This window comes from Schistocerca americana, chromosome 3 (assembly GCF_021461395.2).
Source record: "Schistocerca americana isolate TAMUIC-IGC-003095 chromosome 3, iqSchAmer2.1, whole genome shotgun sequence".
Lineage (NCBI taxonomy): Eukaryota > Metazoa > Arthropoda > Insecta > Orthoptera > Acrididae > Schistocerca > Schistocerca americana.
This window is the reverse complement of record NC_060121.1, coordinates 320,403,649-320,466,849: the sequence shown is the minus strand read 5'-3', so window position 1 is coordinate 320,466,849 and position 63,201 is coordinate 320,403,649. Positions and strand designations below refer to the sequence as shown.

The following is a 63,201-nucleotide window of genomic DNA, read 5'->3' as shown; positions in this document are numbered from 1 at the left end:
GAATGAATTTTTAGTCCATAGAAAAAGAAATTTACATTTTTCGTGTCACCAACGGAGTTTATGGTGGTAGTATTAATTAATTATTAACATTATAATATACATGTCGAATTTTGGCTAGTGGAATCTCTTCATGGAGCCTGTGTTAGGAGAATCTCAGTCTTTCTTACAGTTTGACAAAAGAAGCTGTCCATGAATTCATGACTTGGCAGCTTCAAGGCTCATTTGAGTTCTCACCCTACACAGCAGATGGCACCAGCATGTCTCACGTGCTGCAGGCACATCTTAGAGCACACATATCTGTCAGTCACTGAGTGCACGCCCAGGCAGAGCTGATGGCGGTATGGTGTTGGGAAGTCTTCAGTTCAGCATCGGGGGCCATGTGTGGCTCGCTGACCAAGTTTGTTTTAAACAACGTGGCTGGTCCAGAGGTCGGCCGTTGTCGTCAACCAATGAGGACAACCATGAGGGAGAAGACAAAGATGGGATCAATCGTCCAGCAAATGGAACACTTCTATCATCTTGAAGCAGGAAACATGTGGCAGAACAGCAAGGCAACCTGGCGCATTTACGGCTGGGGCTGATAGTCTTTTGCTGTAAGAATGGGGCTGGAGCAGAAGACGGTGCTGGGTTTCGTGAATCCAAGGAATTCAGCCTACTCGGGACTGAAGAGCTGTTTGCCATAGGGCACGATAGTTAAAGGATTGTGTGAATGCTGTGGTAAGTGCTAGCTGTAGTGCGTACATCTGAGGCAGGCCTTGCTTACCTGAGTCGCCTGTGGGTAATGCGGTGAAATATAAGGAGGCTGTTGTCGGGCCTAGAGTATTTAACCCAGGGCCAGCCCGGCGTGCCGAATTTCACGCGTACCATGAGTGCGGGCCACGTTCGGGCCAATGCTCGGCCCCTCTCGGCTTTTCTCGGTCCTTCTCGGAAGTACCCGTTACAGGGCAACATTTCGTTCAGTATTGCGGTGCGGCATTTTTTCGGCCACCATAACTCTCTTCGGTTCAGCAGAATCGTGGTGTGAGCGCCATTTACTTTTCTGCTTGTTCGTGCAACGAAATATGTTCACAGACCCAGTGCTGTTTGAACAACGACCTTGTGGCTACAAGCCTTTAAAAGCGAATGGCACTGACCAAAGAAAGGGATGAGGATTCTTAATATATAGTAAGCAGTCACATGAGGAAGGTATAGTGCGAATTTGCCTTGAAATGACATTACAGGAGCGTGCAGAATTTAAAAATTTAATTCACAATGCAAGAGAAAAAATTGCGATTGACAGGCGAGATTCGTTATTACGTACATCAAGGAGCACATAGTGCCAAATTTGCAGGCGTACAGCTCGTGAAAAAATTGGTGGTACGAATAGTAAAATACACACTGTTCCACAGTCAGTTGTAACAGGTACTCAATGGAGCTGAGCAAAGAGTGTGGAGACCTTATATATTAATGCAAAGTACGTTTGTTAAGTGAAGGGCCATTCTTGGAACCATTTTTCGGTTTAAAACTCGCTATTCTTGAATTTATTAAGGAAAAAGGAGTGCAGCAACAAAAATTATAACATTAGAAAATGAGTTGCAGACCCCGCATTTTAAGTGTACTTGACTGCACACTGCCCACAGTAAGACATTAGAAGATGAGGAACAACTTCTGTCTAGAAAAACTTCTTTCTTATTTGACGGGGATGTATTTAAAAAGACAGAACTCATTGTCACAAACAGTCCAGTTCCCTTGGCTCACTGGCGTTAGAGAAAACGCGAGATTTTAAGAATTCATTGTAGCCTTTAAAGAATGACAAGTATAGTTTCGTAAACGGCTTGAGCACACTGCCAATCTTACATCTATTTCCACCAGTTTTCGAGATCGTTTGCCGTTTCAGTGGACAGCGCCATTATTCAGGTGCAGACGTAACTGACTGATTTGCAAAGAATTCCTGTTTTAAAAACAAATCCTTTTATGTTGAAACTGTGCAGGACGTCTACAATGCTTTCCTCAGGTAGTGCTTCCACATTTCCACAGTAAGGTTGTGAAGCTGCAACAATATTTAGATTAACATGTATGAATGAAACACCTTTTTGGATTGTGAAAATAAGCAAGTCACGATTATGTGGTAACCTGAGTGTGAAAATTTGTGAAACTGTGTGCGTCTGTTGTACGCAGATAGTCTGTTCCATATAAAAGTTATATTATGTCTTTGTGCGCCAGAAATAATTACGAGGGTGAGTCAAATGAAAACCTTAAATTTGTAATAACAAATCAAAATTTCGCGCCGTTATCCTGTAAGTTGGTAAGCGTGCTACAAATAGCGTGCAGAATGGCCTGTAGGTGGAAGCATTGTGCACATGCACACATACCGTCGCAGTATGAGTATAAAGATGGCCGCCCCACTTGCGACTTGCGCCAGGGAATATCAGCGTTCTGTTATTCGGTTTTTGCGTACTGAAGGTGTGAAACCTATATTGACATTCATCGACGAATGAAGGTTCAGTACGTTGATGCATTTTTGTCACAGCAGCAAGTCTACGAATGGAGTAGGAAGTTCGCAAATGGTGTGACTTCAGTGGAAGATGCTCCTCGTCCAGGTCAGGCACAACGAGTTGTGACTTCACAGAACATTGCAGCAGTTGAAGCCATAGTGAAGGAAAACCGCCGAGTGACACTGAATGACATTGCAGCATGTTTACAGATTAGCCATGTGTCAGCACACCACATTGTGCATGGTACTCCAGTTTCACAAAGTGTCTGCAAGATGGGTGCCACGGCAGCTGACTCCTGAAATGAGAGAACGACGTGTTGATGCTTGTGAAGAACTTCGTCGGCGCTTTGAACGAGTACGTAATGGCTTCCGTGCAAGAATCGCTACTGGGGACGAGCCTTGGGTTCACTTCCACCAACCGGGAACGAAGAGAGCGAGCAAGTAACGGCGCCATTCTTCCTCACCAAAACCAAAGAAGTTTCGAACAGAACCATCAGCAGGGAAGGTTATGCTGACTCTTTTGGGACGAAAAAGGCGTCATTTTGGAGCATTACATTCCTAGAGAGACCACTGTCACCATTGCATCATACACAGACTTTGTTGGTGTTCATTAAAAATGCTTTATCTTTTTTAGCCTGTATGTCACACTTAGTTTTTGTGAGTGCTGATTTATTTGGTCTTTACTTATTCTGCACATGCTTTGGACTGTTTGTAGTTGTCAGTAAAATGAATCAGCTTTGTTTAAGAAGTTACATCAAAACAACCTCCAGCCACTTACCGTTCACATTAGTTTCTGGACCATCAATAACAGCTACTGGACAATAAAATAGTAACATGGGTTTTAAAAAGTGGGTATTGTCATAGTAGAAAATAGACTGCCATGGGATGTACTGCATACAATAACAGAGAAATGAAACTCATAAAATTTCGAAAAAGTTTAATTATCAATTTATATGCTATACAAGGATATGAAATATGTAAATATTGTATGTCATATATTGGTTTAACAATAATTTTCATACACAGACAAAATACTAACAGCCCATATTTTATCATAGCCTTCAGTACATACAGACAGGACAATGTATCAGCCATGAGTGTAGAGATGACCGTGGACCAGTACATCCACAGACTTTGTTTCATTCTTTTAAGTATCTCGGTTTAGTTCTGATGCTTATAAGACAGTTAAGTTACTCATTTTATCCTCTGCGTCCAGCATTTCAAAACTTGCTCTCCTCCCTATCACCTTTATGTACATTGAGATGATTTTCAAGTTGATATATTCTTTAGTCCTGGACTTACATCGACAAATTTCATTGAGTTGCTGTGAATGACTAATTTTCAGAATGATCTACAGTGGATGAAATGACACGGTAGCCAAATGACATTAACTCAGACTGCATTAGAATTTCGAGAATGTCAATCCGGTGTTCCCTGCCCCAGTTTTATAATGATTTTATTTGTAAATGCGGCTCTAATCATAGGTTACTTAGGGTCGTTGCTCGATGTTATTATGGACGTTGTTATGTGTATTTCTCAGAGGGAAGCAAGAAACAATAAGCCTTTATTTTAGGAATAACATAAGCACAATGATTTTATTTGATGGTAAAAGCAGAGTAGTACAAAATACTTTTGATAAAGAATTCTTATGCTTGTGAAAATTGTGCGATGTCTATAGACAGGATGGAAAACCCGTCCCACAGATTTTGCTAAAGACAAAACGTTGTACAAACATTTTTAAAACGCTCTTTCCTGAGCTATATGACTAAAAAAGCAGATTTCATTTGTGTCATGTGGTAAGTGAATGCATTAGAAAATGTATATACAGACATTGTGCGGATTGTCATAATACCCTTCTGTAGATAAAGATTCAATTTTTCGTATAATATTATTAAAAGTAGTTTGTGCAGAGGTTAAAATGTTTGTGCTGTAAAGGAGAGGTAAAGGAGATATGTATATTGTATTATTTTCTAGTGAATACCATTTCGAAATGTCATCTTCCCTTTAAAGATAAGTTTATTGCGCAGTGGTGCCAAGATGTAGGCTGTCGGGTCCTTCTAATATATTTAATAACGATAAATGAATACTTATTGAATTTGTGGGGGCTCCATTACATATTACTGTTATTGGTCCTTTCGATGCTGAAGAAAATGTCGGAAATAATCGACTAATATGCCTGAGTTAATTTCCCCTCTTGCTGTGTTCGTCTGATTAACAGATGGTTCAGTAAACCGAATAATGAGTCGTTTGGTTCATCTCTCCTGTATAAGTGCAAAGCAAGTTATTCATAACAACACCCCAGAGTCCTTCCAGTTCCTTTCACAAGGTTCAAACTACACCAAATAGCGAAAATCTAGGAGCCAGTATTTTCAGTCACATCAATTCTATGACTTCGCAAATTCTATCATCGCGAACATAGTGAAAAATGCATTAGTGTAATTATATTGTCTTCTCTGAGCAAATTATCGATAGCTTCTGATAGTAAATCATGCGTAGTAGATCTTAAATATCGAACTGTGGATAGTTTCCTTCTATATATAAGTCTGATTATTCTAAGTATGTGTCAAATCGTGGGACACACACACTGAAGGTCAAAATTTGGATATAGCGACTCTTCAAAGCTATGGTTTATTTTTTTGAATAGCGATTTATTCTCATGCTGGGAAGGGACGCTATTCTAAGTACGTATCTCTGGGGCTTAGACGTAATAGTGACAATGAGGGAGAGAGGAACTTCGGAATTAACGGATCATACGATTTTCAGATATGTATCCGCACAATTGTTTTTAAACACCGAAATTAGTTACTAATGCTCCTGTTTAATGGAAAAATGAAAATTGTAAACGCTAAGAAATGCGCTACAAAAATTTCCCTGCAAGTGGTTTAACTAGCGCACTCCAAATGACCTGACATAGAGAACAAGTGGGAACTAAATAATGGACGATTGTCGACGGTAGCTCTAAATTTACTTGCGTTAGAATCCCTTCATTACATGTTTCATGACTGTATTTATCCTAAATCTACATGCAGGTAAGTATTACACGCGAAATGTAATTCAGTTATTCTCACAAGTATCAAAACAGGTTTGTATGCAATGGAAGATCGTAGGTAATGTGATTCTTCAGAGTCGTCCCCATATCCTGAAGGAACGGCAGGTGCTTTCGTGTGCGCCATGACGTGTAGCGTAGCAGACGAGCCACTCCAGAGCAGTAGATGACAACAGCTGTGCTCTCAGTAGTCCTGCCGCTTGAACCAGCACAGGATATTGACCCAGACGAGCGCACACGAGCCAACGTAGATGACACGCGCCGCTGGAGGCACCCACATGAAGTTGACCAGCTGGGCCGGCATCCAGAACAGGCAGCTCGTCTGCGAACACACCACATGAATGAACTTGATTCATTCAAGGTAATTCACTTTTTTCTATGCATGTCTCGTGAGAAACTTTATGAGTTCTTGAGACACATATTTATACCCTACTGCTCATTAAAATTGCTACACCAAGAAGAAATGCAGATGATAAACGGGTATTCATTGGACAAATATATAATACTAGAACTGACATGTGATTACATTTCCACGCAATTTGGGTGCATAGATCCTGAGAAATCAATACCCAGAACAACCACCTCTGGCCGTAATAACGGCCTTGATACGCCTGGGCATTGGGTCAAACAGAGCTTGGTTGGTGTGTACAGGTACAGCTGCCCATGCAGCTTCAACGCGATACGACAGTTAATCAAGAGTAGTGACTGGCGTATTGTGACGAGCCAGTTGCTTGGCCACCATTGATGAGACGTTTTCAGTTGGTGAGAGATCTGGAGAATGTGCTGGCCAGGGCAGCAGTCGAACATTTTCTGTATCCAGAAAGGCCCGTACAGGACCTGCAACATGCGGCCGTGCATTATCCTGCTGAAATGTAGGGTTTCGCAGGGATCGAATGTAGGGTAGAGCCACAGGTCGTAACACATCTGAAATGTAACGTCCACTGTTCAAAGTGTCGTCAATGCGAACAAGAGGTGACCGAGACGTGTAACCAATGGCACCCCATAGCATCACGCGGGGTGATACGCCAGTACGGCGATGACGGATACACACTTCCAATGTGCGTTCACCGCGATGTCACCAAACACGGATGCGACCATCATGATGCTGTAAACAGAACCTGGATTCATCCGAAAAAAAATGACGTTTTGCCATTCGTTTACCCAGGTTCGTCGTTGAGTACACCATCTCAGGCGCTCCTGTCTGTGATGCAGCGCCAAGGGTAACCGTAGCCATGGTGTCCGAGCTGATAGTCGATACTGCTGCAAACGTCGTCGAAGTGTTCGTGCAGATGGTTGTTGTCTTGCAAACGTCCCCAACTGTTGACTCAGGGATCGAGACGTGGCTGCACGATCCGTTACAGCCATGCGGATAAGATGCTTATCATCTCGACTGCTAGTGATACGAGGCCGTTGGGATCGAGCACGGCGTTCCGTATTACCCTCCTGAACCCACCGATTCCATATTCTGCTAACAGTCATTGGATCTCGACCAACGCGAGCAGCAATGTCGCGATACGATAAACCGCAATCGCGATAGGCTACAATCCGACCTTTATCAAAGTCGGAAACGTGATGGTATGCATTTCTCCTGCTTACACAAGCTATCACAACAACGTTTCACCAGGCAACGCCGGTCGACTGCTGTTTGTGTATGAGAAATCGGTTGGAAACTTTCCTCATGTCAGCAAGTTGTAGGTGTCGCCACCGGCGCCAACCTTGTGTGAATGCTGTGAAAAGCTAATAATTTGCATATCACAGCATCTTCATCCTGTCGGTTAAATTTCGCGTCTGTAGCACGTCATCTTCGTGGTGTAGCAATTTTAATTGCCAGTAGTGTAGCAGCTAGGGGAGAGTTGCTTATATTGTACAGGATCCTAATTTGTACCACTAAGCATATTAAAAAGAGGACATATTGATTTATCAGGATGTCAGAAAGATTACTGTAGAAGGTACTGCTTGGCATACAAAGGTACCCGAAATGTAATGTTAGAAATGTCCTGACTGTTAAGATACACTGAGCCGTGGGTGACTCGCGCTGATGACTTTTGTTCTTTGGGATTTTGTCACAATTGAATGATGTCTTATTTCTCCCTGAGTTACTACCATAACGAGTTGCTGACTTGCCTCCGTCAGTGGCAGCAGCAACGCTTATCGATACTAGTACTGCTGTACCATCTTTGGTGTGACCGCTATATTTCCGTGTGGAGGTGTGTGTGTGACAGTCGGTCGGTTGGGACAGAGCAGCGAGGAAGTCTCCGCGGCGCAAGGTCAGGCTGGGACCGCTGGCAGCGTGCATGTGCGGTCGGATTGTGAGGCGCTAGCTGCGAGAGCTACAAAGTTCGTTGCCCGTCGAACCTGGACACTGAAGTTGAGCGATCAGTTAACCTGTTATGAAACCTCATGTCTTCGTTCATTCCCGGTTGTTGCTTCCTGGGCCGTTCCAGCTAGCAGCAACGTATGGAGTGTTGGAGTCGGCGAACTTTTGCAGCCCTCTTCCTGTATGGTCTTCACCTATTAAATTGGTTGTTACTTATCACAGAAGTGCACCAGCGGTATTTGCTACTTTGTGGCCGTTAACGCCCCGGTTACCTGCCCTGGTCGTTAGTGTAGTTTTCCGGCAGTGTGTTTTTCCTCGCCGTGTTGATGCTGTACAGCACGGAGTGTAGTTCGACAGCCTTTTAGTTGTTTAGTCATATATTTTTCTTATAGTGGTTATTACGCCTTGGCTGTATTTAGACGCCAATATTTGAAGACGTAGTGCTGCTGGTATCTTCGTCCTCGGTGACATTTTCCGTTGTCGTGTCGTTGGTCGGGCGGAACGGAACTGATTAGGTGGTTGGTAGGTCATTCAGCCGTCCCTGGATCGGGTTGCCATCCGATTCTTTAATCTTACTTTTGGCTGCCTGTGTCACTTAACTTTGAGTTACCTTCTCAGGCCGACCTTTGGAACACTTCTGAGCACCACTGTTCTGTTTGTTTTAGATTGTGATTTTCATTTTAGTCTGAAGTACTGTGCGAGGCCTTCAGCTGTCTATTAATTTTGTTTGTTTTAGTTTTAAAATAAGGTCTTCAGCCGACTGAAATTAAAATTTGGAGACTGATTTGTTTAAAAACTAAATTTTGAAAGTTTGTTCCATCAGAAATTCTTGTTATCCAGGCCCTAAGCCCTGAGTTGTTCAATGTCTTATGTGTGGCTTTCAGCCGAGTATTTATGTGAAGTATTTTTTTAAGTGAGGCCTTCAGCCGCGTGTTTTCATTAAAGCAATTTTTTTATAATTTGTGTTCAGGCCTTCAGCCGTTCTTGTTTCTGGTGTGGTTTTGGGCCTTCAGCCCAGGAGGTATCTCAAGTTTTCTTAACTAGGTCTTCAGCCATATTGTTTTATTTTGAGCCTTTTAAGGCAATGTGTAATTGAGTGATTCTCAGGAAAATAAAAATTTGTGTGCTTTGTGCAACTGACAGTAACTGATTACGGCCCCCTCCACAACTATAATCTGATCCAATCTATCCTGCGAAACCAGATTTCATACACGTTTGTAAGAAAATAACTGGGAAATCTATTCCACAACAAAAGAAGCTGTTAATAGGAGATACGATTTGCCGGCCGCGGTGGCCGAGCGGTTCTGGGCGCTTCAGTTTGGACCCGCGCGACTGCTACGGTCGCAGGTTCGAATCCTGCCTTCGGGCATGTGTATGTGTGATGCCCTTAGCTAAGTTAGGTTTAAGTAGTTCTAAGTTCTAGGGGACTGATGACCTCAGATGTTAAGTCCCATAGTGCTCAGAGCCATTTTTTAGATACGATTTCCTGTAACAACCACACATACTGCACAGTGACGTGGTATGCTCTCTACGAGATGGTTGAAGAGCTCTCTTGGCAGTCGATTCCACTCGTTAGCAAGAGCGGGGCGGTGATCTGGAAGAGTCCTAAGTGGAGACTGATGGGCTATATTTTACTTCCCTAACGCGTCCCAGGCACGTTCCACAGAATTAAGATCTAGGGCCCTCGCTGGCCAATCCATGGGAAATTCAAGAAATGTATCCACCAAAACAGATCGATGCACACGGGCGCTATCGTCCATAAAGACCAAGTCTGGACCAACAGCACCGCCGAAAAGTCGAACATATGGTAACACTAGCATGATCTCTATATCTCTGGGCGTTTACAGTATTCCTCTGACCATCAAAGGTGATGTACAGCTCTATATATCAACATGATGACTCCCCACGCTTGACGTCATCACCATCATACTCGTCTCTTTCCACCGTGTTCCTGTAGTTGTATCTGCTACCAGGTTCTCTAGAGACTAATTTGGCCTACGACAAACCCCTGTGTCTCAAAACCATCACCAAAGCTTCGAAGTGACACTTTGTGACACATCCAAGGATACTGAGATTGCGGTCTGTGTTTGGGCCGCTTCCAGGTAGCAGAATATTCTACCCTGCAATACAGGGTCCAAATGGCGTCTTTGTGACACTATGTTGTCAAATTCACTGTTCGGGGCATCTCCAGACACGTCGTCCCTGGTCATCGAGGCTCACTTCGAAGCGGGAATCATCACTGAAGACAACTCTACTGGCGGAGGTTCGAGTCCTCCCTCGGGCATGGGTGTGTGTGTTTTTCTTTAGGATAATTTAGGTTAAGTCATGTGTAAGCTTAGGGACTGATGACCTTAGCAGTTAAGTCCCTTAAGATTTCACACACATTTGAACATTTTTGACAATTCTACTCCAGTCAATGAGATTTCAGACCGAATCCGTGTCTGGAGATGCCCCACACATTGGTGGGATAACTAATTAACCCACTGTCACCCACCATAAGTCCCGACAACCAGGAGTGATGGTCTGTGGCGCTATTTCTCCTCATAACAGAACCTTTTTTCGCTGTCCGCGGCACCCCTAAGTGGACAATGTTCTACGTCCCGTTTTGTTGCCCATCATGGCAGGATATTTTGGGAACATTTTAGGTTAGATTTTACCGTGACTGTTATTGACATTAAATGAAACAACTGGTTTACTGTAACCAGTCATTATTTATTTGTTCCCACGAGGCATTTCAAAGCTTTAAACCTCCATCATCAGGTGGATTTACATGTCACACTAATAAATGTAAACCCAATGATGATGGAGGTTTAATCCTTTGAAACGTGTCGTGGAAATAAATAAACAGTGACTGGTTACAGTAAACCAGTTGCTTAATTTAAAGCTATATTTGGCTTACATTTTACCATGATAATACCCACTCGCACCGGGCAAGAGTCTTTACTGCTTGTTTTCGCACTTGCCAAACTCTGCCTTTGCTAGCAAGGTCGCCGGATCTCTCTCAATTGAGAACGTGTGTAGCATTATGGGCAAGGCCCTGCAACCAGATCGTGATTTTGGCAATATAATGCGCCAGTTGTCAAGAATTTGGCACGACATCCTTCAGGGGGGACATCCAACAACTTTAGCAATCATTGTCAACCCGAATTACGGTTTGCATAAGGGTCAGACGTGGACCAACGTGTTATTGATTTGCTCAATTTGTGAAGCTCTTCCTCTTGATAAATCATTCAATTTTTTGGAAACTATAATACTTTGTTTGTACATGAACATGACATCTACCGATTTTCCTATTATTCGGATAATACCCTGTGGTGCTTCCTGTATTTTTTTCTTATTTCTTAGATTGTTTTTACGGTGATTTTGGGTGACTGATCACCTTTTCTCTTTTCGTTTCCATGTTTCCGTGATTGTGCTCAACATTTGGACACTAATGTACTACCCGACATCGAGGTCAGCCTGTTTCTTGGAACCGTATTGTTAGCTGTTAGCTGTGAGCGATGAGGAACTGATCGTCAGAGGCAGCGTTTATTTTGTTGCAGTATTCATATAACTTCTTGTGTACGTAGCGAAGAGAAATACAGTTATAACGTAAGTGGCAACATAATATGTTATTTTCGTGCAAATATGCACGAAATAATCTTAATTCTCACACACTCATGGAACCGTATTCTTCATAGTTCGTTTGTACGATACTGACAAAGCGAAAATACAGACTAGAAGTTTCCGATATTGTACCGGTACGATTTGGGAAACTGTTTCGTATAGCGAGCTTTAAAAATGCATTTAGCATTATTAGTGCAAAATAATGTTCAGAAGCGATGCATTGAATTTTCTAATGTATTCTTTATCGTAAATTACTAATTAAACAATTACTTTGTACTACACTATGGCGCAGAAAGGCCTGGTAAACTGGTATATAAAAATTTTTGGTCGCAATAAAGTGTTTTCCTACGAAGCTGAAATCGAATTAGAAGAGCATATTCCCGCATTTGAAGAGAGGACGTTCGGTTAAAGCAAATCGTGGTTTCGGCGTTGCAGAAGGAAACATTGCCCAATACTTCAGTCCAGAAGCAGTCATGACATGAATAAGGTGTGGTGAAGATGTTCATCCAAGAAATATCACCGAACCAGAGGGAAATTATGAAAGCTTTAAACATCCAAAGCGCGGCCAAGGAGCCTATGAGCTAAGGGGCAGTCCATCCTTTAAAGAAAAGCTAATCGATGCAAAGTGGAAGAAATCTACAGTTACAGCTTCGCCTGTCTAAAGGAGGTATTTTGCAGTGTACAAGAAATCCACCAAATAAACTCATTCGACAAACAAAGGAATGGTACAGAGAGTTGTGTGAGGAAGATGGATGGAATGGAAGAAGTGATCAGCAATGTGAAATGAAAAATGTGGATCACGTAAAGTGTGCAGCGTTGGGGAAAAGAGTGAAAAATTTATATTTAAATGCCTGTAAACAGCGATGTAAGAACTAAAATATGGAACATTTCCTTAAAGTTAGGCTAGTACACATGTTCCGTATCAAGGACATAGTTTATAAGGGTTGTAGAGTTCATGCATCCGCTAGTATAAATTAGGAAACCGGATTCATAATTAGCAAAACTCGCAGCTGCTTAAAAAATTGAATGTAGTGTATTTATTTCACTCAGAATTTCCATTCTTTGAATCAGATGCCAAGAACGTCCTGCAGTTGAGTATTGCATTGTTTAAATAATAAACTTATTGTTTGGACTACAATAAATAAAGCATCGAAAGTGGTACAATTTAGTTGACTCTCCGCTACGTTGCACTAAATTTGAGTCCAACGAGCACTGGGCGAAACCAATAGAGGAAGGTTTATCGATGCCGATCTTCCTATCATTCCGTCTGTACGTTAAAACTCAAATTTTAAGCACTGAAAAGGGAATGACCTATCTGTGGAATAGGGCGCCAAGGAGCTCAGAAGCCACTAAATTAGAAACACCTGCTTAGTGACATCCAGTGCCCCGAGTCCTGCCGGCCATTGTGACCGAGTGGTTCTAGGCGCGTCAGTGTGGAACCGCGCGACCGCTACGGTTGCAGGTTCGCATCCTGCCTCGGGCATGGATGTGTGTGATGTCCTTAGGTTAGTTAGGTTTAAGTAGTTCTAGGTTCTAGGGGACTGATAACCTCAGATGTTAAGTCCCTTAGTGCTCAAAGCCATTCGAACCCACGGCTCCTACTACTAAGAACAGGGACAAGTCTTAGCCTGCACCCCACGAGGATACTACAACTGTAAATTCCCTCCCAGATATTCCCAGATAAGTATCCTGATGCCTCACTCCCATTTTACTATGAATTGGCTACAAAGAAGCACGAACTTCCAGCATGCTGGAGCAGCCGTGGGTCAGCACGTTCTCTTAATCAGTACAAAGAAAAACCAATCCAGAATTATAAATTTAACTTTTTTTTTTATTCTCTCGATGACCGGTTTCGGGCCGAGACCCATTTTCAAATCATTGTAACCTAGTCAAAAATAGTATTTCCGCGTCAAAAACGAGAAACGAACAGTTACAGCGCGAACATCTTTGACATGGTTTTCACATATTCGGAAATTCCATTTTGGTTACGTTATGATGATTTGAATGTGGGTCTCAGCCCGAAACTTTGGACTGGTTTTTCGTTGTACTAAAAAGAAGCAAGCTCTACAACAACCCCCCTTACCTTACCGGTTGGCTATCATAGAGGAAGAGAATGTGTGCTAAACCGTGTTACCAGTACGAATCGGTCCATGCACGACAATGCAAGATACCAGTATGTTCCAAAAAGCCGCTCGTGAAAATATGATTAATTTGTATTCCTATCGGAGGAATGTGCATACTGTAACTGTCCTCCGATTGCAAAAACATTCTGTTGGCACCCACCTACATAGGGAGAAATGATCATCACGATAAAGTAAGAGAAATCAGGGCTCCCAAAGAAAAACTTAAGTGCTCGTTTCTTCCGCGTGCCGTGGAACGGTAAAGAGACAGCTTGAAGGTGGTTCATTGAACCCTCTGCCAGGCACTTTATTGTGAATAGCAGAGTAATCACGTAGATGTAGATGCAGTCAAAATTTAAACATCACACACTTCCCCCAGCCGAGGCAAGTGGAACAAATCGGTTGGTTCCTTTGCATTAGGTGTGGTGTATGGTGGATCTTAGGCACTTTTTAAAAGCATCATTTGTTCATTGGCGTTTCCTAAGATAACTCGTAAAAACCATGTTTTTTTGAGCACGAAAAGTACCAATTGTGAGGGTGGCAATTTTTGTAATTTCTATTCCTGGCAGAACGTCGAATTGTTTGCCACATGGTATTAAGATGATATTTTCTGGGAATTTTGAAAATTTGTTTCGATATCGTTATCCATTACCGTGATGCAGAATTTCAAATTCGCGAAAAAAAACAGCTTTTACCCGTTTTTGCACACTGTACGACAATTGTCTAAATAACTAACAACAGACAATGGCTAAAATTTTAACTGTACATTATTTAGACTTTAATCTAGGAAGGATATTTTCCCCTTTTCGAAATTCTGTATGGTTATCAAAACATGAAAATGCATGATTTTTGGGTGCGAAAAGTATCAGTTGCGCGGATCGCTCTTGTATAACTTCTATTCATGGCAGATCGTCGAAATTTTTGCTGTATATTTTCAGAATGAGATTCACGGGGAACTTTGAACATTTTTTCGGTATCGTTATCCGTTACTGGATCCAAAGGTTCAAAGTTACCGTACGTATGCAGAAAACCGCAAAACCCTGTTATTAGCCGTTTTTGCACCTTGGGTTGTAATTGTCTAAATAATTAACCACAGAAAGTGGCTCAAATTTTAACTGTATGTTCTTTAGAAATTTATCTAGAAATGCCATTTTCCTGTTTTCGAAAATCTGTATCTGTAATCGAGATAAATCTGAAAAAAGCACAATTTTTGTGTACCAGAAGCACCAAGTGTGGGGATGGTAATTTGTATAATTTCTATTCATGGCAAATCGTCGAAATTTTTACCAAATGTTCTTGAGATGATAATCGGGGAACTATGAATTTTTTTTCAGTGTCATTATCCTTTGCCGATATCCACAGGTTCGAAGTTACTATACTTTAAGCACGTAAGATAGATGCACAATACCCGGTCTGAGACACAAATGTAGTGTTAACTGACACATGGCAAATGTTGTATGGTCATTTTAAGTGTCTGAGGCCACCAAACTACGTTTTTGCTCAGCATTTTTTCATGATAAAACTTTATGACACGCTATCGCTGTATAGTGGGCATTTCCCGCCTATTCAAATGCGTCCAAAGTGGCATTGCAGTGACAATAAATGAACTAAACAGTCTCTTAATACGGCTGAAAAAACTTAAAAATGACTGCCAGAAATTGCGTATAACTGTAAAGACTGCGAACTCAGTAAAATATTTCTGATAACATTTTTTGCCCTTTTAAGATACAAATCATATCCGGGCGTTTTCGATGAACTGCGATCGATTAGAAAAGCATCCAAAAAAAAAAATATAAAGCGGACGATCTTGCCTTAACATTATATTATGCGACCTTATTGGTTGTTTATGTGTCTCAGAGTATAGAAATGTGTCAGGGAATATAAATGTGTCTAAGTGTATAAATTGTCAAAACTTTACTGACCTCTGAAGTTTGTACCACACAAGCAGCACACTTTGCTGTAACAGGAAAGGAAGGGAACCAGCAAAAAAATGTTCGTGTCAGAATACGAGGATGACGAATATGTTCCTCTTTAAAAGGCTGACAGAAAAGTGGGAGCCACCTGCCTCAGCCTCGTTCTATCAAAGTCTTTGAAGAGAAACATATTCACCTTTTTTATGCTCCGACAGGAGTATTTTTGCGCTGGTTTAGGACTTATTCTTAGATCTGTTATTCTGTGTCTAAAAGGCAAATATTGTATCCCTGTAAAATTTGCAGTAATAATTAGATGCTCTAATTAAATAACAGACATTCTTGTTTTAGACAATCTCCTGGAATTCTGTTTGTGTTAGTTTGATAATTCAAGGGTCAATAGAATTTGAAGTACAACATAACTTACATACACATATAACGGGTGGTATGGGATATTTACTTATGTCTGTGTACAACTCCTTTGTCGTGATTCATTACTTACGAGCTTTATAAAGCCCCTAAAACAATGATTGTATCTCTCAGTACTCTCTCAGTACTGAATTCCCAAATAATACTTCAGCCAAGCACGTTATATGTTATTTAATGGTCTAATATCGACATAAGATTTAAGAGTGTCAGAGTATATCTTATGATCTGCTAGGAATGCAGCGTTGTATGGATGTGTGTTTCGAATGATACTCATGATGCAGTGTTTACTCAACAAAGTCCGTAATTCTGAAGACAGTTTGTGTATGGTGACATAAGCATAGGCCAATGGTAAAAGGTGTGGACCACTCTAAATAAGTTGTCACACAGGCATTAAACAGAAAATTTACTGACATAAAAGCGTGAGTTGTAACGTCACCTATGCACTTTCACCAATGGCAATCGAACCAGAAACTTGCACCTTATAGTGGGAAAAATTATTTTGGTTTGAAATGTTACAACTGATATCACCATTGTGGGACTAGGTCTATGTTTTCTGGAACGCAGTAAAGCGTAGTAATTCAGGTCAGTTTGTGTGGTGCTTGAAGAATGGTAGCTAATTAAGATAAAGAACCTATTGTCGTAAAATAGTAAGATGCCACTATAGCATCAGTTTAGGATAGTTAAAGATTCCAGTACAAAAACTACATTGAAAAGCAAGACTGGATTTCGAGACCCAAAGTGCCAATGTCAGGTTTAACTTATTCTGTGATTCGTTATTACAATTTTTTTAAAATTTGTTTCCAAATAAACTAATTAAGCCTAGACTGAAGTTGAAAAGCCTTACAAAAAACCTAGCATGTCTAGTGTTACTTGAGTATATTGTAACAAAATTTATATGTTGAAAAGAACAAGTAACGATCATGGTTAACTTGCGCTTTCTCAAAATTACTCAGATGTGTGAAGGTAAGTTACTAAAAAGTCTAGAAACAAGCATAGAGAACAGCTCACAGAACAAGTTAACATCTCTGCTGATATGAAAGGAAAATTTATAAATCCATGTCTCAGGAAATAGCTGTTCCTAAGAGTCATTTCTTAAATTCAGGAGAGGTAATTGGTTCAGCTGAAAATTCATGATGCGTGCTGAGAAAGAAACCACCATAAAATTAAGAGAGGGTGCACTCAAATCCACTTCATAATTTGAAGTTAAAATAAAAAATAAACTCTCTCAAAAATAAAAGCTTTTACAGCTTGTCGTATTTCCAACTAGACACAGAAAATTGTTGTCGTAAGTTCCACCCATTGTGAAATGTTGAATGTATCGCCAAATCAGGGCATCTTTCGGGTGGTTAAAATAGGCAATAGATAATAAACAATAAATAAGAAAGGTAATTGGAATTATATCAATAATTACCAAACTGTTTTACTGTTGATATCTATTTTTTTTAAGAAAGTAATATCCTCTCGCATAGTGTTCCACTTTTGCGATAACAATACATCAAGTAAATCGTAATTTGAATTTTAGAATGGTTTTGTAACAAAGATTCATATTTAGACAGCTCTAAATTTTACAAGGCTCGACCTGTTATTCTCTGTGATCTGCCCGACACCTTTTCTTGTGCGAATCAGAATGTTACGTTAGAAAAACTCAGTTTTTACGGAATTGGTTGAAATCATCAGCAACCAGTTGTACAAAAGATATTTTACTTCCATTACTGGTTTCAGGCACCGGTAAAGGAAATCAAATTTCTTATGTGCAACTGGTTGCTTGTTATATCAACAAACAGAAATATACTTGCACAAGATGGATAAAATGCTTTTACATAATTACTTGTGTAACTAACAAATGGCTCACACTATATTTAACAAAAAGAATACAAAAATTTGTTTTGTACAAAGCAACAATTGAAGACAGGAGATATTTTCTGAGTGGGGCAAACAATGTAGTTCTGTAAGGTACACTACTACAACCACTGCTGTTTCTCATACACCTAAATGACTTCTCATTTAACACACATCTAATTACAGACGATAAAAAATGTTATACTAAATTCTAATACTATAGGGGACATTGTAGATAGGCCTAATATGACATAACTACATAGGCTTCATCTTGTAGATGATATGCTTAATGTATGGGTATTGGTTTTCTACAAATGGTCTGTGTTTCAAGTAAAAAATAGAACAGCAAAGGAACAGTCATGGGGAACAGTTAAAAAATAAGACAGAATCTTCAAAAAAATTTCAGTGAGAAGCGAGTAGGAGACGATAGTGGAGTTGCGTACCTTGAACGTTGGCACCAGTTTGTTCCTGCATTCTTCAAACAGATCCTTCTTCCTTTCCATGAGGCTCATACCTGAAACAGTGAAGGTGGCCCCTTCAGGTCAGGTGCTCCGAGTGACAGCTCGTCTGTCAAAATATTTGTCAAATCTGACGTAGATTTTATAATTTATTGTTGCTTTCGACAAGAGTAAGTAAGAGTAGAGTTAAAATCTGACTGACAATGATAAAGTGCTGGTCAGAGAATGCAGTTAATTGACAAGCAGGTAGGAGTTACTATGTGGACATACAGCTCTTACGACTATTTTCCAGTGAGCTACTTTTACTGTTTCAAGAGATGCGAAGTAATTTAACGTTTCACATGTGGGATGCTAGAAAGAATATTTTCTAAAATTATTTAATACGGAAAACAAAATAATTGCTATTTGGGATAGAAGTTTGTGAACGATTGATTAGGGTGGAGTGGGATCGAATACAGTGAGAATTGTTGGCGGGCAGCTGATTTGAAGGGTGTGGAAGAAGTTCAATTTATCATAGTTAAATATTATAGTGACGTTGCAGAAACGCCCAAATCCACTTAAATAGCGCAACAAAACGCGTGAACGTGTGGTTGTTACAGTGTAACGATTCAAAAAGATTTCTTTTTAATGTGCAACGCGTCTAACACGCCATGTGTGATCAACACACGTACACTACATGACTAAAAAAAAGTGAAACACCCAGGAGGGGAGGAGGAAACGAAATGAAACTTGGTGGGTTGAGACGAAAGTTGTTTCAAAGTTTTTATCACCCTCTAATTGTGTAATCACCACAAGGCTGTGTAACATTATGTGATTGCCTTATCATTTTAAATCATTCACTAATCGAGCAGTCGCTCGGCAACAGCTACAGTTAGCAAATAATATTGCGAGAATGTAAAAGGTGAATGACCTGTGACGCAACTTGTTTATTGACGAAGCGCCGTCAGAGAGGCAGTCAGTTATTGACTTTGAAAACCGCGGCGCGAAAAACGGACCGAAGAAGAACACTTTTACACATTTTTTTGATGTACGAGGTATTGTCGATGAATAGTTACTCATTTTGCTCTTGTCTCTTGTAACTTGTGTCAGACGCGCATGTCTTGCCGCCGTATTATTATCGTTAAAAATAATATTATTTTAGTGTAAAGTAAAAGTGCAATACTGAAAGTGCAATACTGCATAGCAGTAGATTTATTGTGCGACGTGTATGTGAAAACGTCAAAGGAATTATTTTCATTACGAGAAGAGAAGTGCCAGTCAGAACGGCATCCATGTTAAATCCTTCATTGCAGTGTAAGTTCATCTATTAATTGCCATAAATTCAGAGTTAAATGGAACCGGTGTATGGACTATTTATTTAATATAGAGTCTATGTCTCACTCCTTCACGAAGTTATTTAATTTTCTTTATGTTTCTGCCAAATAGAGAGTTCACAGTCACGAATTCTTTCGTCGAGATCGGACGGAAGTTGCATGCGGCGAAATATTTTCTCCGCGCCATATTCTACTGGTAAATGGACGATAAACTACGGTCCCTTCGGAAATTCATGTTGAGCTATCCCAAAATAATTATATTTTGAATAGGCATTTACTTTCCTCTGCAATGCAACTTCCGACTGATCAGACGATCCAACAAGAAACAGCCGCACACGGTCGGCGTTCGCAAATATATTTCCACCGCAGATTATAGCTATATGTTACAGCACAAAAGTAAACATATTGTTATAATTAGCGACTACGAACAGGGACATTTATAACTGTATGTTTGTGTATACACATTACGTAAACATATCGTTATAATTGACGCCCGAACAGGGACATTTATAACTGTATGTTTATGTATACACATTACGTAAACATATCGTTATAGCTGTCGGTGTGCGAGATGCGTGAAGGAGTACTCACTGACGTAGAAGGCGACAAGCAGGGGCGGCGTGAGCACGAACTGGTCCAGCAGCATCTTCTTGAGCACCGTGGCCGCCGCCGTGCCCACGAAGCGCCGGTCCAGCCAGCGGTACCTGTCGGCACCACACCAAACCCTGTCTCACCACAACGCGACAGAGTCCACCACTTCACTGCCACACTAGCGTTTCTCTTCATTAGTCCTTTCTGACTTCAGCTTTTTTTAATGTTTACATTGACTTCATGCTTCATAAATACACTCCTGGAAATGGAAAAAAGAACACATTGACACCGGTGTGTCAGACCCACCATACTTGCTCCGGACACTGCGAGAGGGCTGTACAAGCAATGATCACACTCACGGCACAGCGGACACACCAGGAACCGCGGTGTTGGCCGTCGAATGGCGCTAGCTGCGCAGCATTTGTGCACCGCCGCCGTCAGTGTCAGCCAGTTTGCCGTGGCATACGGAGCTCCATCGCAGTCTTTAACAATGGTAGCATGCCGCGACAGCGTGGACGTGAACCGTATGTGCAGTTGACGGACTTTGAGCGAGGGCGTATAGTGGGCATGCGGGAGGCCGGGTGGACGTACCGCCGAATTGCTCAACACGTGGGGCGTGAGGTCTCCACAGTACATCGATGTTGTCGCCAGTGGTCGGCAGAAGGTGCACGTGCCCGTCGACCTGGGACCGGACCGCAGCGACGCACGGATGCACGCCAAGACCGTAGGATCCTACGCAGTGCCGTAGGGGACCGCACCGCCACTTCCCAGCAAATTATTGACACTGTTGCTCCTGGGGTATCGGCGAAGACCATTCGCAACCGTCTCCATGAAGCTGGGTTACGGTCCCGCACACCGTTAGGCCGTCTTCCGCTCACGCCCCAACATCGTGCAGCCCGCCTCCAGTGGTGTCGCGACAGGCGTGAATAGAGGGACGAATGGAGACGTGTCGTCTTCAGCGATGAGAGTCGCTTCTGCCTTGGTGCCAATGATGGTCGTATGCGTGTTTGGCGCCGTGCAGGTGAGCGCCACAATCAGGACTGCATACGACCGAGGCACACAGGACCAACACCCGGCATCATGGTGTGGGGAGCGATCTCCTACACTGGCCGTACACCACTGGTGATCGTCGAGGGGACACTGAATAGTGCACGGTACATCCAAACCGTCATCGAACCCATCGTTCTACCATTCTTAGACCGGCAAGGGAACTTGCTGTACCAACAGGTCAATGCACGTCCGCATGTATCCCGTGCCACCCAACGTGCTCTAGAAGGTGTAAGTCAACTACCCTGGCCAGCAAGATCTCCGGATCTGTCCCCCATCGAGCATGTTTGGGACTGGATGAAGCGTCGTCTCACGCGGTCTGCACGTCCAGCACGATCGCTGGTCCAGCTGAGGCGCCAGGTGGAAATGGCATGGCAAGCCGTTCCACAAGACTACATCCAGCATCTCTACGATCGTCTCCATGGGAGAATAGCAGCCTGCATTGCTGCGAAAGGTGGATATACACTGTACTAGTGCCGACATTGTGCATGCTCTATTGCCTGTGTCTATGTGCCTGTGGTTCTGTCAGTGTGATCATGTGATGTATCTGACCCCAGGAATGTGTCAATAAAGTTTCCCCTTCCTGGGACAATGAATTCACGGTGTTCTTATTTCAATTTCCAGGAGTGTAGAAACGTAAAGTAAATAAAGGAATTGAGGTAGCGAATGATGAGAGTACCTGAATGTGCTTCTGTTTGCAGATGATATCGTCATTATTCAAAAGAATGAAGATGAACTCCAAAGATCAGTACATCAGCTGAACAAAATGTACAAGGAAAACAATTTCAAAGTTTCTAGTAATAAAACGAAAAAACGGAATTCCAGGGAAAATATCCAGTCACAAAAAAAATTATTTCACATAATTCTGTTTCAGAAAAAGTCTCTCGAATCTCTTACTTAGTCTACGATACAAGATTTGATTTTCACAACAATTTTGAAAATAAAATACAGAAGTTAGAAGCTTTCTGTGGTACCATTAGCAGTATATTGGCCCATTACATGCAAAAAGAGACCACCATGAAATCTTATTAAGTGATAACAGCTCCTGTCTTATCGTACGTAAGCAAAGGCTGATCTTCCACAAGTAAATAAACAAATAAAAAAATTAAAAAAATTGAAATAGCTGAGGTGACGTTCCGGACGAGGAGGAAGCGCTCTACGAGAATAGATGTATTTAGAAATGAAGATAATGGAGCAGACTTAAATATTTTGAATGTGAATGAAAAAAAAAAAAACAGTATCGTGAAAATTGAAGACAGCAGCTCTTGGCAATGCCAAGTCATAGATGGGAAAACAGGCACTGGGAGATCTCGGAAAAGATGTGAATGGTTTTATTTGTGAGTTCGAAACAGGCAGTGGCCTAATGCTTCGAAGGAAGACGATAATGATCTACTTCACTCTCTAGCTTGATTCGCGTATGATATTTAAATTTACTGATATGTTCTGTTTAGCCTACTCCTGTCTCCTTGCATTTCAGTACGTTTTCAACAAACATTTCCCTCAAAATCGTTAGATCGCTGACGAAGACAAGATTAAAAATAGAAGTTCTCAAGTGTAGTGGAATCCTACTATATCAAAGATTACTCCACATTGTAAATCTTTGCTAGCAAACAGCCATAAGGGCTTTCGTGGATGATGTACACAGGAGTGCTGACAAGAAGGGCTTCCGGCCACCCTACCTACCACTAACTTTGCCGAAACCAAACTAACGTGCCGATCCCGTCAAGGTACGTGATCAGTTCAGGACAAAGAAGCGGAAGAAGAAGTATATTACGACAGCATTTTAAATTCTTAAATTCGATCAGTAACGAAAGGTCTCAGAGAGTTTGTACACAACTGTGTAAGCAGTTGCCTTTGACTTCAAACTGAAATTTGACTTTGTCAAAAGACGGGTCTATTAAAAAAAAACTTTTTTATTCATAATTTTCTTGGTCACATTTGACGTACTTGTAACGTACCGATTTCGACTCTCATGAGACATCATCAGAAAAAGTATCTTCTTACGAGATGTAACAAGTCAAATAGATACTTAGCGTCCATTTTGCTAACTTAATTTCCCACAGGCGCTAGCCAACTGGTTGACGTGTAGCTGGATATTAGTTCCGGTTATAACTTACCACAGTCCAAAACGGTGAACTAGGAGTATTACAAGTTCACCAAATGCGGTAAAACCCACGTGAATAATAAAACATCTCACACGACAGCCTGCAATGCTGAATGGTTCGACGCTATTCTTGGACTTCTTTTAAAGTCATGGCTCGAATAGGTTACTCTTAATCAAAGACGGTACGCCACATGACGGTACTTACACCGCACGTTCTCTCCCCCCCCCCCCCCCCCCCCCCCCCCCGGCTTTCACTTTTAACCGTTTTCTGGAGTGAAAGACATTAACGTACGGTTATTTTAATTAATATCGTCGTCACCTGCAGCAATAGGGAAAACATATTTCTCACCCTTTCGTTTTCCAGACTGTCCCCCTGGTGTTTTGAGGTGAGTTCTACACGTCTCAGTGGTAATGAAGTAAATGATGATACTTTTTCTTCTTTTTCCTGGGCTTATCCAGTGTCTACGCAGGGCCAAAATGCTATTCTATACATGGCTAGGAAGGAAATAGTGTACCTGAGTCGCGCGGGGTTAGCCGAGCGGTCTAGGGCACTGCAATCATGGACTTGTCCCGGCGGAGGTTCGAGTCCTCCCTCGGGCATGGGTGTGTGTGTTTGTCCTTAGGACAATTTAGTTTAAGTAGTGTGTTAGCTTAGGGGCTGATGACCTTAGCAGTTAAGTCCCGTAAGATTTCACACACATTTGATTTTTTTTGAACGTGTACCTGATCTATTAGCGTCTAGTGTTATACACGCGAAAGCGTCAGAACGTGTTCGAATTGCTTGCCAGCACACCAGGCCTCGTAGTTAATTCGGAGCGCGGATTCGATAAGGGCCGGAGCGACTCCCTGAATCCTGGAAGCGATGCGCTAACGCGCGCAGCTGTCGGGACGTGTTAAATGAGTGATCATATTATATTCTGATTTATGATAGATATTTTGAGAATAATCACTTGTGATAAGGTGTGAAACGGTTTTGGCGCAAATAAATTGGAACATTGTACGAATACGCAACGATAAGATGCAGCAACGTCCCATGGATTCTCTGAAACCTATCGTTAGAAATATACGTCCCTAGGTGGTGAAAGAGTTGAAATCAGTTTCATAGGAGAGGAACAGCTTGGATTGAAGACAAGTGAATCCACTGTAGATAACATTTTTCACAACAGCCGTGAGCACAACTTAAAGAGTAATTTAAACTAATAAAGAACTTCTTAGAAAAGGACGGTCACCCAAAGCAGTTTATGTGCTGGAAAGTCCATATGAAATCAGGAAAATAGTGACAAATTCAGCAACACAGATATGGGAATGAGTAATAACAATAAAGCTGTTATATAAGGCGGCCCTGTATGAACAACATTTTTTAATACATGAAATGTATTCGCATTTGCGAATACGGAATTCCGTCAGTTGCATAATGCAACGATGACAATGAAACTTGGTGCCGGGTTGTGTCTCGAAGCAGTTTTTTCGGCTTATTTCGATAAGCGGGAAATCCAGGTTTGAGTCCCTGTCCGATGCTAAGTTTCATTATCATTCGATTATACGGTCAATCATAGCCCTTGCGAATACATTTCACGTATTCCATAACAGCTATAGTCGCCGCACTGTCTGTTGCATGTAGAAGGATTTTCGGATCGTACTGCTATGGCATAACATTTTTCAAACATTTAAATGAATGACATTGTCCACAGCTTGAAATGATGTTCTGGCACAGATACAGAATCAACGTAAAAAAAATTTTAAAAGTTTGATCACTCATAGTTGACATTTAATATTCGAAGACAAGTATTGACTGACAAAACAGCGTACGCGACTTGCGTCAGGTTGTGAGAACTCTAGCATAAAATTGTACACTGAAGAAATGAAGAAAATAGCATATTGGTACTGGTAAAAAAATTAAAGAAATTAAAAAAAAGATGATAACGTCCTAAACAAGCGTTGAGAACAAAAATGTAGAACAAATATCGCCATTCAGTTAATGAAATTAATCGTGATAGAGCCACTGAGCAACAGAAAATTTGAAGCAATAGATGTAACCATACGAATAAAGACCAGATAAAAGGAATTAAATTTAGCAATAACAAGTCAGTTCTTACACTGCTGCTCGGGTATAAAAACTGGCTAGCAACGGGAACATAAGATGCATTCTGCAGGATTGTTAAGTACGAAATGAAACTACTTGCAATCTACGTGTGTAGCACAGTAGCTAGCGTTGCCACCTAGCTACGCTCAGAAGCAGACACGTGCCGTAATACTGCAGTCACAAGCAGAAAAACTGAAAATATGGTAATAAGAAACGTTTATGAACAACAGTAATGGAAAACTAGTAAAATAAGCAGCCGGGTCTTGGTGAGGAGGCCAGCTCAGCGCTACCGTGCAGCAGACATGCTGGTGAGTGTCGGCTGCGACGCACCAGTAGTAGTAGACCTGCGGGTAGAAGCCGAGCCCCAGCACGCCATAGTGGCCGATGGAGCGCAGGTCGTACGGCCGCGGCTCGCCCTTCTCCTGCAACAACACACGCACGTGACCACCGCACCTGCCACCATTTACTGGTTGTTCTTCTCATCCACCGCAGGTTTACGGCCAAATATCTGCTTTACACGAATATAGCCACTGTGCAGGCACTATGACTTTCGGATTCCTACCTGGTTATCAAACTATGGGCAACACAAGAAGCTGCGTGTTTATAGTAATAGACGGCAAATCATAGAGCAAAACTGAAGTCATATCAGGTGTTCCCCAGGGAAGCGTTCTGGGACCTCTGCTGTTCCTGATCTATATAAATGACCTGGGTGACAATCTGAGCAGTTCTCTTAGGTTGTTCGCAGATGATGCTGTAGTTTACCGTCTAGTACGGTCATCCGAAAACCAGTATCAGTTGCAAAGCGATTTAGCCCGCATCTCGTGGTCGTGCGGTAGCGTTCTCGCTTCCCACGCCCGGGTTCCCGGGTTCGATTCCCGGCGGGGTCAGGGATTTTCTCTGCCTCGTGATGGCTGGGTGTTGTGTGCTGTTCTTAGGTTAGTTAGGTTTAAGTAGTTCTAAGTTCTGGGGGACTGATGACCATAGATGTTGAGTCCCATAGTGCTCAGAGCCATTTGAGCCAAAGCGATTTAGAAAAGATTGCTGTATGGTGTGGCAGGTGGCAGTTGACGCTAAATAACGAAAAGTGTGAGGTGATCCACATGAGTTCCAAAAGAAATCCGTTGGAATTAGATTACTCGATAAATAGTACAATTCTCAAGGCTGTAAATTCAACTAAGTACCTGGGTAATTACGAACAACTTCAGTTGGAAAGACCACATAGATAATATTGTGGGAAAGGCAAGCCAAAAGTTGCGTTTCATTGGCAGGACACTTAGAAGATGCAACAAGTCCACTAAAGAGACAGCTTACACTACGTTCGTTCGTCCTCTGTTAGAATATTGGTGCGCGGTGTGGGATCCTTACCAGGTGGGATTGACGGAGGACATCGAAAGGGTCCAAAAAAGGGCAGCTCGCTTTGTATTATCACGTAATATGGGAGAGAGTGTGGCACATATGATACGCGAGTTGGGATGGAAGTCATCAAAGCAAAGACGTTTTTCGTCACGGCGAGATCTATTTACGAAATTTCAGTCACCAACTTGCTCTTCCGAATGAGAAAATATTTTGTTGAGCCCAACCTACATAGGTAGGAATGATCATCAAAATTAAGAGAAATCAGATTTCGAACAGAAAGGTTTAGGTGTTCGTTTTTTGATTTTTGCTTTTTGTGCCAAAACACAGCAAAGTTTTCACTGTCCTACCTCAATAACGCGCTGCGGAGACACAACTGCGAGAGAAATATGAAACTCTGTGTTATTAAATTCATTAAGTGAGGAACTGAGGTAAGGTCTGCAGCTTATGAGAAAACACCTCCCCGGTACGAAAAAAGCCTAACGTCTTCACTTATTTTGTTCCAAAACCCATAGCATTTCTCGTTTCACCAGCTATCGACGGCCCTTAAAAATTCTTTGACCAGAAAAGTCTGTAGCAATTAGATTATCATGGTAGATAATGAAGTTTTATATAATAATGATATGGTAAAATACTCTCCTCTTTGCCTACTATCATTTGCTAAAATCTCATTTCCATATCTGAAACCGTTTATGAAATATGAGGAATGTTGCGGATATTTCTCTCCAGCTTTATCGCTGGCGTTGCACACTTTTCCGAATTTCGTTCAGTGTCTTGCTTTCACGTAATGACTATGACCATTAACAAAACGATGGGCACAACATGAACCTGAGATATAAAGCTGTAAGTAAAGCAAAAATGAATTTTTTTACCGAATAGTTTCCATAAACTGTTTGAGAAAGACTGCAGGATGCGCGCCCCGATTCTGTCATCACTGACCGGCCGAAAGGTGGGAAACACTTATCGACCTCCCCTTCCGAACAACCGAATGAACTCGCCCAGCGCTTTGGACCAAAACTGGTCACAGCTTGCCGGCCGCTGTGACCGAATGGTTCTAGGCGCTTTAGTCCGGAACCACGAGGCTGCTGCGGTCGCAGGTTCGAATCCTGCCTCGAGCATGGATGTGTGTGATGTCCTTAAGTTAGTTAGGTTTAAGTAGTTCTAAGTTCCAGGGGACTGATGATCTCAGATGTTAAGTCCCATAGTGCTTAGAGCCATTTCAACCATTTTTTGGTCACTGCGCATCGGCCAGGGCATCCTGCGCGAGCTGTACACTGTCTGATCAGAAGAATCAGGACACTCCTATGTAAAGTGGAAGTGATCACTAGATGTCACGAGAAGCCTCTCATGAGTATAAAAAAAAGACGGGGAACACTGTGTTGTCAGCAGAGATGCAGTAATGGTAGATTGAGTCCAACAGGAGTGCACGGACAATTCGAAAGTGGGCTAGTCATTCGATGTCAACGAAGAAATCCAGCAGGCCGTTTCAGTAATAATGTCAGTAGCCTCTAACGTGAAATACTTTTAGTTAAATGTGATGCATAGTGTGCCATTAGCTCACGTGTCAAGAGTTAACCTGCCGCTTATTGCGTTTCATTACAGGAAACAGGTTGCTTCATTCTGACGAGTCTCTTATTAGTATGGTGACCTTACGGCCAGAAAAATGTCCATAATGGGAACTTCAAATAAAGGCGTGCGACTGCCTTGGGAAAGAACTGCTTTGATATGGGTGACTAGTAGTTGGCTGTATGTTGAATGTTACTTTCTGCTATAAAATCATAAAAATGACAAAGTAATGTATTCTCAGGAGATGAATGTATCTTGTTAATCCGCTTAAACGTATAGCGTTTTTACAGTGATGATGATTTTTCGATCTCTCTTGCCCATCTTTACACTAATGTTGTAATCTATATTCAGAGCTGCATCAGCTCTTCTGATCACCTTATTAATGGCGACAGGAAGGCTTTCGTTTTAAACTTTTCTTTCTCGAAGTAGACACGTAATAGGCACACCGTTTTTCTCGACTGATCTCGCTGGGCAGTCCCCATACCAAGAAATCCACGTCGAACGGTTCTACACTCAACACTTGACGAATCTCTGGATTTAGAGCACAAGATAGAGAACAACTCCGATCCTCCTACACCTTAAATCACTAACCGCCTCACATCCAGATCGCTGCCAGCGGAAACAGACTAGAGATTAGATAACTTGGTCCCAAGAAATTAGTAGATGAAGATCTGAAAAACACGCAGAGTGAACCCAACTTTTCGGGCTTTGGCCTTCAATCATTGTAAAATCCGACTGAGAATGGATGTTGTCCGATGCAAGAAAGATCATGACATTATGTACCCACAAGTTGAAACCATAACTGGCTATGGACAGCTACAAACCACGAAAAACCTTGGCACAAGGATCAACTCAGGACTTACAGCAAATTTTTTTGGTCTAGTATGTAACTATGTTTCTTTTCTGATGCTGAACGAGTATAAAAATAGGTATCTGTACATCACCGATAGCAAGGGAAGCTATTATACTACGTTACAGAATGAATAGTGAGTTTTTCATATCATGAAACTGAAGAGTTTCACATATCTAGAAATTAAGGATGGAATTTGTTCTTGCTCTCTGAACATCCACTTGGAAACATATATTGAATCATCTTTCACTTAGACGAAATTCGACTCAGTAAATACAGTTTCAAATCACTTACTTTGTAAAGCAATATTCCCACAGTTCAGCTGATGTTAAATATAATTTTCGGCTCACAAAATACTCTTTGAAAGCACTTAATTTTTAAGACACTATCCTTACAATTCAGTTTACATGAAATATAGTTTTCATTTATCAACTTACAAGATAAATTCACATCACAAGACACGGTGACTTCACACTGCAGACATCTGTGACTGCAATGGAATCCCCTCTCGTGGCAGAGGCATGCATGCTACTAACAAGTGTTCTTTTGCGATAAGATGTAATTTATTTATGTCACATTTGTGTTATGACAGTTTTCGTATGTTCACCATTATTGTTACATTTCTACCCAAATAGTCAAATGTGCCTCATGCTGTTTTCTCCATTTCTATACAGGCTGATGACGTACAAGCAGACTGAAACTGTCAGCAGATACAGGTTTGTTTTTAGCAGCTCATAGTGTAAAATAAAAATTAATTTCCCTACATATGTAGGCCTGCACAAATTTATAGTTTAACGGCCAATCGTTGAAGTCATTAGAGGCAGAATAGAAACTCTGATTGCTGAACGATGGGTAAGGAAAGCGGCAGCGGACATTTCAAATGAACCATTCTAGTATAGTAAGTGATTTAGGGAAGCCTTGGAAAACGTGAATTTGGATGACGGGATGGGGTTCGAACCAGACTCCTCCCAGATGAGAGTCTATAGTACCACCGTACTCAGTAAGATAATCAGAGGACTCGCATTACTGTGTAGAGTATAGATCATTATTTTAGTATTTGTTTTGACTACTATATTGACGAACGCTAAAATACATTATCTGGACATTTTACAAACGATGATAATACTTTTCATAAAGGGGAGGGGGTTGTTGAATCTTGCAACATTTTTCAGACTTTCGCCTCTAGCCAACCGTGTAATAGAAGTTTAATGTATTTTTATTATTGCTGATTCGTTTTATCGGCATTAGGTCGTGGTCCATGGGATGATTTTCTGCTTAAAGTTCGCCTTCCAATGCTGGGAACATCTTCAGAGACTTTAACGACTCAGAAAGCAGCTGCAGCGTCAAACAAAATCAGCAGTTCGAACTGTTTATATGACAGTATTCCGTTTACATGTGCTGCAGTCATTTTCTGGAACCAAAAAAATTACTCCGTAAAAGTAAGGTTTTTGCAAATGAGAAACTTTGTTCCGAGGAACCCAGGAACAAATATTCTATTCAAAGTAAAATGTCTAGCGATCGAGAAAATCTTGTCAGTACTGTATTTAATAGTCTACATGTTACATTATTACACTACTATAAATCAGTAACAAGTGAGAGACATCAAATTAAGAAGAAGTATTATCAGAAATCAGTTACAAGTTGGAAACGTTTCTAAATATATGCTCTTGGTCGGTAATGCAAATTTCCAGTCTCAGGACAGGGGAAATTATTAATGCATTGAAGATACTCCATTTGCAAATATCACTTGTTCCGTGGTAGAGGACCTTTTATCGAGATGCAAAATGGTACACGACTGTCGAATTATTGCTTGTCCATCCACGTGTTATGCAATAAGTTTTAAAAGTATATATAATTTTACTCACCATCAAACTTTGTTATTGAGGAATTAACAATAACTTCCTAATAATTTTAATGGATTGTATTATACATAACTTAAATATGTATAACTCGTAATACTTACAAACGCTGCAGAAAACACAATCTTATATCTCACAACAACAAAATCAATAGAAAATGCCAGAAACTGCTTATGGTGGTCTCTAGTGCGTGTTCCTTCATGTGATTCCAAAATCGGCCACTACACTGAAGCACCGACAAGGAAACATCACGCGTCCCGAGATACACTAACCTCCAAGTAAAACACATCTCTCTCTTTACATTGCCAAGTAATAAAACTTCGTGTGTTTAAAAGGGCTGGTGCGGGGCATCCAACTGGACACCACTTCAGCGACTTGCATGTCCTTGGTCTGTGCCAGTGATCAACTGGAGAAAGGGAACCTATATTTTCCTATAGTTTAACGTGGAATCCGAACTACGTGTCGTCTTGATGAATCTTCAAATGATTGAGAGGTGAACGGTTAAAGGCAACCTGAAGAAATACATGGGCCGACCGGAATTCGAGTCTCCGGTTTCTAGGGACGCCCTTTACAGCGAGACTACCTGGTCTAGATTTTAGCTCATTATGAATATGACCTCGATAGAGCTGTGCTCCCTCCTTAAAGTACCTCAACAAAACAATTTGAATATTTCTACGAAATTTCGTATATTAACAACAAAACAAACGGACTATTCTCTTATACTTAGATCCCAAAGTGCCACACTTACAATAAAAGCAAGACAAATTTCTTGTGTAACGCTGTGAAAACCACAGTTGGGAAACAACGATTAACTCCTACGATATATCCACAACAGACCAGAGGTACAGAGAAAACAGATGTCGTGGGATGCACCTTAGTGAATAGGAAGGGCAATGAAGATAGTAAAGAATAGGTGCAAACGACAGAAACACAGGGTATAAATAAACGAAACCAGAATAAAAATACAGCATCGAGTTATAAACCAAAATATGAAGCACAGAAACTTCTATGATGAAAGAATTAATGGTTAGATCATGGCATTTGAGAGCAGACAAACAAAAAAATTGTGTAATTTGTAATTTGATACTTAAGATGAGACACATGGATTTTACGAATTAAATATCTCATCACGTTTTCTAGATATCTGTAGACTATTTGCAAACAAAGAACTCATCAAATAAGGGCCAATATAATTGAGTAAATTTGTTAATCAATCACATAAATACGTTAACTTCCTGGTTTTGCAGCTGAAACTATGCTGAGATACGGCTCCACAATATTATTTCTTGTTGAGACAAATTTCTCAGGTCTAATAAAAATTTTCGTGGTGGCGGATGTGACTGGTATTGTTCTACTCCCGCGGCGGATAAAAAATCTTTTTTTCCTGGTGACACTTTTGTTATTTGGAGTTGTATAAACTTTCGAGTGTTATGCCGAAAGCCGAAACACACGAAAGTTTATACAACTCCAAATAGGATAAGTGTCATCAGGAAAGAAAGATTCTTTACCGCATATGCATTGTTACATGGAAGATTTGATCGAAGTGCTTTGGAACCTTTGTCTACGTAGATTAAGTTTGTTGCTGAGATTAATTTACAGCATATTCTTTACTAAATATATCTCTGGAAAACATGTAGGCAACAATGCATTCGATGTTACAAATCACTCCCTTGTAAAACTTGATATAGTGAAATATGGGAACAAATAGAACACGTGATACGTGTCATTGACTGAACACTGTCTTTACATTATTTATGTAGCTGTAACGAATATTGTTGCTGTTGGCGCGTTAGTATATTTTTTGAGGGCTAAACAGTCTACTGTATTCTAATGACATCCTTAATTAATATCACGTCATTGAACTCTCGGTATATACTCAACATGGGGAGCTGTAATTAATAGGTGCTCATAGTTCCTCCGTTTTTACATGTAAATATTTTTGGAAATCTGTTCCGCCGTATGCAGAATACAGTTCTGTTTATGTTCGAACATGTTTCGTCAGTCTGTGTCTTCGGCAGTATGTACATTATTATTTAGAAAGTTTGAGCTGTTACCATTCTGTTTATTTATCATTTACACATTATAAGTACTGTTCTTACGTTCTGAATTGTATTGTGGTGTGGAAAGTACATTTTAAGATAGTAACTTTAAACAGAATATTATGTTTATTGTAGGACCTATCAAAAACGTTCAAAGTTTCCAAGACATTCTTATACGATCCAACTCTATTCGACTACCATTGTAGCAACGAATAAAGTGTGCTTACGTAATATACAGCATAGCCGAAAAGACGATTTCATAAAGTCTGAAACACCTTTCAAATTGCCACAAGAACAGCGATCGCAGATTTAAATGTATTTTTGTTGAGTAATATCTCGTTAGACCTACGAATTAGTAATATCACTGAATTGTTGCCGAGATCTGCGGCCTGGAAGTCAAAGCTGAGTATAGTGCAGTTTATAAAAACAAAACCGATGTTAAGTTTGTTTTCATGACAAATTTTTTTTCGATTTAAACCGCCGCTAACAACGAAGGAAAACGCGCAGGACTTCATAACATACAACAGAGGCAAAATTTTATTAAAAAGTACTGTTTTCAGTCTATTAATACCAATTTCGAAGAAACAAAGTAAGCTTAACATGGAAAAACCAACCGTTGATCAAAAAGATATCTTTACGGTATGTGGGTAGTAGATGCTTAGGGCCTATTTTATGAGTTTGTTACGTGACCTTCCAGATAAAAAAAGCTTACAGTTATCAGTCGTACTTACAAAATGTTAACAAGATACTTTACACACAAAAGAGAAACGCAGGTGGTGAAAAATACTCTTTATTTGCAGTAAGCTTAACATGGAAAAACAATCATTGATGAGATATCTTTATGGCATGTTGGTAGTGGGTGCGTAGGACGTTCTTTATGAGTCTGTTACGTGACCAGACAGGTAGAAGTGTCGAAATTTTATCCTATAAGCATTTGTTATTCCGTAGTCGTTAGGAATGTTTAACAAGAGGTTAAAGGAACATAAGAAAACTTAAAGATAAATGACGCCCCGCATTTCCACGCAGAGGAAACACTGCAGGAACTTGTCGCTTATAGCGTTTGCACTTGTGACGCTGGTTGTCTAATTAATAGGCGTCCAAGCCGCATGCTACCAGTAGCCGCAGCAGCAGCAGAAGCTACGCTGACGTTTAGCAAACGAGGTCCTGCAACGTCACAGTGTTAATTAAACTGCTTCCGCCAATTACGCAGATGGTGCCCGCGTAATTCTTGTTAGCTCAAGTTTCAGGTAGAGGCAACTCCAGTCTCTCTCTGCCTTGTGCAGTAACCATACGACAGACATTTGAGTAGAACAACACCAACACTATGTGCCAGGGACTGTTATTATTTGAGTGTTGCTTACGGTAATATGATGAAACTGTTGCAGCTGTTGATATTTTATTTTCTATCACAGAGAGTAACTGGAAAGAACACACTACCGGTTATTTAATGTCACACTAACAGATGCATTCTTACTTGTCGGTGGCACACTTTTTACTTTGCAATTTCCAATCGCGTTTGGTCCTTGTCATGGCTTGTTCCTTCAGGAAGGAAAATTTTTTTCTCTCAAACTTACATCAGTGTACTGTATCAGTGACCTCTAGTGCAACAGTGAAAGTATGCCACTAAATGGTGATCTTTAGCTTTCATTCTATGTTTCCATTAAAATACATTACCGTTTTGCAGCGGAATTTGATGTCATTCATCAGTTCTTGCAACTTTTCGCCGAAACATTGTACCTGTAGGGTGTGCATGGAGTTCAGTGACTTCCAAAAAGCATGTCGGAAATAAAATCGTCTAAGTTTTAAATGCTTCGCACATATCTAGAAAAAGGATTCGAGAAATTGTTGTTGTATGGAATGAATGTGAAACCAAAAACGTGAGTATTGTGAAAGTAAATCGGTGCTGACAGATTTGACGAAACGAGGTCATGCTAGGGAAATACTTACAAGAGTGAAACGAATAGTTCGAGAGACAGAGGGTAAGAGCGGAGGAAGACCAGTTAGTGGGACACTGAGATAGAGGCATACAGAGATAGCAACAAGCAAATAAGTTAAATAAACAGAGGAAGAGAAAGTAGTTCTGCGATGAGTAAAATATTCCTAGTTTGTTGCTATAATTCTAAATCAAGACACGACTGTCTGTTTATTTGGTTTTCAGTCACAGTCCTTGAATTAGTATTTAAGAAGCGCCGAAGCGAATCAGCTACTACAAGCGTAACCTGATTGCACTAGATTTCTTCATCAGTAACTAGCAGCGTTTTCAATTTGTCTCGGCCATAACGGAGCTTGAAGTAGCACCATTGGAAACAAAGAGTACGGAATAGTGTAAACGCAGGCGAAAACCAGCATCCTGTCTCCTCAGCGAGAAATGCGGCGGCGTATGAAACTGAAAATACTTAGGAGCTGGTACCAGAAGAGCAGGATGTTGGACTGGATGACGCTGCCGTAGACGGCGTACCTCAGCAGCGAAGGGCCGTCGTAATGCGGTGCTGAGTCCGGTGCTCTCTGTGAACAGTGTGCGATCTCGTCTCACTACCAAAAGCTATATTTCTCACAGGTTACACTGTCTCCGTCCTCAACTATTATTGTTCCCAGCTTGTAACGTAACATGAGTAACCAGACTTTTATGCTGCCAAATCACCTATGGTAGTTATCCAGCCGGACATTCTCTTTAACAACGTTAGATTAAAACTGTATCCCACACCCTGACTTAAACCCATTCGTTTCCTAAGCAATGGATATTATTAAAACACTTATTGAAACTTTTGAGCATTTAGTTTACGTAAAAACTAATCCTGCAAACTACTCCAATGCATTTCACACTGCACTGATCCACTTAAATATGTTTTGTTATTCGGCTGCAAAGTATTAAATTAATATTCATAAATGAAGAGAATGAATGTCTGTTTGCATGGCCATCTTCCATAGCAGCTGATAAATTTGTCATTGGTTTCTTCGTCTTAAGCTTACCCCAATTAATTATGGAGAATTATACACTAGACACGTTACATTTTTATTTACAAAGCATCTTCTGTGATAATTCTGAAATTATGGATACATATATTTGCACATTTTTGTTGTTGTGGATTAAAACCTTTATAGAGTTGATGTGCAACTTACTTACGGATTTTCTGCCTGCTATTCATATGTTCCGCAAACAGCTGCTTTTCCCTTCGTTGTCAGCGAAGGTTGAGGTCGAAAGAAACTCTGTTGTGCGTATATACTTGGCAATTTTTGCCTTTTTTTTTCAAAGCACTTTCTCTTATCCTGAAATGGCATTATTCGCACATCATCCCATTTTAGAAATAGAACTGCAGAACCACTTAATATGACACTTAACATAACTTCAAATACATACAAACGACCACACCCTTCGTAGGTCACCCACTCATTATTAACCCCAGCCAGACTGTACTGACCACTACCATCTCCTTCCACAGTTTCTTTCTTATAATACTACCCCCCCCCCCCCCCCCCCTCATATTCAAACCACAGCTCCAATTCTCAACCCGGCTCCTCCTCCACCACTCACATCTCTGACGAAGGTATAAGAGATCTTCACTAATTTACACTAACTCACACCGACCCAACCATGCTCACTAACACACGCACACACACACACACACACACACACACACACACACACACACACACACACACATGCACACACACTCTTACAACTTACATGAAAAACAAATGAACAAACATAAACACTCTAATACTGTGCTTAGTGCGAATACATGTAACTGCAGTTCTATTTCTAAAGTGAAATGAAATGCAAATACCGCTTTAAAAAAAGACATGAAAATGCGACGTGTATTTGTACAACAAAGTTTCTTCCGACCTCAAACTCCGCTAACAACGAGGGAAAAAGCAGTGACTTTCAGAATATTTAAGCGCAACGCAGATCCACCATGAGTAAATTGAACGCTAATTTTATAGATGTTATATCACAACAAAAATGTACGAACATATGTATCCATATTTCCAGAATGACCACAGAAGATGCTTTGTAAATAAAAGCGTAAAATTCTCTTCAAGTAATTGCAATATGCTTAAGAAGGAGAACCCAATAACAATAGAAAATAATGAAATTTAAATGGTTGTTGAGTAATGAGAGAAGAGCGAAAAGTGCAGAAATATTGTTTTACTAATAATTTTATGACAGTCTGTTGTGTAAGTACCGCAAAGAACGTCCAAGCTGCAACGTAGCAACACGCTCCGGGCAATGGAGTAGCCGAGAAACTGATGTGGATGCGGTGGAGACGCAGAACAAGAGGCACTATGTAATCCACCTGCGGATGCCTTTTTAAGAGGAAGCAATTAAGATTTGATTTTAAAATAGTCAGTCGCTGCGGTATATTCATTCTGGAGTGATGTGTTCATAATAGCTCCAGACCAGGGCTATTGAATTTATCGTTTATATTTTTAAAAGCTGTTAGGAAGTTTAATATTACGAGGCACAGTGTCTGTAATTCTATTGGAAAAATTCATTATGTTTTTAAATGAGTGAGCGGTAGTTTATTTTACAAAAGGATTTGACGTGAAAGAGTACTCTATTTATTTCCAAACAATTTCATTTAGTTTGCAGTTTTTAAATTCTGCGCTTCAATCACTTTTTCCGTGGATCAACGTTTTGTGTTGAATTGTTTTGCTAGCGGCACCAGTAACGACAGATAGTTTTATATTGCAGTCAGATACTAAATCTAGAGCCGCTGTTATGACATTTCTACTGATAACTTAATTTTCCCGAGAGATTTTTATTTTAGCCTGTTATTGCGTCAGCTCCACACCGGCCAGATTTTAAAACGAGCATATGTTTTCAGCTGGACTGTAGAGCTCTGGATTGGAAGCTATCAAATAACTTTTAAATATGGTAAAATAATGTTTACTTTTAGGGAAGGGAACGGCCACAACATATTTGAATTATGTCTTCCAAAAATAAGTCTTTGTCATCTTCTTTCTGAATCCTAGTGTTCTTTGTTCAGCAACCTTACTGTTCTAGTGGCAGGGAGAACATTACGATCGCGAATGTGTTAGTGATCAGCCGCGAAACAGAATGGAATAGAATGACACACTACCCACTGAGTTTAAGTGATTGTGTTTATTTCTTTATACTTTACATACTTTGTATGACAAAATAACCTGAGTTTCATCGGTTTCGAACACCCACTGGCTATCTTCAGGATAAAGACATATGCTACATGCGATGACATAACAACTGTTTTTTTACAAGTTGACCTAATTTTATTGCACATATCACTGCTGCAAATTTTCGAGGAATCTGTCGTTTGTTCTTTGTGTTATTGTCACTTAACTGCTAGTGGGCGAATCTTTAACAAGTTATTTTTCTTCGTAGCACTATTTATGCACTTTTTAACGCTAATGCCCTTCGTGTGCGCTGCCCCAGACAGGCGTCGTATAAGCAGGCTTTCAAACTACTTTTGGTATTCTGTCCGTTGAAACTAATAGTTCTGTGTGACTCCCGAAACAAACAGCATATGGTTCATCTCACAGCCCTTCAAAATCCACATCTCAAGCACTTTGTGAAAATACTATGCATACATTTGCGCCTGAAACCGTACAAAGAGACCATAGCACCAAAGAAATTCAGAGGAGATCCAGTTGCCTGTTACTACTTCCACTTCCGAAAGTTGAACAGTGTTGGAGACGTTGAGCTGATACTTTCTAAATTTATCATTAGTGTAGGTCCAGCACAACAGAGGCTGTGGTAGCCGTAATCAATTCTGGTCTGTTTGGCTTCCAACTTCAACACATTTCTCACATACTTTTGCTAATACCTTTAACACCAGCATTAAGGAGCGTTAAGTCATTGTATTCGTATTTTGAAGACGTTTTGAATGCCATTAAAATAGTTGTATCATTCCACTTTGACATACCTATTTACTTACTGATCGATGATGCAGTCCGTGGCCTCCTTTGTCACCTGCCTTCATTCTTCTCTACCCATTGCTTTTCTTTCCAATTACCGACTTCCACTGCCTCGCGATCCGCCTCAGTATCTTCTAGCCACCTTTTCCTGGGTCTTATTTTCTCCTTCTCCCCTCGGGCTTTCCTATAAACACTTTCGCAACACGTCGAGTTCCTGCCATTCTCTGTACATGACTACCCCGTCTTATTCTTCCTTGCTTGATTTTCATACAATATTCATCTGTCCAAAAAGTGTTTGCAGTTCTGCGTTTGTCCTTATTCTCCAGCTTTCTTTCTCTCTCACTACCCAAATGTCTCTCCCAAAATATTCCGTTCCCATGTCAACAAGCAGCCCTCTTCCTTTGTAGTCAACACCCACTCATCCAATCCATACATTAATACAGTTCTTTATATAGTCTAATATATTTTGATTTTGGTAGTCCTACTGACATTTCTGAATATATTCTACAAGTAATAATAGCGTCAGTTTAAAATGCTATCCTTCTTTGAATTTCTGTTGTTGTCCTATTATCTCCTATCATTATCGAACTGAGATATTTAAAATTATCCACTTTTTGGTATTTTTTCCAATTTATTTTTATTACAGTCTCTCCTCTGTTCCTTCCAGGATCCTCTACCACAATTTACCTGATTTACGTGTATTCACGTTCAGTCCTAACTTCCGGACTGCTCCTTCCAATGTAACATAATCATCCTTCAAAGTTCTGACATTCCCAGAAGTTAATGCTGCATCATCAGCATGCGTCACCACCTGGGCCTGCTGGTTAAAGACTTTTCCCTGAGTTTTCTGGCATTTACCGAATTACCCTCTCTAGTGCTAAGTTAGAGAGTTGCACAAAGATAACATCTTTCTGTCGCAGGCTTCTCCTGACAATTCTGGTTCTATTCTGACCTTGCAATCTCTTGCTTCCATTGTCATTTCCGTCAACCTGACTAATTCTAAAGGGGTTCTAAAAATCTTTTGCAATTTGGAAAATGTTATTTCTGTCTTCGCTGTCGCATGCTTGTTTATAATCAACGTACAACTGATGCAGGTGCTTATCGTATTCATAAAATATCTCTGGCATTTGTTTCAATAAGATTATCTAGTTGATCCTGGATCTATTTATCCTAAATCCAGCCTGATAGTCACCCAGTAGTATACTGTCCACTCATTATTCTACCAGACAGGCTAAAACCTCACTACACACACTACACGAGGCGTATTCGGAGAGTAAGGTCCGATTATGCGCGAAATGAGCACCACTGTGAAAATCCGATGGAACTTTGCACAGATGTGTTGGGCAGTGTCTTCAGTGTGCTTGTCGATCGCTTCAAGTCGCTCTTTTCAGTTCAGAGCGGAAAGTGATCAAGTAGAAATTCCTAAAACAACAGCGTCTGCCGCCAAGTATGTGGATCTGGTGAGATATTTCACCTGATGCAGCCCACATAACATAAATGTTGTGCGTTTCTTTCTTCAAGACAATTCTCAGCCGCATTCTGCAGTGCAATGAAGCTCCTGCAGCGTTTGCAATGGGAAGTGTTTGATCACCCACAATACAGCTCTAAATTGGCTCCCTATGTTGTTCACCTCTGCTCACATGAATCGCTGGCTACGAAGACAACATTTGGGCACAAACAACGAAAGGCAGAACAGCGTAGAGAATTGGCGGAAAGCACGAACGGCTGCTTTCTTTGACGAGGGTACTGGAAAATTTGTACAACCCCTCAACAAATGTCTAAGTCAGAGCGGCGACTATTTAGAGAGGTAGCTGTTGCGAATAAAAAATTTTTGATTTCCACTATGGTTTTCATTTCGCGACCTATCGGACCTTACTTTCCGAACAGCCGTCGTACGCCTAAGAGAGTAATCCCTTGGTAAAAGCTGCACTCTCCCTTATCGCCTTTTTTAAGCAACGGCCAGATTATTGCCATTCTCCAACCCTTAGGCATTTCTTCCTATATCCATATTTCCTTCATTAATTCATTTACTGAGTAAAATAAACATCCTTGCTTCATAACAATCATTTTATTCTTCAATCTCACTTGTTAATTTGTTGCTTCAGTATATCAATTAATGCAAGAGTTAAGACGATTAAAAACAGGATCAAATTACTTGCCACCCTGCCTGCCATCAAACGCCGGAAACCTTGTCTCGATATCTTGAACCGTTCACATTTTTAATCAGCCTGTAGCTGTTTCAATATTTCCTTCTGCTAATTCGTCATTTTTATCATGTGGTACAGCGATGTTTATGGAAGTGTGTGTACTCACGAGTATCTTGTGGGTGATGGTCTGCTGGGAGAACTCCGCGCCGGTGTAGAGCGTGCCGTAGACGAGCGAGTTGGCGAGCACCGGGAAGCGCAGGAACAGCCGGCGGGCGGCCATTCGCTGCTGCCGCTGCGGCTGCGGCTGCGGCTCGTGCAGCTGCTGACCTGCTGTGCGGGGCTGCCTGACGCGCAGGCGACCGCTGGCATGCGCCGCCGCTGCAACAGACAAACTGGTCAGTCTCTTGCCGGAATAGGCGATCTACACCGCTCTTCGAACGCTGCAAATTAGATTTCTACTCTACGGCGAGCTGCCCTCGGCCCACTAGTCACTATGAGTGTCAGCAGTACGAAACGTGATGGATAATTTTCACGGTTGACGGTTGCTAAGTAAATGTGACTGGATTTGCTGTATGTCGAGGCATATGCTATCTGTTCAAAAGTGAAACTTCCTGGAAAATTAAAACTGTGTGCCGGACTGAGACTCGAACTCGGGACCTTGGCCTTTCGCGGGTAAGCTGTGAGGACGGGGCGTGAGTCGTGCTTGGGTAGCTCAGGTGGTAGCGCACTTGCCCGCGAAAGGCAAAGGTCCCGAGTTCGAGCCTCGGTCCGGCACACAGTTTTAATCTGCAAGGAAGTTTCATATTTTCGCACACTCCGCTGTAGAGTGAAAATCTCATTCTGTTCAAAAGTGTCCGGACACCTACTGGCACCCATTGTTACGGCGTGTATGCACCCTTCATCATGATGGCTAGAAATCTGTTGGGGACGCTTTGTGGGTTTGAAAGTCTGTGAAGGAAGGGCAGCCCATTGTTCCTCGTGAACAGAAACCAGGGAAGGTTGTGATGTAGAACTCTGGGGTCTAGCGCGATCTTCTAACTCATCCCATAAATTTCCTACACCTGCATCTACATCTACATACATCCTGCCCAAAACATCATGTGGTGCGTGGCGGAGGCTACCCTGAACCACTACTAGTCAATTCCTTTCCTGTTTCATTTGCAGATACAGCGAGGGAAAAACGACCATCTACATGCCTCCGTGCGAGCCCCTAATCTGCCTAACCTTCGTGGTCCTTAGGCGAAATGTACGCTGGCTGCTATATAACCGTTCTGCAGTCAGCCTCAAATGCGGTTTTTTAAATTTCCTCAACAGTGTTCCTCGAAAAGAACGTCGCCTACAATCCAGTGAGTCCCATTTGAGTTACCAAAGCATCTCCGTAATACTTCCGGGTTGCTCGAACCTACCGGTAACAAATCTAGCAGTTCGCCTCTCAATTCCATCGATGCCTTCCTTTAATCCGACCTGGTGCGGATCCCAAGCACTCGAATACTACTCAACAATGTTTCGCACTAGCGTCTTACATGCGGTCTTCTTTATGAATGAACCACACTTTCCAAAAAGCCTCCCAATAAACCGACTCGACCTTTCGCCTTCCCTACTGCAATCCTTTTATGCTCATTCCACTTCATGTCGCTTTGCAACGTTACGCCTAGTTACTTAATCGACGTGATTGTGTCAAGCAGCACATTAATAATGCCGTACTCTATCATTATCGGTTTATGATAACGTTGGAAGCTGAAAAAGTTAGTTAAAGTTCGTGCTGCGGCCGGGCCTCGAACCCGGACCTTCGTGCTTACTAGGCAGATGTGATGACCATTACACCACTTCAGCATTATGGTCAACATCGCTGCACGAACTACCCAAGTCAAATACCCTCCCACACACCAATCCACATCTCCCCTTATATTGTCACTGTTACCAGGGCTCTCCGATACTGGAATAGCACCCCAGCATTGGATGTAATGAGGAAGTGCTCTACTAAATGTGATCGTATAGATCTTAAATTAATTTTTCCCTTAGACATTTAAATCTTTAATGTATCTACGATAACGCAGAAAGCTGAAGAAGTGAATTAAAATTTGCGCTGCGGACTGTACTCAAATCAGGGTCTTCTTGCTTACTACAGGGCTATCACAAATGATTGAAGCGATTTCATAAATTCACTGTAGCTCCATTCATTGACATATGGTCACGACACACTACAGATACGTAGAAAAACTCATAAAGTTTTGTTCGGCTGAAGCCGCACTTCAGGTTTCTGCCGCCAGAGTGCTCGAGAGCGCAGTGAGAAAATGGCGACAGGAGCCGAGAAAGCGTATGTCGTGCTTGAAATGCACTCACATCAGTCAGTCATAACAGTGCAACGACACTTCAGGACGAAGTTCAACAAAGATCCACCAACTGCTAACTCCATTCGGCGATGGTATGCGCAGTTTAAAGCTTCTGGATGCCTCTGTAAGGGGAAATCAACGGGTCGGCCTGCAGTGAGCGAAGAAACGGTTGAACGCGTGCGGGCAAGTTTCACGCGTAGCCCGCGGAAGTCGACGAATAAAGCAAGCAGGGAGCTAAACGTACCACAGCCGACGGTTTGGAAAATCTTACGGAAAAGGCTAAAACAGAAGCCTTACCGTTTACAATTGCTACTAGCCCTGACGCCCGATGACAAAGTCAAACGCTTTGAATTTTCGGCGCGGTTGCAACAGCTCATGGAAGAGGATGCGTTCAGTGCGAGGCTTGTTTTCAGTGATGAAGCAACATTTTTTCTTAATGGTGAAGTGAACAGACACAATGTGCGAATCTGGGCGGTAGAGAATCCTCACGCATTCGTGCAGCAAATTCGCAATTCACCAAAAGTTAACGTGTTTTGTGCAATCTCACGGTTTAAAGTTTATGGTCCTTTTTTCTTCTGCGAAAAAAACGTTACAGGAGACGTGTATCTGGACATGCTGGAAAATTGGCTCATGCCACAACTGGAGACTAACAGCGCCGATTTCATCTTTCAACAGGATGGTGCTCCACCGCACTTCCATCACGATGTTCGGCATTTCTTAAACAGGAGATTGGAAAACCGATGGATCAGTCGTGGTGGAGATCATGATCAGCAATTCATGTCATGGCCTCCACGCTCTCCCGACTTAACCCCATGCGATTTCTTTCTGTGGGGTTATGTGAAAGATTTAGTGTTTAACCCTCCTCTACCAAGAAACGTGCCAAAACTGCGAGCTCGCATCAACAACGCTTTCGAACTCATTGATGGGGACATGCTGCGCCGAGTGTGGGAGGAACTTGATTATCGGCTTGATGTCTGCCGAATCACTAAAGGGGCACATATCGAGCATTTGTGAATGCCTAAAAAAACTTTTTGAGTTTTTGTATGTGTGTGCAAAGCATTGTGAAAATATCTCAAATAATAAAGTTATTGTAGAGCTGTGAAATCGATTCAATCATTTGTAATAACCCTGTAGACAGCCCTTCCCCATTACGTCCAATGCTGGGGTGCTATTCCAATGTGGGAGAGCCCTGTTAATAATTGCAATATAAGGGGAAATGTGAAATGGAGTTGGGTTGGGGAGGGTATTTGACTTGGGTAGTTCGTGCAGCAATGTTGACCATAATGCTGTGATGGTGTAATAGCATATCTGCCTAATGATCACCGGCACGGTAGCTCAGCGTGTTCGGTCAGAGGGCTGCTCGCCGTCTGTAATAAAAAACTGAGTGAAGGAATCAACTTGAACGGATGTCTCGTGACGTCCGCCCAGACCAAACCAACGAACAATACCGAGAAAAAGAAAAACAAAGTAAACTAAAAGGCCCGCGTTCGAGTCCCAGCTGCAGCACGAATTTTAATTCACTTTTTCAGCTTCCGACATTATCGTAGATAAATTAGAGACTTAAATGTCTCAGGGAAAATTTAATTTAGGATTATCGGTTTATTTTTCTCACTCATCTGCATTAACTTGCATTTTTTTTTTTTTTTTTTTTTTTACATTTTGAGATAGCTCTCATTCGTCTAGAAATTTTGTCTAAATAACCTTGCATCCTCCTACACCTTCCCATACACTATCATACCACCAGCACACAGCTGCAGTTGCTGCCCACTCTGTCCGTTAGGTCATTAATGTATGCAGGAAATAACAGCACTCCCACCACAGATCCCTGTGGCATTGCTGACGATAACCTTGTCTCTGATGAAAATTCGCCGTCGAGGTTCTGTTACTTAAAGTCTTTGAACCACTCACATACGTGGGAACCTATTCCTTATGTTTGTACCTTCGTTAATAGTCGGCAGTGTGGCACCCTGTCAAATGCTTTACGAGAATCTAGGAACTTTAAATCCACCTGTTACCCTTCATCCATGTTCGCAGTATATCACACGAGAAAAGGGCAAGCTGAGTTTCGCACGATCAGTCCTTTCTAAAACTGTGCTGATTTGTGAACAGAAGCTTTTCCCTCTCGAAGAAATTTATTATATTCGAACTGAGAATATTTTCAAGCATTGTGCAGCAAACCGGTGTTAAGGGTATTGATCTGCAATGTTGCGGGCCCGTTCTTTTGCCCTTCTTACAAATAAGAGTCACTTCCGCTTATTTCCAGTCGCTTCGACTTTGTGCTGGGAGAGATTTGCGACAAATGCAAGCTAAGTAAGGGGTCAATGCTTTGTAAAGCAGAAATGGAATTCCGTCAGGACCCCGCCACCTATTTGCTCTTAACCCTATCTAACGTAATACTGGACGTGGCGTGTAATATCGCTCTGATCGTGTCTGCCAACGCGGGTTGCGTGCACACGACATGCTGTCAGAAGTTCGTCACGTCACGTCACGTCACGTCTCGTCACGTCACGTCATTTCACGAAACAGGTGCTGCGTTCATGATGTCGACTGTTGACTGAGCAGGTATCCGAGTCCGATGTGGGGCTAGTTGGCTGCTGAGGCAGAAGTTCCAAGGACCCATCACGTCTGTTTGTATTTTTGTGTGTTATTTTTTTTCTGTATTTTATCGTGTTAAACTACAGTGTTGATAGTGTCGTACGACTGATATTTGTATTTGTACTATAAATGTAATTTATAATTTCATTAATTTTAGCGACATTGTGTACTGATTTGAACTCCCGTTATTACAAACATTTTATACCTTCTATCACTTTTGCACCTTCGCCTCTTATAGTCCATGTCGTTAAAAGAATTTTTTTCTTTTATACCAGATCTCTCCTCTTCAATACGCTTAGGTCATCGTCTTGAAGTCTGCTTGGCTGTACCGGTAAAAGTGCAGTTACCATGTTCATAGCTCTTCCATTGTGTGCTGCTGTAACGGTTAGCGTAACCATGGATGGGAAGCAAACACGTCGTATCATAAATGGAATGTGGATAGCCAGTCACAACGCTCGTTTGTAATTTCCTATGCATCGTGAATGACATGAACTGTTTGTGGCTAGTCCCGGCGGAGGTTCGAGTCCTCCCTCGGGCATGGGTGTGTGTGTTTGTCCTTAGGATAATTTAGGTTAAGTAGTGTGTAAGCTTAGGGACTGATGACCTTAGCAGTTAAGTCCCATAAGATTTGACACACATTTGAACATTTTGTTGTTGTTGACATGAACTGTTGTTTTGTGCTAGTAGCTAGACGATTATAGTTCTAGACTATCTGAACACTTCAAACGCTACCTTCCATTACGTGAGTTACTGTGATGTGCAGGTAACCGTGGCTGAGACTGGGTGAGACAAAGTGCGATTTTATCTCGGATTGATTTTTATGCCTGTTCTCGCATTTTCTCCTCTTTAATCACATTCATTTCTACTTTTTTCGTAAGGGCTTTGATAACCTAGTCATAGAGCGCCCCAAACTCACACGAAAACGCACACACACACACATACATACACACACACACACACACACACACACACACACACACACACATATATATATATATATATATATATATATATATATATATATATATATATGTATGACTAACGTACACGTTGATCTACGCTACACATAAATCCGTTAAGATAATCATTTTCTGGTATTCACGTACGTTGGCTTCATCAACTCAGAATTAAATTTCATCCTAACACAGATCAACAAAGCTACAAACAATCTCTGACCACAACCAAGAAAAGTCAGCACGGAAGGGTGTGGGAGGCTCAAATGGTTCAAATGGCTCTGAGCACTATGGGACTTAACATCTGTGGTCATCAGTCCCCTAGAACTTAGAACTACTTAAACCTAACTAACCTAAGGACAGCACACACATCCATGCCCGAGGCAGGATTCCAATCTGCGACCGTAGCGGTCACGGGGTTCCAGACTGAAGCGCCTAGAACCGCACGGCCACACCGGCCGGTGGTGTGGGAGGAGGCACGTGTGAGAGTGGAACTCAATACCGCACTCCAGCTGATAATTACTTCAAATATGATTTCTGTGGGTTTCACTCATCAATTCAAGCTGTGAAATTACGTGCCAACCTACCCACAGACACGGAATTCGCATCATATTCGGGAAAAAAATGATAGCTAGGCATTAGTTTAAGGTATTCTGATGAACATTCGCCTGTCAGTACGCAGCAAGGGAAGTCACAGCGCGCTTAGAGTAAAGACACATCGACTGTCAAAATTTTATTACTAAATTGTCGAAGTATTCGTGACAAAGTTGGCGAATTTACTGGCCTCCTCTTACACTCAGATTATTCTCTGGATTGAGAGCTGGTTGAAATCCGATGTGGATAGCTCTGAGATATCTAGGGAGTCATGGAAAGTATATCGGAAAGACGGAGGCCTTAGGAGGGGGAGTGATCATTTCAATTGACAAAAATATTTTCTATATTGAGGTGGGATGAGCGTGACAGTGTAGTTATCGAGTCGCATGTAACAGGTCTACGTGAAACCAAGTCAATTCTTTGATGTTTTTACCGGCCACCCGACTCTGCTGTGACAGTTCTAGAGTCATTCAAAGAAAGTCTATGGCCAGTAGTGCGTAAATATCCATAACATACATTAATAGTTGAAGGCGACTTTAACCTATCGAGTATAGTCTGGTATGTCTATGGATTCACTGCAGGGAGTGCAGACAGATGAACATGCGAAGCACTTTTGAATACGTTTTCTGAAAACTGTTTTGAGCAGCTAGTTCGGCAGCCACAGGCAATGGAAATATCTTAGACCTTGTAGCTACAAATAGTCCATACTTTACTGACAACGTCAGTGTGGAAACGGAGATGAGCGATCATGATGTCATTATAGCAATCCTGTTAGAAAGAGCAGATAAGCAGTTGTTAGCATCTCACTTAGACAGTGAACTGATATCGCTGAGTTCCAGTAAGATGAACGTAGAACAATTCTGGACAAAGTTCAAGCAGATTGTAAATAGTAATCTGGGGACTTTATACCTAGCCAGTGGATTAAGGACGGAAAAGACTCATCATGGTTTAATAATGAGATTTGGAAGATGCCGAGGAAGCATAGGCTGTCGCACTCTCGGTTCAAAAGAGAACGCGGAAATGACGACAAGCAAACGTTAGTAGAGATTCGTGAGTCTCTGAAAAGAACTGTGCGCGAAGCATACAACTACTACCACAGTCATTCTTTAGCAAAAGATTTAGCAGAGAACCCGAGAAAATTCTGTTCCTATGTAAAATTCCTAGCCCGCAGCTCATGATCGTGCGGTAGCGTTTTCGCTTCCCGCTCCCGGGTTCCCGGGTTTGATTCCCGGCGGGGTCAGGGATTTTCTCTGCCTCGTGATGACTGGGTGCTGTGTGATGTCCTTAGGTTAGTTAGGTTTAAGTAGTTCTACGTTCTAGGGGACTGATGACCATAGATGTTAAGTCCCATAATGCTCAGAGCCATTTTTTGTAAAATTCCTAAGTTGGTCGAAGGCTTCCAAACAGTCACTTGTTGACCATTCTGGTGTGACAGTTGAAGACAGCAAAACGTAATACGAAGTTTTAATTTTCACATTTAAGAAATCGTTTACATGGGAAATCCGTACAAACATACCGTCATTTGACCATCGAACAGACGCCCGTATGGACGACGCACTAACAAGCATCCCTGGCGTAAAGAAACAACTGAAGGAGTCGAAAACAAATAAGTTACTAAGTCTCCAAATCCCGATAGAATCGCAGTTTGGTTTTTCAAAGCGCACTCTGCGGCACAGCGCCCTTACTCAGCTTGCATTTACGCGAAGTCCCAAGTGCCTAGAAAGAGGTGCAGGTGAGTCCTGTGTGTAAGAAAGGCAAAAGAACGGAACTGCAAAATTACAGAACAATACCCTTAACATCGGGTTGCTGCAGAATCCATGAACAAATTCTCAGTTCGAATATAATAAATTTTCTTGAGATCGAGAATCTTGTGTCCACGAATCAGCATGATTTTAGAAAGCATGGCTCTTGCGAAACTCAGGTTGTCCTTTTCTCACGTGATAAGATGCGAACTAAGGATGAAGGACAACAGCAGATTCTAGATTTCCGGGAAACAATTGTCACGGTGCCCCATTGCACGCTGTTAAAGAAGGTACGAGCGTATGGAATATGTTAACAGGTACTTGAGTGGGTCGAAGACTTCTTACGTTATAGAACTCAGTACGATGTCCTCGATTGTGAGTGTTCATGAGAGACAAGGGTATCGTCAGAAGTGTCCCAGGGTAGTGTGATAAGATCGCTTTTATTCTCTATATACAAAAATGATTTGGCGGTCAGTGAGGATAGTAATCCACGGTTGTGTACGGATGATGCTATGGTATAGTAGGGCGTCGAAGTTGAGTGACAGTAGGCGGCGCCGGTCGGAGTGGCTGAGCGGTTCTAGGCGCTTCAATCTGGAACCGCGCGACCGCTACGGACGCAGGTTCGAATCCTGCCTCGGGCATGGATTGTGTAATGTCCTTAGATTAGTTAAGTTTTAGTAGTTCTAAGTTCTAGGGGACTGATGACCTCAGAAGTTAAGTCCCATAGTGCTCAGAGCCATTTGAACCGTTTGAACCATTTGAACCGTAGGAGGATACAAGATGACTTGGCAAAATTTGTAGTTGGTATGCAGCTAGGCAATGGCAGCTAGCTCTAAATGTAGAAAATGCCGATGAATAGGTAAACAAACCCATAATGTTGGGTCACAGAGTTATTAGTGTCCTGCTCGACACAGTCGTGCCGTTTAAATACCTGAGCGTAACGCTGCAAAACGATACGGAGTAGAACTAGCGTATGGGGACTGTGGTAGGAGAGGCAAATGGTCGGCTTCGGTTTATTGGGGGAATTCTAGGAAAGTATGGTTCATCTGTAGAGAAGAGGTCATATAGGACGTTAGTGCTACCTATTTCTGAGTATTGTTCGAGTTGAAACGTCCCCTTAGAAAAATTATACATGACTGTGTTCAAACTGACAACAAGACTGGAAAATTCAGATTGTTCGAAATGTTTCATCACTATGATGCTATGTTTTACTCGGTCTTGTGTAGCTTGAGACCAATATGCTGAGAGGAAGGCATGGTAAAATTCTCCTTCACTGTGACAATCGCGGATGACCGATCGCATTCTTACAGCTGGTTCATTCTCTAAATAGCCACACATAAATTCTAATCTGTGCTCAAATGACCAGTTGGGAGGAAAACAATGAGAGAATTGATGGAGCCACGCTTGTGGATGAATGTCGTTGCCAGAATTCTTAAATGTTTTAAATTTACGTGTAGTAATGAACAGCTTATAGTCAAAATCATCATGTCGGCGAGTCGCATATCGGTCATTGTTACGTCGTTTCGGCGGTTCCATTTCAAAATTCGGTGCACCTTGCCAATTTCTTTCATAATTTCCGAAATGTCCTGTGTTATTATTTTGTGGTTGTTCCGTATTTCTATGTCCCTCTTCCCGTACTGTAGCGCGAGTGTCCTCTGAAATATGTAATTCTTGTATTACTTGTGCCAACCGATCTTGTACTTCCCGGATTTCTCTTTTGTACTGTGTATTGATTTGATTTTGATTTTGTTTGAATTTTCTAATTTGTTCATACTCTTCAGTGTCCGTGAAGGCTACAGGTCTTGTGTCATTCAGATCATCATCTACCTTTGTAGATAAGTTAGTGAACTGATCTGAAAGCTCGGCTACTTTATCCGATAGTGAAATTATTTCCTCTGTGTGTTTTTCTGAACCAACTTTCAGAGTGTCCATTTGTGTTGAAATCGTATCTACTGTGTCCTTTAAGTTTTCCTGAGTTTTTGCAAGTTGCGTAACCGAATCGGTAGATGCAACTGAGTCAATTTTAGCTTGCAAGGTGTCGTGATTTTCATGAACAATAGTTTGCAGTTCTTTTATGGCTGCTTCGTGATTCTGTAATGCATTTTCATGACGCGAAAAAATGGGTTGGAAATGCTCACAAATTTGTGTTTTTACGTCATAACAGACTTTTGACATTTCGATTCAATGTTATGTAACTCAGTAGTTAAATCTTCACGTGTTTGTTCAAGTGTGGTGTCCAACTTCCGAAGATTTTGTTCCATTGTGTCTAACTTTTGAAGCTTTTGCTGTGTTTGTCCCATTTGTTGTATTAATTGTAATAACAACGCACTGGTGTCTGAAACATGTTCCTCAGTGCTATTCGGCAATGCATTTGAACCGGCAATATTTGCATTTTGAAAAGCAGAAAATGTGTCTTGACTTATATGAGAAAACGGCGAGGACGCAAAACCTGAATCTACATTATTTGCAAGATTGTGTCCTGTCATTTCGGATTCCTGAGGCATGCTGCTGCCGACCGATCGATCGATAATGCTTCCCTGTTCACTAATTCTTACACTGCCTACACCATTATTTGCAGCCCGCTCCATATCCCTATGCACTATTACCAAATTACTACTTTGAACATTAGTTAATTCATTACTCGTCGGCGCTAACAAACTGCTTTCGTCTTCACTGTCATTTCTCAGTTTACTTTGTAGCCTAGTATTACGTTTTTCACACGCCATTATTGTCACAATATTTCACACGACAACACAGAAAAACACTATTTGAAGAACAAAACAAGAAAACACATTAACATAACATTGATAATAATATCTCGTTAATTGCAAGCGCAGCTGCGAAATACTTGGTGCAAATCTACGTGCATGCCACAACTATTTTACTGTACAAGAATGAAAAACTACAACTACAAATGAAATTCTCTCTACAATTACGCGGTAGCAACAAACAATGGCTGCACTAATTGCACAAACTACAAGAAAAAATCAGAAGATTCCAATGAGGTATCCTCGGCTAAGGGTCGACATATGAAACGTCCCCTTAGGAAAATTATACTTGACTGTGTTTAAACTGACACACAATATTTTTAGCGCAACGCAATCTGACTTTCAAAAATCCCTACAAAAAAATGGCCCTGACTAAGATTAACCTATACCTTTCACAAATCACTTACCTCACCAAAAATCTTCGTTACTCGAACTACTGCAATACAGCGAGCGCCACTACTGCCAGCTAAATAAAAGATTCAAACTACTGAAGGCACTAACAACTGATAGGCATAGTTAGCAAATGAAAGATTTTGATAGAGAACAAACAATGTATTTACCTTACTAGTGTTCAAATGTCATAATATATATAGCAGTTCATGACATCCAGTCTCACAAATTTCAAAACTCCGCCATTTCTCTCCCCACATCCACCACTGCTGGTGGCTCACCTCCAACTGCGCAACGCTACGGGCTGTTCACATCCAGCTGCCCAACACTACAATGGCAGACAACAACGCAAACTAGCCACAGACTGCACACAGCACAGCCAGTGATTTTCATCCAGAGGCTACATGGCGTTACCAATAAGAAAACCTAAACAGCAAACAGCGTACTTACAGAGTGTTTGGTATCCTCACCAGGTCGGATTGAAAGAAGACGTCGAAACAGTTTCGAGGCGGACTGTTAGATTTGTTACCTCTACGTTCGAACAACATGCAGATGTTGCGGAGATGCTTCGGGAACTTAAATGGGATTCTCTGGAGGGAAAGTGACGTTGTTTTGGAGCAACAGTATTGGGAAAATTTAGAGAACCGGCATTCGAAGCTGACTACAGGACGCTTCTGTTGCCTCCAACATACATTGCGCATAAGGACCACGATGATAAATTAGGGCTCATACGGAGGCATATAGACGATCTTTTTCCCTCGTTTTGTCTGCAAGCGGACGGGAAAGGAAATAACTAGTAGCGATTCAGTGCAGCCTTGCCGTGTGCCGCAAGGCGGATCGTGGAGTATCGATGCAAATGTAGATGTAGATCAACACATAGAATACGGTGTTCTTTACTGACAAAGGCAATAAACACGAATTTAGGTTCGCGAGTTTTTGTCCTATCCGCCACATATCCATGACGTGTGTGACAAAGGCTACCACGAGCCATAGAGCCTGAATGAATGGATTTAAAATCGTTGCACGCTAAACTGCGTGGTCATCAACGTCCCTTCTCAAGATCGTGGTACTGGTGTATAAGTAGTTACTCTTGTAAAAACTAAAAGGCTACAGAGGCTATTTTTATTCTTTTTATTGATGCTATAACTGTGTTTTCAGCACCTGTAAGCGCTTGAAAATGACTGCAATTGCAACAGTGAATATAAATGTACAGTCAGTGGCGAATATGACGATATTGAGAAAATTTTACGGGACTGTGAGCCCACACGGAATACAATTGGGATAAATATACCAAGCGAGGCATGTGATACATACTGAAATACCGGAGAACCAAAATTAAGTGAGATAAAACGATTACTATAATTACTCTCCATATCTAAATCAAATGCAATCAATTCGTTTCATCCGAAGACAGAAATCATTGGATTCAGTGAGTCTCACTGGCTGCTCTATATTACCACACCATTAGCTGCGACCAACGGTCAGTAACACCACGCAATGGAACAGTTACGGACAACGTAATTTAGCTATAACTGGTTGCACCTTTCCAAGATTTAAAGTCCTCGTTTTAGGAAACCAACCTGTAGCTAAATAAATCATTTTATTGGCGTCCATCTTATGGCTAAATTTTCTTTTTGGAGTTTATTCCCGCAGTCGTTGTAAAGGTCATCTTCAGGATAAGTAAGCTTCTCCCAAGAGAGAAAAGAGTACATGCTCCGATATATGCGCTATACCGAAGTTTCTTTCTCCTACTAACTACGATGAGGTCCTCACCGTTGCCCTAGCATCGGGCCATTGCAACTTGCTCCCAGCCAAATCATCTCGTTCAAGATTTTACCAGGAATATAATCCGAAGATGTCTATTGATAAGGCTACAGTAAAGGCATTTATAGGGCTCTGATATATAAGGTCAGTAGTCCTAATTTATGAAACGATAACAAAAATTTTTAACTATCTTTAGAAGATCAAGCTGTACAAAAAAATTGGTACTTATAAATCTATGGCAGATTCCGAAATTTTCTATGGCTGTGAGATCTAGACATTTACCAAACGAGACAGAAATAAGATTCTCGCATCTCAATTGAAATTTATAAGAGCTATCAAAGATTGTAAAAAAAATTAGATGAAATACACTACTGCCCATTAAAATTGCTACACCACGAAGATGACGTGCTACAGACGCGAAATTTAACCGACAGGAAGAAGATGCTGTGATATGCAAATGATTAGCTTTTCAGAGCATTCACACAAGTTTGGCGCCGGTGACGACACCTACAACATGCTGACATGAGGAAAGTTTCAAACCGATTTCTCATACACAAACAGCAGTTGACCGGCGTTGCCTGGTGAAACGTTGTTGTGATGCCTCGTATAAGCAGGAGAAATGCATACCATCACGTTTCCGACTTTGATAAAGGTCGGATTGTAGCCTATCGCGATTGCGGTTTATCGTATCGCGACATTGCTGTTCGCGTTGGTCGAGATCCAATGACTGTTAGCAGAATATCGAATCGGTGGGTTCAGGAGGGTAATATGGAACGCCGTGCTGGATCCCAACGGCCTCGTTATCACTAGCAGTCGAGATGACAGGCATCTTATCCGCATGGCTGTAACGGATCGTGCAGCCACGTGTCGATCCCTGAGTCAACAGATGGGGACGGTTGCAAGACAACAACCATCTGCACGAACAGTTCGACGACGTTTGCAGCAGCATGGACTATCAGCTCGGACACCGTGGTAGCGGTTACCCTTGACGCTGCATCAGAGACAGGAGCGCCTGTGATGGTGTACTCAACGTCGAACCTGGGTGCACGAATGGCAAAACGTCATTTTTTCGGATGATCCAGGCTCTGTTTACTTCACTTACCTTTGCCTCCGTTTGACTCATTGTATACTAGATGGCGTTGTGTTGCCATGGAGACTTGTATACATCCAACATTCGTCTGCCTTCAATGTGTCCATTGTAGATCACTGTCTGGTAAGGCCATACTTTCTCCTGACACATCTTACAGTTACTGCTCATAAGGACTTTGTTCAGAATACAAGACTTACTAGAAGATGTGACTCTGCAAATATCAATAAACTTTTAGTTTATGCACGTTGGAGGTTGGAGCTTCAGCACATTGCAGTCTCATTGCTTGAGGCGCACTGGCTGGTATGACAAACGGATAGGTAGAGTAGGACCAGTTCCATGGACTGCACGTTCGCCGGACCTTAAACTGCTGGTGTATGCAACAGATCACCCGATGCAGAAACTCGTCATCGACATGTCACGGAAGCCTGTGAAGCCTTAGAAACTATCAGGAAGTATCTGAAAGAGTGCGACAGTCTATAATTCGACGAGTGCATTCGTGTTTAGAAACAAGAGGAGACCATCCCGAGGATTTATTATGTTTATATAATGATGAGCTCCAATCACCAAAGTTGTAAACTTTCATTAGTAACTCGAATACGAGGAATTTTTAGACATACTTGTATGTGAGCTTTTTTGATGTTTTGGTGCAAGGAATCTGTCTCCAAAGTTTGTAAGAGCTTCTTTGAAACATTCTATATATCTTCTCCTTGTAACTGCAGCTTAAGTTTGGATTATAATTTCATTAGAAATTCATTAGCAATTTTTTTTTAAATGTACTGCTGTGATTTCAATTTCAGTAGCTTGAGGGATATTTGTTAGGAACGAAGATATTATGCCCAGTTAAAAATGTTTATTTTAGAGCAGCAAATTAGGGCACATCATTAGGAAGGAACTGATCCCCTTCAGCATGGATAGGGGCTCGCAATGATGAGGACATTATCCATTGCGACTGCTAAAAGACCAGATAACAGGGCGCGTTTCGAGTCGTGTCTGGATAGCTATGTCGCCAGAGCACTTGTCCACGAAAGGCAAAAGTCCCAGGTTGGCGTTCCGGTTTTAATCTGGCAGGAAGTTTCAGTGCAAATAATGTTTCAGATACTTGCTGCATGCTGAATATATACAATTGTATCTGAAGAACGTTCCTTAACAGTAACCAGAAGCAGTTAAAAAAGTCACCTGTTGCCTGCAGTCGAGAGGTTCACCCGAATTCCTATCTTCTGTATGAATGAAGATAGAAACCGTGGGTGAATTTTAACCTCACAGACGTATCCCCTTAAAAAGGCCCATTAGTGATATTAAACGACCTACATGCCAATTGTACAAGCCAATGAGCGAATAAGCGAGCGAGCTAGCTGCACCAGGACGCCCCTATTGGCAACCACATGAACCGGCAACTTACATCCGTTGTTAGGGTACATTTTTAGACTTAGTTAAAAAATTAACGTTCACCTCGAGTTTCTATTTTCATCCTGTTGGAGATATTTTTTGTGAAGACGGATATATCACATATATCACATACGTAAACATAGATTATGAGACACAGAATTTCCAGTTTGCAGAAGTCAGTTATCAAACTTCTACATGTAGTTGGTCTATTAGGCACGAAAGTCAATAGATAAGTGTAATTATTTCACAGTGTCCCTTGATTTTATTCTTACTACACGTAAGTGTCCCATGTCATTAGGCAGTAATGAACCGCTCTTTCGTGACTAGAAAACAAGTCTCATTAATCATCCACCTTATTTACATTTATTGATCACAGACTGTTCCCAAGAATTGGAAATACACCTGAAAATTTCAGCACTCGACTCGTTTGGGAGGTCCATAAAGTGTGACGTACAAACTCAAGACAAATCCAAAATTAGGCTGCCATCAGCCCATGGTGCGACTGAAAGCGCTTGCTGAGCAGTGCATGTCGCGTCGAATGTGTTCTAGTTTGAGTAAATAAAGTGGCAAGTCTCATGTTCTTCATCATTAATTTGTGTTATTTTATCAAATAGAAAATGGCCGACAAAGCCAGTGACAGTAGAACAATACTAATATCTGTTTCTGCCAGTTACTATATGTATCTACTTTATCTTGTGGTCGCTATGGACATTATGTCTCTGTGGCTGTTTACATTACACATTTTTTGTTGTGAAGCTCAAGTAAAGCACGCAGGTGACGATTAGAAATTGAGGCTATAAATATTCTTACTGGCAGCAGCAAATGTTTGATAGTAAAAACCATCTGAATTTGTCATTGCTTTTCTGGCCCATAAGAACCGCACTGTGCGACGTTATAATTATCTTTGACACACAGGTGACTTAATTTTACGTCCGATGTACTTGATTTGAATGAAAAGATGTATTACTTTTTTAATCCTCTAGAGATTACGATATAATTCTGTTGAATTCATAGCTGTTTTTGTTAATCCAAGATAGACTACAAGCACTCTATTTACTTTTTAAGCTGTCGTTGTGTGATTCCAGATCTCAAGTTTTACGAATTATGCCAGACATTACTAATAGACATTGAAAGTCAGAACTAGCAACTATTGCAGTGATGTAATACGATTCATGGGGATAGCTGCAATGAAATAATCCCTTCAAACTTGATCAAAGGCACTGCTCAAGTTATTTGTTGATACCATATTTAAAAAAAGAAGAAAACAGACTTTTGAAGCAACTGAAAATTTTAGTCGAAGCAGAACGTCAAAATACATCGATCTGGATAACTAGTATCACCTAAAAGACAACGTTAATTTTTGATTAATTAAAATCAATTAAACGAAATAATTTGAAATACGTAATAACAAAATTCTTTCCGATTTTTATTGTGGTATGTTTTTCTCTGAGGAAAGTTAAATTCCATTATGATGCACTGATTCTTGCTTGAAACTGTTATTCGATTCAACTTAAAATTATGTAGAGGATATTTGCAGTTAAAAGACATACTGTAATTATGAGATATGGCTCGCAGATGCCTAAATAATCACAAAACGATTTCAAAAGAAGCTCCTTCAGGTGAATGGGAGCAATGAAAGACAGTGACAGGCTATGGCTGACTTGAAGCAACAGAGGACGCTGACACCTGCTGTATGACGGAACTGTTTTTCCATTTTAAATAATGTTATGGTGGTAACATCGATGACAGTCATATGTAATTCAGACATATGTTGTATTTCCCCTGGAAGTTAAGAACAAACAAACACCCCATGAAGCTTTTCTTTGATATTAAAACCAGAATATAACTATTTCGGAAAAGCTGTGATAGATGCATTTCGGAGTGGGGTGGACATAAATTTGCTTATAAGATGAAGAACTTGAAAAAAAATATAGAAGTGATTAGTAAGGCACAATGTCTGGACTACTATAAGAAGCACTGGGCAACAGGAGACGATGTAAATAAAAATCAGGACGAATTATTTTGCACGAAGAAGCGGAAATGATAACGTGATTTTATATTCTTGCCACTTATTGTCGAGCATTCAACCTCCATTCCATAGTTACCAAATCTGCCGTTTTCTGATATGTAACACAGCGATTCCAGAAGTTGGAGATTCATGGGTCTTGAGAATCGCTGCTTCTTGTGACTTTGCATCAGGTTTTATACGGACGTGTTGACGTCAGTTTGACTACCCAGCTTCTAGTAACCTGTTCCCGACGTTTCGTGGCGACAGTCTGCCTGTAACCTCCTCCCGTATTTCAGCTGTTGTCATCCCTTTGTTTATCAGAGCCATTCGAATAATCCTACCATCTCCTTGAAAAGACTTGTATCTGCTATTCTTGCCACACTTTTGTCCACTGTGACAACTCCTGTATGGTTAAGGTGCAGTAACAACACAGTCCTGGTAAACAATGTAGAACAGTTTTCGTAAGAAATACATAAACCCAAAAACTACTCCTTGGAGAAAACGTAAATCATAACAACTGTTTGTGGAGATTCGTAATACGCACAGAATTTCCACACGTCTGAACTTGGGCTGACTGCCCCAATGAAGACTAAGTCTAGTTTGAGATTTACTTGACAGCGGAAGCATACAGCAAGCGGTAAGGTCGACAGCCAACACCAAAAGTTTTTACCGTCCGCGCTGTAGAGGCCTCAGTTGGACATTCAATACAGCATGACCAGAGGAGGTCCACTTGCCGCTTATTCACCTACCGTTTATTGTCATCTTTTGGAGTCTGACTAAGGTCCCTCTGTCCCTCTGATGGCAGTGACAGACACTGTCAGCTCCCTTATTCGGTTGTGGGTGGCACACAGCACGACGTCACAGATTGCGAAGTATCAAATGAGATCCGAAGATCTGCAGATGCAGTCGGCGTCTGGCCTAGTGACTCGATGGAAGTCTCATCGATGTGTCTCTGCGCTGGCCAAAATACCAAGACAGCATAGTGGTACAAGAGTAGCTCCGAGAAGCAAACATGTTCTTGGGGTCAGCGACCTCTAATAGCGCTCGCGCAGCCGCCTGCTGGCCTAGGCAGTCTGATTCATCGTGCCTCTGTAGTTTGCAGATTTAGCCCCTTTCAGGTTAGGCCGCTTGCACAACTTTAATGTGAGAAGGGTTGCCGGGCTGTAGAAAATGGTTCAAATGGCTTTGAGCACTATGGGACTCAACTGCTGAGGTCATCAGTTCCCTAGAACTTAGAACTACTGAAACCTATCTAACCTAAGGACATAACACACATCCACGCCCTAGGCAGGATTCGAAACTGCGACCGTAGCGGTCGTGCGGTTCCAGACTGTAGCGCCTAAAACCGCTCGGTCACTTCGACCGGCACCGGGCTGTAGAACAAACGGCTCATACACAGCACAGCACTGAGTCCATCTCGTCATCACACGTTTTTCACTCATCGTAATAAATCCAAATGGGTGACTTGTCGATATTATGCTCCTATGTCCCTCATGTCAATGACCCTACCTTAGTCAGACTCCAAAAGATGACAATAAACGGTAGGTGAATAAGCGGCAAGTGAACCTCCTCTGGTCATGCTGTATTGAATGTCCAACTGAAAATTTCTAGTAACGTTTGTCACACCTAAACGCTATCATGTACTAACATCATCCTTTACTAGCAAGGACTTTTTTTTCTTGGAACTGAAATAAATTCGTATAAGAATGATATTTGAGTCCAGATGTTTCACAAGCACGAAAAAAATGTAGCATTTTCTTTCTTATTTCTCATGTGATCTGTGGAGATGGTGTACACTGGGAAGTCCTTATGATCGTCTTTCACTATCGTTTCTCCTATTTTTATGTCAGTGGCTTCTATGTCACAGTGCAGCGACGTTTTAACCAATGATTTGGTGATCTAATTTATTCTACAACCATATCAAATGACTGAGTCATGCTAATTGCCAGTAACTTAACATACTACACAAATATTCTCGCATTTCCTTTTGAAAAAATAGGTTTATGTAAGCGAAGATACATACTTTGACAATGACTTTTGTTCCACTCAGGTCTAATGATTGTTGATACGTAAGTAAGGGAGCCAGTACGTTACTTTAACTGTTTGCCCTGCAATTTTTCTGATACATGTACCTTTTTCTGTTGCAGTTGTAGCACTTGAAAATGGCCTAAGGTCAAAATCTAGATTGTGGAATAAAACCTATTGTACAGTCAAATGGCGGTTATATCTTTCAACAAGTTTTATATGACTGTAGCTCCACACCAAAGTAAAATCATGTCGTATGTTTGGTAACGTTAAGTTAAAGTGTTCATGGTATACCATTCTTCATTTTCGTCACTGTAGATCTTTTAGCACAGTTACACCAGCAAAGCGGTAGGTTACAGTTTGGCGACTCTTGCAGGCCTTAGAATAGAGGGTACGTGGGAGTCGCTGCACTTTGGCGCCTCACCCTTTCAAAGGGACGGCAGGTGTAACCAGAGGCTGCTGTGGTGGACAAAGGTCGACAGGAATCGCCCTCTCCTGCCTGCTGTCGTGTAAGCGCGAGGAGATTGGCTTTCGATCCGTTGCATCTGGCGACCGCAGAAGCCTCTGCCAAAGGCTACAAGTGTTGAGGGAGAACTGGGGCGCGAGGAAGACACAAAGCAGTCCTTGTGACGAGGCTGTAGAGGCTGCGGAAGACTGAAAGAAAAAGAGGACGCGAAACACAATGCATCGGCGCTCAAAGGAGGCATTAAAGGTGTGTTGTGCGTCACTCAAAAGGAAAGGACGCTGCTAGCAGACTACCATCGTTGCTATGAACAGGTGAAATAAAGAATGAAGCGATGCTAGAAAGATTATTGACGAAATTATCGGAACAATAAAATTATCTATTAATTTTTGGCCCTGGAAAACCAGTATACACGGAATGTTATAGGGTAGACCAGTGCTGCTTTACGTAAAACAAATTGCTGCAGACTACTGTATCACGTCATTGAACCCGTCAAACAACCGGATAACATAACTGAAAGAAAAAGTATCACTTCCGAATGCATCACTGACAAAAATATTACAGACAAGTCTGCTTCCTATATCCTTGGGCAATTTTCATCTACAGTGGATTGCGTATACGTTGCTCCTAGAAGCCGAACCGGAATATTAATTGATCCTTGCGTCGCTAAGTGATAGAAAAACTTCATAATTATAAATTAAAACCACCAGGTTTTGGATATCCTATTGAATTAATTTATTTCGCCAATGGGTTTCGGATTTACATGGCCATTATTAAGCCACAATAGTTACTCTCTGACTTGCTTGTAAGCCCAAAACCGGTAAACGAAATTATTTAATACTGTATAATATCTATAACTTTGGACTTTCCATTTGTAAGCAGAACAGAAGCTATACAACAATTACTTACTTCAGAATACAGTAGTGGGAATCAGTATAAAGACAGGGTTCCTATGAAAGTAATGGTACTATGAAGCATACACGTATCGAATTTATTATGAAAGTAGTAGATATATATAAGACGTAAACAATAATGATGGAATTACATAGTTTCTCTCATAACACTAGTAACACGATAAGGTGCTTGAATTTCCTGGATGGAAATTAATATGAAGGCACTGACCGTCTTGTTGTGTTATTGCATTGTTAGTGCTTTGTCCAACCTGCGTTCTTCGTAATTGCCTCAAAAATTCTCTCGGCGCTCTTTTGTTATGTTTTGTAGTTCTTACAATGAAACTGTTACACACTCTTCTAGCATCGCTCTTATCAGCATACATACTGCCTCAAATTGTCTTCCATTGAGATAAACACGCCTTGCAAGTATACCGAAAAGATTTCCCACGGGTTTCAAATACGGTCTAGGTGCAGACCAGGACAAGAGATCGATATCGTTATCTTCAAACCACTTTTTCGTTGTATCAGAAACATGGATAATGCATTGTCTTATTGAAACATTACACTTTCGTCGCATAGGTCCTCATATATTTTAATCAGTTCCGTGTCTAGCATCTCATTGTACGTCTTAGAGTTCATTATTCAGCCAAGTAATGCGTGCTTTACCTTTAGCGCAGGAGGCTGCCCAAATCATAACTCTTGCACCGCCAAACTTTCTGCTTCTTCTTACCTGCTGATCTATCCTCAGATCATGCCAATAATATTGAAATCCATCCGGCCCATCTCAATTACACATCTTCGCATCACTGTAGACCATTTTATGCCGTTACACACCAGTCTGAAGTCCATGATACGTATTACAGCAAACTCCACTCTTGCCTGTTTATGTCTGGGTGTTGGGCAAGTTTCTGTAATCGTTTCTTGAATGCAAGGTGTCATTTGTCAAATTTTTTGGCAGTTACTGGCAACCGTAATTCAGCAACAAGTTGAGAAGAATAACTGTTTTTGCCCCTTTCTTTGCACAAAAGTAACATTTTCGATGCCTCAAATAATTTTTCATATCGTGTGCGCAAACTAACGAAATTACCAGTTAGTGTATTTGAATGGTTCAACTTCATGGCGATTTGAGAACTAAAGACTCCCATTTCCTTGCAC

General features: G+C 41.3%; 1 protein-coding gene across 1 annotated transcript; it reads right to left on the bottom strand.

Annotated features, from left to right (window-relative positions):
* Positions 1-3,434: 3,434 nt before the first annotated feature.
* LOC124605838 (mpv17-like protein) lies at positions 3,435-41,371 on the bottom strand. The gene is made up of 5 exons (XM_047137769.1): positions 41,209-41,371; positions 25,667-25,758; positions 20,103-20,215; positions 18,184-18,254; positions 3,435-5,841 (listed from the first exon to the last, which is right to left on the bottom strand). The coding sequence occupies exons 1-5, from the start codon at positions 41,320-41,322 to the stop codon at positions 5,704-5,706; spliced, it is 528 nt and encodes a 175-aa protein (XP_046993725.1). The 5' UTR covers positions 41,323-41,371; the 3' UTR covers positions 3,435-5,703.
* Positions 41,372-63,201: the final 21,830 nt, after the last annotated feature.

Coding starts and splice junctions, on each gene's coding strand:
- LOC124605838 (XM_047137769.1), bottom strand. CDS start 41,322: ATGGCCGCCCGCCGGCTGTTCCTGCGCTTCCCGGTGCTCGCCAACTCG. Junction 25,759..41,208: donor CCATCACCCACAAGATACTC/GTGAGTACACAC, acceptor GTGTTGTTGCAG/GAGAAGGGCGAGCCGCGGCC. Junction 5,842..18,183: donor AACTGGTGCCAACGTTCAAG/GTACGCAACTCC, acceptor GTGTGTTCGCAG/ACGAGCTGCCTGTTCTGGAT.